At 44.8% G+C, this 72,089-nt stretch overlaps 1 long non-coding RNA gene and 1 pseudogene across 1 annotated transcript; one reads left to right on the forward strand and one right to left on the reverse strand.

Annotated features, from left to right (window-relative positions):
- Positions 1-6,106: 6,106 nt before the first annotated feature.
- On the reverse strand, positions 6,107-12,841 carry LOC142477091 (uncharacterized). Its single transcript, XR_012792176.1, has 2 exons — positions 11,932-12,841; positions 6,107-7,151 (listed from the first exon to the last, which is right to left on the reverse strand). It is a non-coding gene; the product is annotated as an uncharacterized LOC142477091 (long non-coding RNA).
- Positions 12,842-24,808: 11,967 nt separating this feature from the next.
- Positions 24,809-26,106, forward strand: LOC142477093 (actin-1-like; annotated as a pseudogene).
- Positions 26,107-72,089: the final 45,983 nt, after the last annotated feature.

The raw sequence follows: 72,089 nt of genomic DNA on the forward strand, positions 1-72,089 counted from the left end.
CACACGCAACAAAAGAGACAAACCCGTAGCCAAACATGTGAACGAGTAGCATGAGGGAGATATGAAAACACTAAAATTTAATGGAATCGAACATGTCACCAGGCGCAAGGGGAGGAGACTGGGATAAACGTCTCTTACAGAAAGAATGTAGATGGATATACCAATTACATACACAGAGTCCAGATGGTTTAAACGAAGGTTTTATTTTTTCAGCATATCTATGAATCATGTAACCAATAATTTCTTAGAAAATTAAATAATAAACATACATATATATATATATATGTGTAGCCAGGTCTCCCCAGCCTGTCAGCACCCCCCTCACCTAGCTGCCGATCGCGGGTGCCGCCGAGTCCAATGGCGGCTCCGCTCGGTGATCGCAGAGGTGAGGGCGGTCAGGTCCCGGCTCGGGGGTTGCCAGGGATCCTGGCGCTCTTGGAGCCGGGCGGGGAGGGCGCCGCCATTAGAGAGGGACTTGTGCATGCGCAGTGATCGCGCATGCGCAGGAAGGACCCCAGAGCCAGGGAAGAGTCGCGCGAACGTAAGACTAAGCAGGGAACCAGTGAAGCAGCCCCAGAGAGCTTGCGCAGGCGCAGGACAGGAGATAGAAAGCCCGCGAAGCCCTAGCCTACCAGGGAAGGCTCTAGGTAGGGACTACGAGTCCCAGGAGCGAGTGCAGCTCCTGCACCCAGATAGGTACCCACACCCCAGGTAGGCCCCAACTCCCCACCAGGTTAGTGGGTAATTGATCAGGGCGGCCCAAGATAGGGACGCTGCCTTAGTGTTAGTGTGCTGTCTTGTCAGGGTCACGGCTGTCCGTGCCGTGAGGTGTGACAGGCAGGCACAGTGTTGTGCAGCACGTTGGCTGCACACATCCAGTGGGTCACAGCTTGTTGCTGCAGGCGCTGGGATCAGTTAAGTAATAGTCAGGACTGGGAAGAGTTAGGGGAGTGGGGCAGGTTATTAACCCCTGTAGGCCCCTAGGAGTTTCCCCCTAAGCCATCAAGGTTGCTGTGCGGTAGGGACGGCCTATAGTACAGTATTGTCCAGGTAGCTAGTGAAGACAGTTAGGGACTCAGCGGGCGCTGCCTCCGTGTATTGAGGTAAGCGCAGTTCATCATTGCGGCTGCAGCAGTCCTTCGGGTGGGATCGTCCTGGAGGTGGTTCCGGTGTTCTTCGGTCGCCGGATCCTTTGCGAAGCCAGTTGGAGATCCGAGCACGGGAGTGCTCGGGCAGGTACTATTAAGTCAACAAGTGCACCAACGGGCCCTTAGTGTAATAGTGACTGCGCAGTCACCCACGTTCTCTCCAAGAGTACGGGACATTGGGTGGGGATTCTCGGGACACTGGGTGGGATCACCTGGTGTTGGGGAAGCGTCTAGAGAGGGACACAGGTTATTATGGTATTGCCGTGATATGTTGTCTTGCATGTTAGTAAAGTCACTAGTTATTATACATCACTGTGTATTGGTTAATTGTATGTGTCCTGCGAGGAACCACTCCCCCTATGGTGGGAGCCATCGCAGGTGGAGGCGCTGCATCGAGTAAGTGGTTACCCATAGTATTATAATTGCCCCAGGTTCCCCGTGGCAGAAGCTCAGCCCTCCTGTGAGCCAACAGGTGACGCACCACACACATGGTAACACCGTATGTTCCTTGCACCCACCTTGCACCCACAATATATCTGCGATTGGGGGGGGGAATACCCGTTACATATGTAACAGATTTTCTGACCTTGCTGACCCACCCAATCTCACATTGGCCCCTGTGGTCTAACCAGTCCCCATTACATGGTCGTGTCTGGTTGTGCACCTGTTGGCAACAGGACTCCTGAGTCTCCCGCATGATGTTGTGTGGGGATTGCCAACCCAGACAGGCATCTGAGGTAGTGTGCATGAGTCCTACCTATATCCAGTGCAGCGCCTCCACCTCATCAGGATCCCTGCGTCCGCAAGGGGATGGTTCTGATGAGGAACTCCTCCTCCGTGGTGCCTTCTGCTGGAGAGTAACTTCACACTCACACAGTGGGGTTGTCTTTGAACAGGGCATCTTTATTGTTGCTTGGTGGTATGGGCCAGCTGCCCCTCACAGCTAGCAGTCTAGCCGCTCATCTCTTTGCTGCACTCCATTAGGAAGGTTCCTTCTCCTCTAATAGAGTTGCTCTCCACCTCTCCCCTCAGGGAGATTCACCAGCTTGTCTCTCTGCTTTGAGCTGCACAGACTCACAGCTATTGCATCAGACACTGCAACACTGTTGCAGACCTCCACATGACTCTCCTGAACAGAGTCAGAACACCAACTGAACTGACCTGCTAACTTTAGGCAGTGCAGTGTCTTATATCACCTCTAGAAAACAGACACCCTCTGTGTCACTAAGGGTGGACACAAAGCATGTTGTCACTTCCTTTGGAACATATGACACCTCACGAGGGTTTGAGGGCAAACCTCTATGATTGTTGCTGGCAATCCTGCATACTTACCAGGTTTACTGCCAGCATAAGAAAGAGATATGTACACCAATTTTACACATGGCTACATATACTATTCACAAATCAATAGCACTACTGCTGCGGCCGAGTTTATTCGAGCATTTGCCCGTTCTCGGCCGCAGCAGTAGCCTGGCGCGCGCCGGAGGGTGACGGGCGCGCGCCGAAGCAGCGGAAGAGCGCCCTCCGATCGGGGCGCTCTCCCTCCCGCTGCCGGGTCCGCCGGGTCCCCCGGAACCCCCTGCCGCCGTCCCCCACATCGCGGGACACCAGGGCTCCCTCGGGGAGCCCTGGACGCGCGTGCAGGGGGCGCAGGCTCCCGATGACGCGTGACCGCGCGTCGGTGACGCGCGGCACGCCGAGGGGCGGCCACTAGCAAGCCGGGAAATCTCCCGGCTTGCGGATCTGGCCGATGAGCAATAAAGTGTGTCGGTAGTGTATATTATTTATTTATATTGATTAATATATATATCATAGTTAGATTAATATTTATTAATTTAGAGGGTTCACATTGACCATTAGGGGTGAACCAACCTAGTAAGAATCACTCCTACATTATCACTATACTGTATGTCACTATTTATAAATTCTTATAACACAATTATATTGGGTCACAAATATCCATCTGCCCATGATATCCATCTAGACCAAACCCTAGTCTTCCGCGATATACCACAAAGTAGATAGCATTCTCTGACACCTGTAATCAAAACCTGCAAAGAAAGAAAACAAAGAGTTAAAATGATACATAAGAATACCAACAGCTATTCATTACCTTCTCCAGCCCTGATTGGAGCATACAAAGACACCCCAAGCCGTGATGTGTATTTAAACTAGGCATTGCGATCGGGAGTTAGACTCCTCCTTTTCTGAAGAAGCGTGTCCAATCACGCGAAACGCGTCATACGTCCTGACGTCACAGATGGCCGACACTCTAATCCGGAAACACGACCAGTATACTTGTGTCTGAGACACCGCACTTTCTAGGGGATCTGTATACCGTGTTTGAGCACGGCAACCCCTTACCTTATACCAATAGAGGTCCGCCGTGACCATGATATGAAAGTTGATGGGAAAATATTGTTTTTAGGTCCGCTGTGACCTTTCCATAAGAAGTCTATTATAGACATTGTGCACTTGAGAGGGCTGAGATTGTCAGTGGCCTATAACCTATAAGTATATATAATAACAAAAACAGAAGTAGAACTGGTCTATATAGACCATGGGAATATACATGTGTATATATATATATATATATATATATATATATATATATATATATATATATATATATGTGCTCTGTGGATTACCTTATAGGTGTATTACTGGAGAATATCATACTACTAGAATACTGAATTCAATCTAAGACAAAGCTTACATATGTATACTCTATACTCTACTGACTTATAGGGAAGTGCATTTTTACCCAGTGGTTACCTATCACCATTATATGCTGAGCAGTTATAATAACTAATTAACTGAGTATTATACTGAGCTGACGGAGTGGTAATATATACAACTAGCTGAGAGACCCGGCGTTGCCCGGGATGTAATGTTCCCGTTCCTCTCTCTCTCCTCCCCCCTCTCTCTGTTTGTCCCCCATTCACATCAATCCAGCCCCCCCCTCCTTTACAGCTTCATGTAGCGTGTGTGCGTCAGTCACTGTGTGTTTGCGCGCGCGTCAGTGAGTCTGAGGCAGAAACACAAACACACACAGACTGACTGACGCACACACAGTCAGTGTGTGCGTGTGTGCGTCAGTCAGGGTTTGTGTGCGCGTCAGTCAGTGTGTGCGTGCGTGTGCGGCAGTCAGTGTGTGTGTGTGGGGGGGTGTGTGCGCGTGCGGCAGTCAGTGTGTGTGTGGGGGTGTGCGCGTGCGGCAGTCAGTGTGTGTGTGTGGGGGTGTGTATGTGTGTCAGTCGGTGTGTGTGTGTCAGTCGGTGTGTGTGTGTCAGTCGGTGTGTGTGTGTCAGTCGGTGTGTGTGTGTCAGTCGGTGTGTGTGTGTCAGTCGGTGTGTGTGTGTCAGTCGGTGTGTGTGTGTCAGTCGGTGTGTGTGTGTCAGTCGGTGTGTGTGTGTCAGTCGGTGTGTGTGTCAGTCAGTGTGTGTGTCAGTCAGTGTGTGTGTCAGTCAGTGTGTGTGTGTGTGCGCACGTCAGTTAGTGTGTGTGTGTGTGTGTGTGAGCCAGTGTGTGTGTGTGAGCCAGTGTGTGTCTGTGAGCCAGTGTGTGTGTGTCAGTCAGTGTGTGTGTTTCAGTCAGTGTGTGTGTGTCAGTCAGTGTGTGTGTGTCAGTCAGTGTGTGTGTGTCAGTCAGTGTGTGTGTGTCAGTCAGTGTGTGTGTGTCAGTCAGTGTGTGTGTGTCAGTCAGTGTGTGTGTGTCAGTGTGTGTGTGTGTCAGTCAGTGTGTGTGTGTGTGTGTCAGTCAGTGTGTGTGTGTGTGTCAGTCAGTGTGTGTGTGTGTGTCAGTCAGTGTGTGTGTGTCAGTCAGTGTGTGTGTGTCAGTCAGTGTGTGTGCGCGCGCGTCAGTTAGTGTGCGTGTGTGTGCGTCAGTCAGTGTGTGGGAGGTGATGTGAGTGGAGCGCCGGGGAGGGGAGCACCAGGGGGGGAGGGGAGCACCAGGGAGGGGAGTCAGGTGAGGGGAGGTGAGTCAGCGGCGGGGAGGGGAGGTGGGTCAGCGGCGGGGAGGGGAGGTGGGTCAGCACCAGGGAGGTGAATGAGCGGCGGGGAGGGAGGTGAGTGTGATGGGGGTGTAGGAGGTGTGTGTGTATACCCGGCGTTGGCCGGAGGCAGGGGGGGGTGTCAAAGGCAGGGGGGTGTGTGTCAAAGGCAGGGGGGGGCGTCAAAGGCAGGGGGGGGCGTCAAAGGCAGGGGGGGGCGTCAAAGGCAGGGGGGGCGTCAAAGGCAGGGGGGGGGCATCAAAGGGAGGGGGGGGTGTCAAAGGGAGGGGGGGGGCATCAAAGGGAGGGGGGAGCGTCAAAGGGAGGGGGCGTGAAAGGGAGAGGGGAGGGTGGCGTCAAAGGCAGGGGGGGGCGTCAAAGGCAAGGGGGGGCACCTCAAAGGCATGGATTCCTCCCCCTGCATTTCCTCACCTAGCAGCATTAAGTCCCTGCCGCCCTCCTCCTGCTCCTTGGGGATGTTGAGCCGTAGAGAGCGTGCTCTGGGAGGTGGGTGGGGGGTAGGTGGGGGGGGGGGTGAAGTGGGGGGGTGGGGAAGTGGGGGAGCGACACACGCGACACCTACCTGTACTTCCGGGCGCCGCCATCTTCTCACTGGGCGCCGCGAGGGAGGAAGGGGGTCCTTCCGGGTGCCGCCATGTGTTCCAGTTGGAGCGGCGGCGGGGAGGGAGAGAGGTGAGTTGTAGCGGCGAGGGGGAGAGAGACCTGGCGTTGGCCGTGAGTAAAATTTCCCGCTCCCTTCTCTCTCCCTTGGTGTTCCCCAGAGGGGAAGGATGAACAGTGGACAGGAGGGGAGGGACGAACAGTGGACAGGAGGGGGGGGATGAACAGTGGACAGGAGGGGGTGGGGACGGACAGTGGACAGGAGGGGGGGGGGGGACAGTGGACAGGATGGGGGGGGCAGTGAATGTTACAAAAGTTTCTTCTTCAGAAAATCAGGACTCAGTTTCAGTTCAAATATATCAGCAGTTTATTCTTCAATCAGCTTTCAATCTTCAATAAGCTTTTACATAGCAAAGATACATACATACTCTTACTTGTCAGTTCAAAATACAGAAGGGTAGTAGTTTAAACTACATTACCCATGATTCTTATACTTTTCTGAACAAAGAACTCATCAATCAATGTCTCTTTCTCTCCTGATTAAACAGACTGATTTCCTTAGGAGGTAAAAACCCCTAGGGACCTTCTGCTGGCAGACAGGACCCCGAGACACTGATACCTACATACTGTTTATACAATTATAACCATATGTGAACTCTGATTTCCAAGCTGACCATGAGCCTTTCATGAAAGCAGCATGAAAGCAGCATGTTGAACTTATAACATGTTAACCAGTTGGGTGCTGAATATATATAATACATGTGTATATACTTGTATTGCTATTCTACTTTTAATACAGAAAATATATAACTAAACTTATTTCATCAAGCCCCTCTTTGATACTGTAAGTATCATTTCTTATAAGCTGATCTTGTAATTAAACAATTTGCTTGAGAATCATAGTCTGCCCAAATGTTAGTATTTGTTTTTGTCATGTTTAACCTAATTATTACTAGTTTTGTCCTATTAAAACTTCAACATTCCATATTATTCACTCTTACTACTCCCTGGATTATTTGATTAACCCCTCCTATCCTTCTACAAAACCGTGTATCATTGCTATTATCACTTAAAACTCCTGTTAAGACACACTCATAAGGATATTTCATACATTCAACAAGATTAGTTTGTTCTTCACATTCCATTGCTGTCCCCAAAGAAACCATTGTACTGCACAATAATAATAATAATAATGTCATTGTTCTGTATACTGAGGTCCCCCAGTTCCAGATCTTCCGTTGTTTTGCTTCTTTCTTTGGTAAAAGTTTCTTTGGAATGAATTCATCTGAACATTGTTCTGAATCAGGTATTCGCTTATACCCTTCCTGCATCATAAATGCTTCATATCCAAATGGTCGTACAGTCCATTGTCCAATGTTAAAAGTCATCTGTAACATAAAAAAACTAAAACAGTATCATTGTTCTTTTAACCCTTGACCTTCATAACTAGCTTACATTGATCAATATGTACTAACATGGAAGCACTTGCTTTTGGTTTGGTATTAACACGTTGTATTTGTAGAACAGTTTGACCCATTTTCTTAAGAATAGTATAAGGTCCTTCCCAACCTGCATGCCATGGGCCAGGTTTCCTGAATGTTTTTACCATAACTTTCATTCCTGGAAGAAATTTATAAGCTGGATTCACTTTTACATCCCCATTTTCTCTAGGAGCCATGTTTTCTGCCGCAAAATGTAAAAGTTTAGCTAACTGACCTTGCAATACAGATAACCATTGAGTATGCTCGGTGGCCATCTTTAATGGTCCCGAAACTTGAGGTTCTGATGGAAAAACTAAAGGCATCCGCCTTCCAGTCATTAACTCATGAGGAGTTAACCGTGTTCTTGCATTGGGTGTTGCTCGAATAGACATAAGAACTCCTGGTAAATGATTAACCCAATGTTTGCCATATTCTGCTAACATCTTTTTAAGTCTTGATTTCAATGTTCTATTCATTCTTTCAACTATCCCAGCTGACTGCGGATGATATGGGACATGAAACCGCTGCTGGATCCCCAGCAGGGAACATAAATATTTCATAATTTCACCTATGAAATGTGGCCCATTATCTGATTCAATTACTCTTGGAAATCCCCAAACTGAAAACACTTCTTTCCACAAAGCTTTGGCTGTGCTTAGAGCAGTATTGTTGGTTAGTGGAATAGCTTCTACCCATTTGGAGAATATATCCACTATTACAAGACAATACTGTAGCCCTCCTGGAGCTGCTGGTAAAGGACCTATGAAATCAATTTGAATCGATTCCCAGGGACCACCTGCCAAAGGCACTCGCTGTAATACAGGTCTCTGTCCTTTGGGCCTTGGATTGAATTGAGCACAAATTAAGCATTCCTCACATACTTCCTGACACCTTTTTTCAATATTTTCACCCTCAAATTTAGCCATGATAATTTCTTTTAAAGATTGAATTCCTATATGACCCAATTGACAGTGATTGAATTGAATTAGTTCCTTTAAGATCCCTTTTGGAACATATGGACAGAGTACCATCATCTCTTATGGATCCCCATAAGCCTGTTTCTTTATGTAGTGTATAGTCCCTTTTTAACATAGATTCCTGCTGTTGTTGCAATAGCTTTAAATCTGCAACTGGTTCTCCTAGTGTTTCTCTTTTAAGGGTAACTGCAAGAATTATGTGTTCAGGATATAACAATTCTCCTACCAAAGCAGCTTCTCGAGCAGCTTTGTCTACGAGATTGTTATTGATAGACTCATAATCTTTTGTGACCTGGTGCGCTTTAACCTTTATGATACTACACCTGTCAGGTGTTTTAGCAGCTTGATCAAAGAGTTCTTGCAATATTACACCATGAGCCAATGGTTTATTTTGAGAGTCCACCATACCACGCTTGGACCATACAGGTAAATGTAGTGTAAGTGATTTAACTACATACCCACTATCACTAAAGATGTTACAGTGTTCATAACCCATATTGATGGCTTTCTTAACTGCCTCTAATTCTGCCCTTTGAGCTGACATCCCTCCAGGAAGTCTATATTTCCAGACTTCTTGCGTGTCAGGATTCAAAATAGCAAAACCTGTTTTGTACTGCCCTTCATAGAAAAAGCGTGCCCCATCTACAAACAATGATACTCCGTCCGGCTTCATTTGTTTGGAGAATGGAGACCATGCCTCTTCCTCTACTGCTTCCTGACAATCATGAGGAGTCCCAGAAAAATTCATTAGCTCAGGTAAAACAAATTTTGTGCAACTCTCTACCGTTAAGAGTCGATCCTGTAATTTTAATACCCACTGAGCTAATCTAGCAGAATGTACTGCCATGTCTGTGCGGGACTGGAGAAGTTTTAAAGGTGTATGTGGTGTTTGGATTATAATAGTCCCAAATCCTATTATGTGTTCCATTGCTTCTAAAGCCCAATTAATAGCCATTAATTGTTTAACACATTCATACATCCCCTTCTCAACTGGTGTCATTAAGCGAGAGAAGTATCCCAATATCCTCTCTTCTTTGTATTGTTTTTGCAAAAGCACTGCAGAAATAGATTCTTTCCCTGCATGACACTGTATGATATAAGGTGAATCTATCACAGGTGCAGCTAATGTTGGGGCTCGGCTGAGTTCCCGTTTAAGCTGAACCCATGCTTGCTCAGTTACATCTGTCCAGAGTAACGTGTCCTGCAATTGTGAACCTTTTAAAAGATCATACAATGGTTTGGCAATTCCTGCCATATTCATGATAAACTCTCTACTGAAGTTAACTAATCCTAGAAACTTCCGAAGATCACCTATTGTAAGTGGCCTAGGTAATAATTGTACTGCTTCTACACGTTTTTGTCGTGGAGATTTACCTTGATCTGTAATATCCACTCCCAAAAAAGCAACTTTTGACTGCAGCAGCTGTACTTTTTGTGTGTTCAATTTTAAGCCTGCTTGCATCAATGCTTCACAAAGATAATGTAATAGATGTGTTGCTATCATCTATGGCTATATTCTCTTTTGTGAGAGACACTGAAGCCCCAGTGTCCACTAAAAACTCCAGTCTTTTCCCCTCCATTGTTCCTTGTATATATGGTCTGCCATCTCCCCCTAGAGTAATTTCTGTAAGGTACGACAAAGGATCAATGGGAGGACCACACCCCTATGCTGAAGCAACTAATCCCTTTACAATTCTTTCACCAGACTTGCATTGATCAGCCTCATCCATACGAGCCTTTATTAACATGATCTCATCCCTGCATGCCTGGTATTCACTAATAGTACAAGTGGATGCTGAAGGAGCGGAAGGAATGACATTTTTCTCTTCGCTTCTGATAGCATGCACTGACTGTACTTGATTATTGTAAGTTTGGGCATGTCCCTGTTTCTTGTATGCTGGGTTAAGCCCATTTTCCTTACCCTTGTTTTCCTGGTCTGCCTGAAACTTGTAACAATTTCTTTTAAAATGACCTGGTTTATTACAGTAAAAACACACACACTCCTGATTTTGTGCATTATCAGCAGATTGATTTCTCTGATTGTTCCATCCCTGCCCTTTTCCCTGAGAGCCTTTGAACCCCCCACGGTTAGCAGATCTACCTCTTGATGCTACATAAGATACTTGACCAAATCCTTCATCCTCAAAACCTTGATAAGCAAAGACTTTGGCTGCTTCCATGCCCTTATTTTGAAAAAGCATTCGAGCCTCCAAAATCTGTGATGCAGCATGATCCACATTAGGTGAGTCAAATGCTCTAAACTTTACTACATCTGATAACCCCTGAATTTTACTGACAAATTCAATAACACATTGCTTATCATCATCTTTTGTCATTTTAGCAGGATCTTTGCTATTTATTAAACACCATGCCTTAGTCCACATACTAGCACAAACTCTCATGTCATCCTCTTTATTTATTTTAAAAGAGTCCAGAACATTAGGGAGCAGTCTCTCAACTCCCGTAGCACTCTGTACTACCAATAGCAATCTTTGAGTCTCAGAAGGGAAAATGTTTTTTAACACTTCATCATCATCTCCTTTTCCCCACTGTGCCTCATCATCTTGCAAAATTTGATTTTGTATCATTGTTTCAAATTTAGATTTTACCCATGAACTAAGGGCAGCTGGTAACCAAATTAACAACATTTTGTATGCATCAACATTGTCAAACCCTCTTTTTGTTATTTCTCCTTCAAAAATACCACAATTGTAAAATGGACCTTTTTTCTCATCATACTTAGGAAAGTCTTTTACCAACTTGGACATTTTTAGATTGTCCAAATTAGAAGAGCCTGTCACAGTATGCAAATGATTGGACAAATCAGATTTTAGCAAATCCCAATTAACTTTTTCTTCTGCATACTTAGTACCTTCTAATACTTGTATTCCCTGTGATAGAGGATCAGTAACTTTCCACAATACCTCAGTGCGGTCTATTAAATCACCCACACTGCGAATAGTGTCTTTTTGAACCTCTTGCAATTTTTCAGCATCGTCACTCAAAGCTCGCACTGCTGCCCGCAGTAGATCAACAGTGAGGCGATTCTGACCAAGAGCTTCTTTTAATGGTCCTATACGCACTTTCATTTTTTGTACCTGAGGTGACTCCTCAGCAGATTCTGAAGTACCTGTCTCAACTGTTTCAATAACAGTCATATTATCCAGAACCTGATCTAGGTTGTCAATGGCATTTACTATTTTACTCATTAAATCAGACATTTGATTATAAGCAGGTACTCTTGGAGTACTGAGTCTAGACAAGCGAGGCATAGATTGTGGACCACGTGGTGTAGACATATTTAAAGTACTGTTCGTGGTTACACCCATTATTGCCCCCATCAATATATCCCTCTTGTCTTTAGACTGAGTACATACAATACAACCATCACTTTCCTTTTTATAACACTCTTGCATTGCATTTGAAGTATCTATAAAACCTTTAGCTAACAAGCCTACTTTCTTTTCATCTTTAAACATTTCAAATGTTCTCCCTTCTACTTCTTTAATTCCATCTAAGACAAACAACATAAAATCATCCCAAATATCCAAAGGATTACCCCCAGAGATGTTGGTATCCAAAGAATATTTGGAGGCTTTTCTCTTAAGCCAGTCCATTTTCAAACGATAATCAATATATGGACTAAAAAAAACTTTAAATTTGATTATCGTGACTACCCTCCTTCAGTATGTAAGTAACGAATAACGTACCGTTACAGGGGTTCTGAAGTGGAAGCGTGCACTCCTCCACTATATAGCACCCCTTTTTCTTCTGTATCTTTGCTCAAGAGACACCCCGCCTTATTCCGGGCCCAAATGAAGTAACCAGGCGACCTTGGGTTGCTGATTTGTCTCTTTCCTTGGTCTTTGTACTTCACAAAATAACAGACGTCTTTCCTTTATCCTCACGGTATACCAAATCTTCCTCCTGAACTGGAACCAATTTCCTTGAATGAAGTCTTTCAATTCCGGATCTTCATGGGCAACGTTTACAGACTAGGAATAAGGTCTATGGAAACCCTCTCTCCTTTTGGGAGACACGATAACTCTCACCTTTTTATTCCTTTTAGCTGTTAGTCCATGCCCGCTGCATTCTCCACCATTATGTTACAAAAGTTTCTTCTTCAGAAAATCAGGACTCAGTTTCAGTTCAAATATATCAGCAGTTTATTCTTCAATCAGCTTTCAATCTTCAATAAGCTTTTACATAGCAAAGATACATACATACTCTTACTTGTCAGTTCAAAATACAGAAGGGTAGTAGTTTAAACTACATTACCCATGATTCTTATACTTTTCTGAACAAAGAACTCATCAATCAATGTCTCTTTCTCTCCTGATTAAACAGACTGATTTCCTTAGGAGGTAAAAACCCCTAGGGACCTTCTGCTGGCAGACAGGACCCCGAGACACTGATACCTACATACTGTTTATACAATTATAACCATATGTGAACTCTGATTTCCAAGCTGACCATGAGCCTTTCATGAAAGCAGCATGAAAGCAGCATGTTGAACTTATAACATGTTAACCAGTTGGGTGCTGAATATATATAATACATGTGTATATACTTGTATTGCTATTCTACTTTTAATACAGAAAATATATAACTAAACTTATTTCATCAGTGAACAGGAGGGACGGACAGTGGACAGGAGGGGGGGGGGGACAGTGTACAGGAGGGACGGACAGTGGACAGGAGGGATGGACAGTGGACAGGAGGGGGGGCAATGGACAGGAGGGGGGGCAGTGGACAGGAGAGAGATAGGAGGTGGACAGGAGGGGGGGGAGGGTGGACAGGAGGGGGCAGTGGACAGGAGGGGGGCAGTGGACAGGAAGGGGGGGCAGTGGACAGGAGGGGGGGAGGTGGACAGGAGAGGGGGGGAGGTGGACAGGAGGGGGGGCAGTGGACAGGAGGGGGGGCAGTGGACAGGAGGGGGGGCAGTGGACAGGAGGGGGGGGGCAGTGGACAGGAGGGGGGGCAGTGGACAGGAGGGACGGACAGTGGACAGGAGGGGGGGGATGGACAGTGTACAGGAGGGACGGACAGTGGACAGGAGGGATGGACAGTGGACAGGAGGGGGGGGGGCAATGGACAGGAGGGGGGGCAGTGGACAGGAGAGGGGTAGGAGGTGGACAGGAGGGGGGGAGGGGGCAGTGGACAGGAGGGGGGCAGTGGACAGGAAGGGGGGGCAGTGGACAGGAGGGGGGGGAGGTGGACAGGAGAGGGGGGGAGGTGGACAGGAGGGGGGGGCAGTGGACAGGAGGGGGGGCAGTGGACAGGAGGGGGGGCAGTGGACAGGAGGGGGGGGCAGTGGACAGGAGGGGGGGCAGTGGACAGGAGGGGGGGCAGTGGACAGGAGGGGGGGCAGTGGACAGGAGGGGGGGGCAGTGGACAGGAGGGGGGGGCAGTGGACAGGAGGGGGGGGGGGCAGTGGACAGGAGGGGGGGCAGTGGACAGGAGGGGGGGCAGTGGACAGGAGGGGGGGCAGTGGACAGGAGGGGGGGGCAGTGGACAGGAGGGGGGGGGCAGTGGACAGGAGGGGGGGGCAGTGGACAGGAGGGGGGGCAGTGGACAGGAGGGGGGGGCAGTGGACAGGAGGGGGGGGCAGTGGACAGGAGGGGGGGGCAGTGGACAGGAGGGGGGAGCAGTGGACAGGAGGGGGGGGGGCAGTGGACAGGAGGGGGGGGCAGAGGACAGGAGGGGGGGGGCAGTGGACAGGAGTGGGGGGCAGTGGACAGGAGTGGGGGGCAGTGGACAGGAGTGGGGGGCAGTGGACAGGAGTGGGGGGCAGTGGACAGGAGTGGGGGGCAGTGGACAGGAGTGGGGGGCAATGGACAGGAGGGGGGGCAGTGGACAGTGACACACACACACACACACGTCTCAGTTGATGCGCCCTTTCTCAGTTCCGTTTGGCGCCGGAGGTGGGGGAGCGACACCTACCTGTACTTCCGGGCGCCGCCATCTTCTGACTCGGCGCCGCGAGGGAGGAAGGGGGTCCGCCATCTTACGCGCCGCGTGGCAGCTGCGGGAAGCGAGGTGATTTGGAGCGGGGAGGGGGGAGAGGTGATTTGGAGCGGGGAGGGGGTAGAGGTGATTTGGAGCGGGGAGGGGGGAGAGGTGATTTAGAGCGGGGAGGGGGAGAGGTGATTTAGAGCGGGGAGGGGGGAGAGGTGATGCCGCTGGGGAGGGGGAGAGGTGAGTTTGAGCGCCGCTGGGGAGGGGGAGAGGTGATTTGGAGCCGGGAGGGGGAGAGGTGATTTGGAGCGGGGAGGGAGGAGAGGTGATTTGGAGCGGGGAGGGGGGAGAGGTGATGCCGCTGGGGAGGGGGAGAGGTGAGTTTGAGCGCCGCTGGGGAGGGGGAGAGGTGATTTGGAGCGGGGAGGGGGAGAGGTGATTTGGAGCGGGGAGGGGGGAGAGGTGATTTGGAGCGGGGAGGGGGGAGAGGTGATGCCGCTGGGGAGGGGGAGAGGTGAGTTTGAGCGCCGTTGGGGAGGGGGAGAGGTGATTTTTAGCGGGGAGGGGGAGAGGTGATTTGGAGCGGGGAGCGGGGAGAGGTGATTTGGAGCGGGGAGGGGGAGAGGTGATTTGGAGCGGGGAGGGGGGAGGGGGGAGAGGTGATGCCGCTGGGGAGGGGGAGAGGTGATTTGCAGCGGGGAGGGGGATAGGTGATTTGGAGCGGGGAGGGGGATAGGTGATGCCGCTGGGGAGGGGGAGAGGTGATTTGGAGCGGGGAGAGAGGTGTGTGTGTGTGTGTGTGTGTGTGTGTGTGTGTGTGTGTGTTTGTGTGTGTGTGTGTGTGGCGAGCCGAGGGGGAAGAGAGTGGCAGTTGGGTGACGTCACACACAGCAATCTGATTGGCCAGAGGCTGAGGACCAATCAGATTCACCGCAGATAGCACTAACCTCACTAACCATTCGATTTTATATATTAAGATTATAGGTTAAAGCAGTAAAATTCAGGGCATTATTGAAAACCCTGCTCTCTGATTGGTTAAAATTCAGGGCATTATCCACAGTAATGCCCTGAATTTCAGCAGTTTGCAAAATGCAGTTTTCAATCTGTTTATTTCCAGCCAATCAGCTTTCAGAACAGCTGAGACAGGGCAAGGGATTGGTTTGAATTAAGTAAAAGCTGTGAGACATGGCAGGGGATTGGTCAAAAAGTATCACCCACGGTTTGACTCCTCCCCCTTCAGAGCTGACTGAGATTTTCTGAGCAGATTCAGTTGAATTGGAGGGGAGAGAGACTGCAAAGAAGTAAGTGTGTTGTGTATAGAGGTGCAGTGTTGTGTGTGTGTGTGTGTGGGGGGGGGGTGTAGAGGTGCTGTGTTGTGTTTAGAGCTGGGGGGGAGTCTGCAAAGTTTAGTAAGTGGCTGCATTTTTTATTGTGGCTGTAGTGTGTGTGTGTGTGTTGTGCTGTTGTATGTGTAGCAGAAGTTTGTGTAAGTGTAGAGCTGATGTGTGTGTGTGTGTGTGTGTGTATTGAGCTACTGTGTTTATGTGTGTGTGTATATAGAGTTCCAGTGTGTGTGTGTGTCAGTAGCAGTGTTTGAGTGTAGCATGTGTGTGTAGCAGCAGAGTTTGTGTGTGTGTGTAGAGCTGCTGTGTGTGTAGAGCTGCTGCTGTGTGTGTAGAGGTGCTGTGTAGTGAGTGTAGAGGAGGTGCTGTGTTGTGTGTCTAGAGCTCCAGTGTGTGTGTAGAGGCACTGTGTTGTGTGTGGTGTGCTGTTTGTGTGTGTGTGTGTGTGTGTGTGTGTGTGTGTGTGTGTGTGTGTGTGTGTGTGTGTGTGTGTGTGTGTGTGTGTGTGTGTGTGTGTGTAGCAGCAATTTGTGTGTGAGCTGCTGTGTGTGGGTGGTTTCATGTATTTACCATTTTATTTGAATAAAAAAAATCTATTTAACTATACAAAAGTGTCTAGTATTTATGAAATAAGCCTACATTTAGACTATATTAGTAATAATCCCCTCAGAACAGGGCATTACTGGCCAATAATGCCCTGTCCTTCAGGGATTATTACTTAAGTATACAGACACACATAATTCATGTGTTTTTCACAGTCTGAAAAACAATATAGAGTCTCCTACCACCAATCCCTCTGTGAACAGGAATTTTAAACCTTTTTTTTAAAATATATTTTCACACAGTCACTATAAGTTTTCTTGATGTAATAAAATTTTATTATTTTTGGTTTTAACAGTCCTCACCGATGCAATAGCCTCTAATATAAATGTATATACGTATTCTACATACAATACTATAGAGAGTGGAAAGAGAGGAATTATTTCTATCCTTCTTGGATAAACATCTATATATGCCAATCCCCTAGCAACCAATCTGAGGCGACTAGACAGGGTTTCCCAAAAACCTGCATGTTCCCAGGGGCCCGCAAAATATTCTTCTCTGCCCCTTTGCCCCCCACGGTGCAAGGCTCCACTCTGTCTGGGCTAAGCCACATGGACCCTTTGAGCTGAGGATGTGGGTGCTCCACTTAGCCTTTCTTGCTAACAAATGGTTCACACCTCTAACCATCTGGTGTCCCTTTCATCTAGGACCAAGGGTTAGACCGACCGGCACCAACGCCCAGGTGGCTAGGAGTGGGAAGACCCTACTTTGTTTCATGGAAACAGTATATAACATTTTAAAACATACCAGCTTTAATAGCCTATACTTTTCTATTCTTCTTTATTAAAATGTGCTAAGTTTATTTGGGGTGTTAGAGTGAAACCTGTAACTGTGTTTTTCTCCCACTAGTCATATCTGACAATCAATAAATAAACTTCTTATTTCAATAAAAACCTGCTCAGCCTTATTGTAACAGGGACTTACCCCTGTTAAGAAACTTACCTCTGATCCAGCAGTGTGCCGGTTAATTGCACACCTGCAATCAGCCAACTCCACCTGCCTAATCATAGCTCTGTGAAATAGCCTGTTCTGAGACAGGAAAGGAGATTCCTGAGCTGCCATTTGGAGCTGACACAGGAAAGCAGAGAAGCCTGCACACAGACACTGTCTTGAGCACAAAGGGGTGCTGAGATCAAGACACCCAGAGACTTATATTCCTGGACACAGGGGACCCAGGAACCTACCAGAGACTGACATGAAGGGGTCACCTGCTTTAAGGTATCTCTTGAGACTTTGGGCAATAGGGTGGTAATGGGATTATCCCTCCAGCCCTGCAGATAGGGACTGGGGAAGTAAGTTAGCCCTTACACAACAAGGATAGGTGTTTGTTGTTTTCATATGTTTGCTGTGCTATTTAAGGAAACAAGCAATAAAGCCTTATTTTAATTTCACCTTAAAACAGTCTCCATTGCGTACCTCTGAACACGTCTCTTACATATGGTGTTAGAAGTGGGATGAGAGGTGGCCCTTGAAGTTCAAAGGGGCCCCGGAGACTGCCTGTGAAAATTGTTATGCTTTTGCCTGCATAGTTCCTGCAAACAGCCTGAGCAACAAAACACATGCAGCAGTGACCAGATTTAAAGGGCTACACATCCAGGCAGGAAATCTACACTGCACTGAAGAAAGCCACAATGCCACAGTTGGATTGGGAGAACTGCGACAGACGGTGACCCACACAAGGGACTGATGCTTTGACCAGAGTCTACCCCATCACTGCTGAAAGAAAAAAAAAACCTGGGAATTTAAAATGGCCGCCCAGTGGCCCTTCCGGTCCGATAAGGAGGAAGACATCTCTTACGGGGAACCCGAACCGAGTCACACCCACAAAACACCCCAAGAATGGTGGGGGTACCTGAACTCGGTACCAACCCAAAATACCGCTCTCTATGATGACGAATGTGATCAGCAGGAGCAAGAGCGGGAACAGCAGATCTCTGAATATTTACGCCACCTAACGCAACTGAAACATACAAGCAATAGGGGAGCGTGGGATTAGAAAAACATATAAGAATAAAAAACAATAAAATTACTGTGGTTACAATAATGTTGCTGGGGGTTGGTGAGATTTTTAAATACACTTACACGGCCATGTGCAAGCGGACACGGTAATATGGTCTCTTTAAGCAATTCCAGTCACTTCCAACAACAGGTTATGGTGGTTCAGAGGGTTTTGAAATAAATATATAAATATATCTGTACTCACACGGCCGAGTGTGAGTCCTTGCAGGAAATTGGTAACTTTGGGGTTAAATTAACCCATCCGCATCTCCCCCCAGTGTAGACTCTTCTTTATTTGCAACCAGCATGGGGTTCTAACCCCGGTCTTGGGCATCAGATGGGGACTCTCCCCAGTGGTGGTATTAGGGGGGGTAGTTGGAGAAAGTGAGGCACGTTGTCAGTGGGGTTTAAAACACATTTATTAGTTTAAAAGCAATTAATAAAACAGGGCTCACATACATACATAGAGGTTGGACCCCTGGCCTCCTCGTGCAGTCCAGGATACAGTTTAAGCAGCCATTTTTGCCGATCACGCGTCCGTGATGCAGGAGAAAAAAACCTTTCCTCCTTGTCTGCAATTGCTGCTTGGTTGATCCGGCTACGGGAGCCACGTTGGGCCAAATTCAGCTAGAACTTAGAGCTACGCGTTTCGCCGAGTCATCGGCTTCCTCAGGCTCATATGCTGACGTAGAGGGGGTCTCTGAGTTTTATATAGGCCCCCTGTGTAATCAAAGTCTAATTGGAGCGGGCTGTGTTTAATAAAGCCCTAATTACGATGTTTTATGGATGAGATTTACATATTTAATGTTCTGTAGTCACATTACATTGTCTTTCAGAATTGGATTTAAACTAGAACAATCATGTATACTTAGATTAATAACCCTACCTATCAGGGGTTAATTTATGACTGCCGGTAAATACATGCTTCTTAATTCTTTTATGAGATAATTTTGTCTGAGCCTTATTAAATCTATTTTTAAACTTCACACACATTTCAACAATTTTATACAAATTCCATTAAAATTAACAAGTATTTTGGTTTTAAGACCTCCAATGGGGTCCCTAACGCAACTGCAAGGAAAACATGGCGGATACAGTAAAGCTGCTGAAGTTTCAAATAAAGACGTTGACCCCAGTATCCCTGATGCGACAGAGTCGTCCAAAACAAAAAGGCGTAAAAAGAAAAAAGGGTCTTCACTTACCGTGGAAGGAACAGACACCTCTGCAGATCCAGCGGAGGAAAAGGGGGTCCGAGATGCCCTGCAGCCTAGAGAAAATTGATAATTAGTCCCGCGGATGACCGAATATCCAGAGGGCCCAAGGCAGAAGTCGTGTACCCCAAAGAAGTGTTTGTCCGGTGCTAATAGTGAGAAACCCTCAACCAACCATACCAGGGAAGCAGAACCGGAATCAATGAGTGACGATCCCTTGACCAGCCCTGAAGAGGCCCTGAAAATTGCCAGACGTGACTGTGATCTGCTCCGGGAACAATTGAAACTGGAGAGGGAAGATAATGCTGAGCTATAAAAGACTGTTCTCGCAATCTACTCTGAATCCAGGACCGACTTGGAGGATCTAAGGACAGATCTAGATACAGAAAACGCTACTATTACCGCCATGGATGAAAAACAGAGCAAATCTGATAGACTGATTGCTAATCTGAAGCAGAAATATGAGGAGGCACTGAAAGAGATTACAGTCTTTCAGCAAGAGGTTTGCAATTGCCATAGAGAGGTGGAAGTCTCTCAGAATGAGGTTCACACTCTCCGCACAGCAGTGGATGCCTCACACCAAGAGATCAGCAGTTGCCGCACAGAACTGGAAGTCTCTAAAAAGGAACTTCACAGTCTCACTAAGGAACTGGACATCTCTCAAAAAACTATCCTCAGTCTTAATATGGATCTTAAAGTCTCTCAGTAGGAGCTTCAGACCCTCAACCTAGAGATGGAAGTCTCACGCCAGGAGACCAGGAGTCTCAAAGCGAAAGTGTGTAAATGGAAGGGGGACTACAAGGAGGCCCTGAATATTACAGAGATTGTAAAAAGAGAAAATTTAAGACTGAAAGAAGAAAATTCTGATTTGACAGACCCCGTCAATAAAAATAATTAAAAGCTGCACGAGCTTGAAAAAATAAAGAAACTTTTGGAAGATGAGAACTTTGAAGCAGAGCACCGACTGCAGAACCAACTGCAAGGTCTGCGTACGCACCTCCAGAATGCCGAGGAGAAGCAGCAAACTCTGTAGGAAGAGAATCTGCAGGCTGCTAAAGAAGTACAAGTGCTGTAGGGGATACCTTGAGCTTTTTAACATTGGCTACTATGCCTCAATAAAGTGATCTTTTATTATCCAAGATCAGCCTCGTCATCCAGTGTTTGCGGTGCCCAATTTCTTCTACCAAATTTTTCCTGTTGTTACTTTGGAGCACGCCTTGGGACGGCATACAGCTTATTCACACAAACAACGTTGCAAAGCGTCGTAAGAGCGTATATATATATATATATATATATTTTTATTATACTATATAATATTATATTATACAATCTAATATATTATTTATTATGTTATATTATATATATAATACAGTATATACAGTACACTATATAATGTATGTGTGTGCTGCATATCTTATTGCCTGCGTAAAATATTTGGTGTATTTTAGTGTTAAAAATGCCTTCAGGAACGGATCCTTTCATTTAAACAGTGTTCCTATGGGAAAACGTGTTTCGCTTTTCAACGTTTTCGCTATCCAACGCCCTTTTGAGTAACGTATTGTGTCGGATAACCGAGGACTGCCTGTAATTTTATGCAAAAAAGTCTTGTAACGCGTCATTTAAGGGGCCACGAAGAGAAAAAAAATGAGATCCACGCATGCAAACTATTCTCCTAAATGGATCTGACTTGTGTGTTTCAGACACAAACTCGTATAGTCCATATTCCTTTGATGTGGAAGAGATCCACGATTCTCGTCTGAGTCAAATTTTTACGACTAGCTGACAAAAGGGCATCCCAGATGCTTTAGAATTAAAATTCACAAAGCTTTCCCAAGAAACACCAGATTAACAGTACTGGCATTCTTGCATGATGACTGCAAAGGTATCACAGGTGACAATTCCTTTTATACCCTTGAAGGTGAAACATCTGATACTTATAAAAACTATATCTTCTTACACTTTTCATGACCACAAACACTGAGACCCTACGCGTTTCTCAGACCAACTGACGAAGCGAATGGTTCTCAGTGCGCATGTGCAGATGTGAGCAGGTGAATCTCACTGTGATTGGAACCGGTGAGGAGAGAGGACGCTTACAGGGAACCCCAGTCTGAGCCGTAGCACGGAGGAGGTACCAAGGAGGAGTGTCATCTGACGCGATCAGAGGTGGTCTGAGGATAATCCCCCAGGAACCTGCGACCACAGTAAATGCGGATGCAAGTGTAACATTGTGGGAGGAATTGTGCATTTGGATAATCTAGGGGGTACAGACATATTGGGGCTCCAAAAGGCATCACTCCTAAAACGTTGGAAAACCGGAGAGAGGGGCTGGCGACAGCCTGAATGTTCACACCGCACTTTTTAAGTGTGAAATTTTTGAGTGTATTTCCAATTGTTTGTGGTCTGTTTTTTATTACAGAGTTTTTTAAACGGTATTGTCCTATGATATCTATAATTTATATTTCATATCATGCATGAAGAGTGTATGAGCAACCCATATCATCAATCATTTCCACAGTACTTCAATATACAATAACATAACACAAAAATTAAGTAGCGCTAAAGAGGATGTGAAATAACCCTAATATATGATAAATTATAATAACATATTTAAAATATTAAAATAAATTAAAATTACCACAATTTAACCTAATAATATCTACAAACCATAACGCGATAGTGAAAAAAAAAGGAAAAATAAAAAAAATGTTTGTTCCACTCAACCGAAAAAAACAATAACATAAGTAACATTGGTTTACTGTATATAGCCATATAAGTGATATATTTTGCACTGTGGTACTATCTCACTAATTTAGGTGAACCAATAGACTTCAGTGTTAACTCCCCCACACCGCTTATATAAGGGTTAATTGAGGGGTACGAGTGATATATCTAGGTATTGTGGCACTCTCACCACCCTAGAGGTTATATTATCCTAGTTAATTTTTGTCATACTGCCCTCAAGTGGGGAGAGAGGATCTATACATTTAGAACATGGGGAGTTGTCTTAACTTGTTATAGAAAGATTCTGTTTATAAGTGTTCAGGAATACTCAGACAAATTAATTATAAGGTGAATAATAAACAATATATCAAATCACTTTATTGAAGCACGACTGTATTATCTTCCCTCTATATCTATTGGAGAAAAACAGCATCATCAATCCAGGTTCCAGCACCAAGGAGGACTATAATTTTTCGCATTTCAATCAAGGAGGAGTTTGAACAGACCTTAAAGTCTTCTGGGCTGCAGGACTTTGGACTATACTTTTCATTGGTATCGTATTCACCTAGGGGACTTTTCGAAGTTTTGATGTATTTTCTGTATAGCGCTATGGTTGTGCCAATTTTCTACATGACTCATTTTTACATAAGCTGTAAATAAGTAAAAATGGTTTCTTCAAGGGAGATTGAATCTTTGTAAATAAGTTGATTAGACTGACAAGGTGGTGGGAAAAAACTTGCCTTCTACAGGGCTTATTCGATAGCGCTAATTTGATACTCATGCATGGCCAAACCAATAGAATAAGCCTCTATGTAGCTTACAGTCTACTGTTAAAAGACCTTCTGACCTTAGTGTAGTTGGTTACCCTTCAGAAGTAATACAGATAATCAGTGGATGAATGTATGGGTAGGAAAGTGCTGACCCACTGGTGTCCTCGTATTAAGGTCAGATATGGTGCATCTTTTCATCCTTTTATGGAGGGCTTGTTTGGTTAACCCAACATACTTGATATAAGGTAATGTCATAAATTCAGTAAGAGATACTAGATTGCTTGATTTGCAGGTGAATGATCCTTTTACTTCTATGATTCTTTGACATGCTGTGTGGATTATAGTTTCTGTGGAGATGTGTTTGCAGATCTCCCATTGGTAGTGGATGAAGTACTAGTAGTAGATGTTTGTGTTTCCGCGGCCACTCGCGGTCCCGTGACAGCATCGATCGGGGCCCAGGTGGCATAACGCTGTGGAGGGTCCCTTCCGAAAGATTAAACCCCACGCAACGTGATTGTGGCAGACATTGTACCCAAATTTACAGCGAGGCTGTGCTGGTGGGTATTAAACTAGTGCTCCGATCGTTGGTTAACTCTGCTGCTCCCACTTACTCTTGTCAACCAACGGGGCCGGTAAAACCACTTAACATATAAAAAAGGGGGCGCAAGACATTGTACCCAGCAGTGGAGACCAGGGGACAGTCTCAAGTTGACACACACAACATTTATATCCTTCCTCTCTGTGCCATGTGCTCTTTTGAGGCGCTAACCTTTAGAATTAAAGTTGTCAGCCTCCCTTCCTTAACCTCTCCTATATGTTAAACAAGGACAATTCCATCACTGCATGTTATGAAAGGGTGACAGGCTAACAGAAAAATCCAACCTGGGAACAAGCATGACAGACACAGATTGCTTTTAATAGGGAGGAGAATCTGAAAGTACAGTATTAACTACCTTAAAGCTGCAGTTCAGTCTTTTTAAAAATTTTTTTTTTTTTTTTTACTTCAATAGTTTCATGTGTGCAATCTCTTATTACGTAAAGAACTGTATAGCTGCCAGTCAACCCGTTCTCTATGTATTGATAGGCGAAATTTGGTGCCATAATTAGAGCTGGCATATGTTTTTATTTGCTTCTGTCAGTCAGTGGAAGCTCATGAATATTCATGAGCACTCCTGCACTGACATGTGCAAGAGGGAGGGCAGGGCTGACAAAGGGGTGTGCCAGGGCTTGTGACAGGACATGAAGGAGCAGTGCCTTACCAAATGGCTGTTAAAATAGAATACAATAAAATTGTTTTTTCAAAGTTGTTTTTTTAAAAACAGAAAATGCTAAAAGTATTTTTTCTTACTACAGAAGTGATTGATTAAAAAAGCACACATGCAGGATATTGACTGAACTGCAGCTTTAATTTCTTGATGTCTATTTGTGTAATTAAAACGCGAGGACAGTCCAGCGCCACTGCATCTTTATGATGACATGAAAAAAAAAGTGACAAAGGAAAAGGAAAGTGACGATATGAAGGAGGATATGCAATGTGACTAGAGAGCAGATAAAGGGGTCACTGACAGAAAAAAAGGCACAACTATCATGATGTAAAAGAGGGACAGAGTGGCGAGAGCAATTGACAGAAAAGGGATAATCACAATTATAAAAACAGAAGCAAGGAATAGTGACAGAGAAAACGGACATTTACTCTGTAAAGGAGCACAGTAGTTAGGAACAGTGTAAGAACAATGTTATTTTTTTCAGGAGAACGGTTAAGGGTAACCAAACTCCAGTGGTGCCTTCTTACCCTTGCAGTCTCATGAGGCATTTCATAATCTCATTAAGATTGCAAAGAGACTTACAGAAGTGATGGGGTAAGATAATTCTTCAGAGAGAGAATATCAGATGATTACATCATTCCCTTTATGACATCGCTGGAATCTTGGCACCAGCTCATGGTGAATCTTCTCGAACAGATAGTCCATTAGACCTTCTCTCACATTGACAAAGTCCACTTAGACCTTGCTTGGAAAATGTATCCAAGGAGCCCAAAATCTCAGTCTTCAGCAGGGTCCAGAAAACGCTCAATATTCAAGGGCGCCAGCAAATCCCCTGGGCCCTCAGACAGGATGACCTACACTTCAGAGGCTGAAACTGATCCCAAACCAAAGCTCCCCGTCAAGAAGACAGCAGCCGTGGTGATTGACACTGGCACTGGCAGCTGCAAGGCGGGTTTTGCTGGTGAAGCAAAGCCAAACTGCATAATGGCCACTGTGGTGGGTTACCCTTTGGAGAAGACTTTGAGGACTGAGAATATCCGAGATTCCTCATATGTTGGGAAGGCAGCTTGGGTGGAACCGGACCTGAGAATCGTTGAACCGGTGCATCATGGCATCATCGTGGATTGGGACGCAGCCGAGACTTTGTGGAGACACATGTACTACCATAACCTCAAGGTGCCTCTGGAGGAACATGCCCTCTTGATTTCAGACCCTCCACTGAGCCCCACAACCAATCGGGAGAAGATGGTGGAGGTTGTCTTTGAGTCCATGAACTGCCCTGGAATGTATGTTGCTTACCAGTCAGTGCTGTCTACTCACTCCTATGGCAAAACCGGGGGTCTGGTGGTGGAGTCTGGCTATGGTGTTACCCACACGGTGCCCGTTCACCAGGGCTACAACCTTCCCCATGCCACTTAAAGGCTGGACATAGCTGGCACAGACCTCACCACCCACCTGATGAAACTCCTCCAGAAGTCCGGAAACTCGTTCAGCGAGAAGGACCGGCACATCATTGAGGACATCAAGCTGAAGTGCTGCTATGTGGCTGTGGATTTGGAGGGCGAGTTGAAACTCCCTGAAAATGAATACCTGGTTGATTATCAACTTCCAGATGGACACATCATAGCCATTGGAAAGGAGAGGTTCCTGTGTCCAGAAGAGTTATTCCAACCACCCTCCATGGCTGGGATAGACGTTATGAGCATTCATCAAATGGCTCTGAAGAGCATGAAGAAGGTCCCAGTTGAAATTAAGAAGGAAATGTACGACAATATCCTTCTGTCTGGAGGATCTTCTCTCTTCAATGGTTTCTACGAACGGTTCTCCAAAGATTTCCTCCATTTCCAGTCTCACGCTCACAAATCCAATATCCTGTCAGTGCCGGAAAGCAAATATTCCACTTGGATGGGTGGTTCAATCCTGGCATCACTCAAGTCCTTTCAGTCCTGCTGGATCCGTCAGGAAGAATATAGGGAACGTGGGCCATTTATAGTCCACCGCAGGTGGTACTAGAAAATGACAGGCAGGGGAGGAAAAAAAATTAAAGTGTTTCTGTGACGATATTATAGTGTCCAAAAGTCTCCATCCTCCGATATTTCCTCCCTCACCATCCACCCCACCCAGGGAGTACCTCAGTTCCTTGGACTACTGGGTTGCTCAGTGGGGGCCTAGGGCTCCTAAAGGGAGTGTGATTGCATGTCTAGGGGGAAAAGCAAAGACACCCTTCCCCAGGCTAAACCCCTAAATAAAAAAGGGAATTGTTATAATGAGATGAACTTTTAAAAAGAGTAAGTGGCAGCTTAGGAACAGTTATAGACAGGACTGCGAAAGAACAGAAGGTGAAAGGCAAAGCAGGCTAGTGAAAACAAAAAATTAGAGTGAAATAAAGAAAAATAATTATAAAGTGAAAAGTAGAACAGATGATGTAAGCTTTAATGTCTTTGGTACCATAATCATGCAACCGCTCTGGTCGTGGTAACAAATTATTAACGCTGTGGGGGGTCCCATTCAGAAGCATGGACCCCACGCAGCTCCATCATGGCAGACATTGGGAGCGATTCACTAAGCAGTGATAACTGATTTTAAGGGCATCATGCAGTAAGCAGCGGAAAGGCAATTCTCGCCACTTTCCCGCCAAAAATGGCTACCCCTATTCAGTAAGGGGCGAGAAAGTGGCGAGAATCAAAAAAAAACGCCAGTTTGGTTGGCGGTTTTTTTTCCCCCACCTAAAATAGAAACATTTTCTGCCACGCTGTATTCTAGTAGTGGCGAGTAGCTTAGCGGAGCTATTCGCCACTCTAGAATGGCGTTTTTCTGGCGAATCAGCCACGCAAGAAAAAGTTGGCAAGTTGATGGTGAGAGGCTGCTGATGAGTGGCGGATCGGCACTTAGAAAAATTACTGGCCTTTTTCCTGGCTGGGATTGATGCCGGTGGTCTCCGGAGCTGATACCATTAATACCAGCACTGGACCCCCCCGGCATGCATCCGAGGCAGGAAAAATGCATTTAAAGGCTACTTCATTACCCTAGCGGCTAACCGCTAAGGCAATGAAGGGGTTAAACAGCCGTGCCAGGTTTATTGTGGGTAGCGGGGGTGGGTGAAGGGGGTATTTGGCCCGTGTTGTTTGTTTAGGGCTTGCGGGGGGTTGCGGGTGCGCTTAACCCCTTCACAACCGTAGAAGATAATACCCACACATTACCTTCACCCACCCCCGCTACCCACAATAAAAAGAAAACACACACAACAGCCCCACACTAACTAAAGAAATATATATATTTAAGAAATATATATATTACACCAACAACACCTATACCACCCTAACATACAGTATAGTAATGGGCACAATGAATATTATCCACAAATGGATAATAGTGCATGTGTCCATTTAAAATACATACAGAACAATAAAGACATTAAATACATGTAGCACTCACCCATGTCCGGCTGCCACGATGAAGGCCATCCTCATCTTCATCCTGCTAATGCCCCATCCGCTTCTGCAAAACAGACACAAGAATAAAAACATCCAATGTAATGTCCCCTAACCCCTTAATCACCATAGCGGTTATTAACCGCTACAGTCATTAAGGGGTTAACTTCACCCTCACCCACATACCCTACCCCACTACCTCCCACCCCGTGAGGCCTAACCACCCTCACCCACTACCCACAAGGGAGGCCTACCCACATACCCTTGGGGCCAATACCCCCTCCCCCCACCCCAACACATACCGTACAATAATGTGCCAAATAACTATTATCCACGTAGGGATAATACATTATTTGGCCATTATTAAACACATTAAATACCATAGTAAAATAAAGAAAATTCTACTAACCTCATCAATAAGAGGGCCCCGTCGCCAGCATCATCCTTGTGGTCCGTTGCCAAAATATATACATAGCCAATACATTGCAATGACATTCACATACACTGGCGACACACTTTATTCGAGCTCGGCTAGTCCCACGAATTCGGGTATACCCGGGTGTATTGAGGTTTGTGACTGTTTTCTGCCCGAGTGCATTGAGTTATTTTCCAGGCAGGGATTGAAGCATTTTATTCCCGCTGGCTGCAATACTGCACAGTATATATATATATATACTGCATTACAATTCATGAATTTATGCCATCTGGTAGACACGCGAAGCATTGCAGCCTATTAAATCCTAATCATTATCATTTAACAGATCAGCCGCCCATCAGCCAGGCATGAACCCAGGCTGGGAAGGCAAATGCAACGGGGCTTGTCAGAGGTGAGGAGCGGCGCATTCCAGGTATCTGCCAGGTACATACCGGGTATTTGCTCGAATAAAGTGTGTCGGTGCAGTATCAATGAACCCCTTCATCACCTTATAGAATACTAACTGCAAAGGTAATGAAGGGGTTAAGCCATCCTGGCCACATACCCACCCTACACACATTCCTTTGTACAGTGGCTTCATCATGAAAAAATACAATAAAAATAAAAGAAACAAACAAAATATATATATATATATACATATATATATATATACACACACACACACACACACACACACACACACACACACACACACACACACACACACACACACACACACACACACACACACACACACACACACACACACACACACACACACACACACACACATATATATATATATACATATATATATATATATATATATATATATATATATATATATATATATATATATATATACACACACACACATGATGAACCAATATACAAATAAATGTCTCCGGGTTAACAAAAACATGCTCCAATACAAATACCACTTATCCATAACATCCTCAATGAAATACAATGCTATTTCGTAAACAAATCAAATGCCAATCCAAAGTCTCAAATGCCACTTAAAACATTGCATTTACATTGTAAATATGCTGCATAAAATGTAAGCTACATGTAGACGCTGCAAATCAATGTTAACAATGCAATATTTCAAATAAAATAGCATTACATCAAAAGAAGTATACTATGTAATCCAATAAAGTCCCCATCAATCAATTAACATACATGAATTACATCCCAAAACAATTAAAATAGCATCCATACCAATTACACAATTAACTATAGCAACCGTTAAAGAGAACAAGTTACCATCATACAAAATAGGACACTAACAATTACAATATAATAAAGCAAGCCTCACCATTACCTAAAGTACAGCATAGAAGCCCAAAAATTACATCTATCTAATTATAAAATACATTGAACACACATCTATGCATAGCAGCATAGCCACAATCATTTAAAATAGTACAAAGAAAGGTTTTAAAACAATATCATTTCTTACCCTGTATGTATATATCTCTCTAGACATACATACATACATACAGTGGCAAGAAATGATGTACAATAAAAAAAAAAAACACATGTAAAAAGCAACAAAAAACACAGTTACATTAAATACATTTCTTTAGTTCACTTACCATTACTTGACCCACTCACCGACTCCCGTTGAACAGCTTACTCACGAACCAATCCACGAACAGGAACCCATAAAATAATAAACCAGAAAATAATAAACATTAAAATAATAAAACACGACAATCCAGGGGTCTTCTACTTCTAATCCATCTTCATCTGTATTCTTCTATCTTCTTCCGGGGTCTTCTTCCCGTCTGCTGCCACGCCCTGGTCTTCTTTCTTCTCTGGAGGTCCTTCTTCCTTGACGTCTGGCTTAAAAATGAGACGACATAGGCTTTTAACGGCCTGTGACGTTACATTTTCGTCATCGTTCCCACGGCCCTGATTGGGCCGTGAAAACCATGTGTTTTGGCCGATAAAAAAAAAATGATGACGTCACTTAAAGGCAATGAAAGCACAGCCAATCAGAATAGCTTTGCTTCAATTGCCTTTAAGATGACGTCATTAAAATAAACATGGCCGCCCTCACATGGTACGGTAGCCAATCAGAGCGTGGGAAGTCTATCCCTACTCTGATTGGTTCTAGTACCATGTGACAGGCTTTCAATGACGTCATATCCGTTCTTCCCCAAGCCTCTGTCACATGGTCTACTAGAGCCAATCAGAGTTGGGATGGAGTTCCCACGCTCTGATTGGCTGCCGTACCATGTGAGGCCGGCCATGTTTCTTTTAATGACGTCATCTTAAAGGCAATTGAAGCAAAGCCATTCTGATTGGCTGTGCTTTCATTGCCTTTAAGTGACGTCATCATTTTTTTTTGCATTGGCCAAAACACATGGTTTTCACGGCCCAATCAGGGCCGTGGGAACCATGACGAAAATGTGACGTCATAGGCCTTTAAAAGCCTATGTCGTCTCAATTTGAAGCCAGACGCCGAGGAGGAAGGACCTCTGGAGAAGAAAGAAGACCAGGGCATGGCAGCAGACGGGAAGAAGACCCCGGAAGAAGATCGAAGAAACAAGAATACACATGAAGATGGATTAGAAGTAGAAGACCCCTAGATTGTCGAGTTTTATTATTTTAATGTTTATTATTTTATGGGTTCCTGTTCGTGGATTGGTTCGTGAGTAAGCTGTTCAACGGGAGTCGGTGAGTGGGTCAAGTAATGGTAAGTGAACTAAAGAAATGTATTTAATGTAACTGTGTTTTTTGTTGCTTTTTACATGTGTTTTTTTTTTATTGTACATCATTTCTTGCCACTGTATGTATGTATGTATGTATGTATGTATGTATGTATGTATGTATGTATGTATGTATGTCTAGAGAGATATATACATACAGGGTAAGAAATTATATTGTTTTAAAAGCTTTCTTTGCACTATTTTAAATGATTGTGGCTATGCTGCTATGCATAGATGTGTGTTCAATGTATTTTATAATTAGATAGATGTAATTTTTAGGCTTCTATGCTGTACTTTAGGTAATGGTGAGGCTTGCTTTAGTATATTGTAATTGTTGGTGTCCTATTTTGTATGATGGTAACTTGTTCTCTTTAACGGTTGCTATAGTTAATTGTGTAATTGGTATGGATGCTATTTTAATTGTTTTGGGATGTAATTCATGTATGTTAATTGATTGATGGTGACTTTATTGGATTACATAGTATACTTCTTTTGATGTAATGCTATTTTATTTGAAATATTGTATTGTTAACATTGATTTGCAGCGTCTACATGTAGCTTACATTTTATGCAGCATATTTACAATGTAAATGCAATGTTTTAAGTGGCATTTGAGACTTTGGATTGGCATTTGATGCTTTAGATTGCATGATTACATTTGATTTGTTTAGGAAATTGCATTGTATTTCATTGAGGATGTTATGGATAAGTGGTATTGCCATTGCCAGGATGGCTTAACCCCTTAATTACCTTTGCGGTTAGTACCCGCGAAGGCGATTAAGGGGTTCATTGATATGTGAATGTCATTGCAATGTATTGGCTATGTATTATTTTGGCAATGGACCACAAGTATGATGCTGGCGACGGGGCCTTCTTATTGATGAGGTTAGTAGAATTTTCTTTATTTTACTATGGTATTTAATGTGTTTAATAATGGCCAAATAATGTATTATCCCTATGTGGATAATAGTTATTTGGCACATTATTGTACGGTATGTGTTGGGGTGGGGGGAGGGGGTATTGGCCCCAAGGGTATGTGGGTAGGCCTCCCTTGTGGGTAGTGGGTGAGCGTGGTTAGGCCTCATGGGGTGGGGAGGTAGTGGGGTAGGGTATATGGGTGAGGGTGGGTTAACCCCTTAATGACTGTAGCGGTTAATAACCGCTATGGTGATTAAAGGGTTAGGGGACATTACATTGGATGTTTTCATTCTTGTGTCTGTTTTGCAGCAGCGGAGGGGGCATGGGCAGGATGAAGATGAGGATGACCTTCATCGTGGCAGCCGGACATGGGTGAGTGCTATATGTATTTAATGTATTTATTGTTCTGTATGTATTTTAAATGGACAACAGCACTATTATCCATTAGTGGTTAATAGTAATGTTGCCCATTACTGTATTGTATGTTGTGTATTGCTATGTTTATTGGGGGCAATTGTCCCCAATAAACATACTATTGTGCGTTAACCCCTTCATTGCCTTAGCAGCTATCCGCTATGGTAATGAAGCAGCATTAATGTATTTTAATAATATTGTGCGGGAGCAGGGGGTCCCCTGAGCTGAACCGCATTGATTTGTGGCTCAGAGACCCCCTGCTTCCCGAGTTACAGGCCCCGGGTTTGGGGCATCGGTTACAGTGTCGACGCCATGTTTATTGCGGGCACGTAGCGTATGGGACGCTATAAACATGGCGGCGACACTGCCCACCCGATCACACATACCGGGGCCTGTAACTCAGGAAGCAGGGGGTCCCTGGTCCACAAAGCAATGCGGTTCAGCTCAGGGAACCCCCTGCTCACTGTACAGTATTATTAAAAAAATATTCATGCTGCTTCGCTACCATAGCAGATAGCCGCAAAGGTAAGGAACGAGTCTTTATTGATATGTGTGTTTTACTCATAGTGTAGATGTGCAGAGGGTCTCCGGAGCTGAACCGCTTTGGTTTTAGGTCCGGGGACCCCCTGCTTCCCGAGATACAGGCCCCTTTAGGGGGTACCGGTATCCCTCTGCTTTGTTTACATTCCGCGGTCACGTGATCGGGAACTTTAAATGCAGAAGGATACCGGCACCTCATAAAGGGGCCTGTATCTCGGGAAGCAGGGGGTCCCCGGACCTGAAACCAATGCGGTTCAGCTCCGGAGACCCCCTGCACATGTACAGTATGAATAAAAATGGTTTTAAAAATAATTTTTAATGTGCCGATGTTTGCGCCGAGAGAGCAGCGGATCTTTCTCTGCTGCAAACACATCTCGGCAGGGGACGGCTTCTCGGCAGCTTCTCGCCAGGCAGCCGTCTCACCACCGGTTACTAGCCATTTTATCAAATGGTAGTGGCGCATTCATTCGCCAGGGATTCGCCCCTTACAGCATACAGCGAGTTTAACACGCCAAAAACATGGCTAATTGCTAAACTGGCTAATGCATTTTTTCGCTGCTTACTGCATGATGCCCTAAGAGCGCAAAGTGGCTTTTAAGGCCGATACAGGCTATTGTGCGATTCACTAACAAGTGATAACCGCGCTTTATCGGCCTTAAACGGCATTTTTCCAGCCCTGGGAAAAAAAATCCATCCGATCAGGCAAAAAGCGACAAACGGGGCATTTTTTACCAGTCAGTGGGATTCACAAAGCAGCAATAACTCAACCGTGCTTTAAACGCACGCCAGAAAAATGCGCCAGCTAAAGGCAGGCGCAAAGGCACACCATTTATACAACAGGCCGGCGGGAGTCCCTGGCTGATCCTGCGGGAGTCCGTGGCCCTCGGGTGATCCCCACGGGAGTCTGGGGGTCCCCGCTGGTACCAATCGTGTGTCCCCAAAAAATAAACAATACTTTTAAATAAATACACCCCCCTCCCTCCAAGACATACAGTACAGTAATGGGCAAAATTATTATTATCCAGATACGGATAATATTGCATTTGCCTATTTAAAATACAACATTAATAAGCATAAATAAAGTAAATAAATCTTGCACTCACCTCTGCCAGGCTGCCACAATGAAAGCTGTCCTCATCCTCATTACCGTTCATGTCATCACCTTAGCGGTTAGTAACTGCTATAGTAATTAAGTGGTTAACCCACCCTTTCCCACTACCCACCCGGTAGGTCTAACCACCCATTTTGGGGATAATACCCTCTTTACCCACACCCCCTCTACCCAAAATGTAAAAAAAAATACACACAACAGCCCTACTACCCACCTCTATGGACCCCAATAAACAGAATAATATTTAATAAACACCAATACACAACCCACCCCCTGTGCACCCACATAAAACCAATATTTTATTTTTTTACACACGGGATTAATACCACACGCCGACGGGGGTCCCCGGTGGTCCCCACAGGTGTCCGCGGGCCACACAGTGCACCCCGGGGGGTACCCAAGGGTGTTTGGGGGTCCCCGCTAGGCTCCGTGGGCCTCCAGGTGGTCCCCGCGGATGTCCATGGGCCCCAATGGGGACCACGGATGGTCCCTGCGGGTGTCTAGGGGTCTCAGAATTGTCCCAATGGGTGTCTGGGGGCCCTCGGGTGGTTCCCACTGGGGTCTGGGGGCCCTCGAGTGGTTCCCATGGGTGTCTGTGGGCCCCCACAGCTTTGGGTCCCCCAGTTCTTTCTTACAGGTGTCCCTCGTGGGTCCTCGGGTGGTTCCTGCGGGCATCCAGGGGTCCTCGGGTGGTACCAGTGCTCGACACACACACCCTTTTTTTGTCTTTTCAAAGCGCGGTCCCGCCATAGCACTCTGTGTGCGCACTAGGGGCAGCCACATAGGGATTCAGCAATTTGTTCTTGTCGCGAGCTCCATCGTACGGGCAATAATCCCAGCCTTAGGCCTCGGGCATGGCGCCTCGGGCTGCGCTGATCCACGCTCCTGCTCTGCCTTGCCTGCTCAAAATGGTGCTTTTTTCTGTCCTGGCAGGCGAGGCAGTGAGTGCGCTCTGGGAGCGGGGCGGAGGCGGGCGGAGGCGTGTCAGTAGGCGGAGCGGGAGGCGGGGCTAGTCCCTCGCTACCATTGGATGTGAGCGGTCACGTGACCGCTCCTCCGCTTCCCCGAGCGGCAAATTTCAAACTTCCCTGACTGCTCAAATTTTCTGAGCCTCCGCACGCATCAGCGCGCATGCGGAAGCTAAAGCTGCGCTGATGACAGATGCAGGGGGTTAGTGCATCTGCTCAGCCCGCCTCAGTGAGGCTGAACCTACTATGTCCCAGGCCTAACAAGCTTTCCAACCTCTCAGGTTCCTTCATCAGATCTGAAATGGCAGAAATACAGAAAACAGTGCATATTATATACAGGATTTGTGAGAGGGATATCTTGTTGCAATGGATATTGAGAGGAAGTTGGACAGTAAGGTAAGATGGTAGAACTCAGGTGGGAAAATTAACAGGGGAGGCATAAAAGGCCACTCTGTTGTAAATTAAATGTAAAAGATAAATGTGAAGATAGATGTGTGTGTTGTGCAGGTCAGGCCTGTTGTATGTGCGCGTGTGTTTAATTTTCAGTAAATGTGTCTGCGGGTCCCTGTGTGTTTCTGGGAAATACATTGTGTGCGTATGTGGAAAGTGTGTGGTTGTTTATTTGTATGTGGTGGACGTATCAGGTGTGTGCTTGTGTTTAGGGTGGCTACATACACATGTAGCCGACATTATTGCATCCATGGCTGGTTGATAACGGGTGCAATAATGTCGGCTACACCTGTATATAATGGGCATGTGTGGGGATCAGCGGCCCCCTAATATCAGGGCTGATAGGATTCACTTGCCCCCCCAAGTAAAAATCCACCAGCCAGCACCTGGGGAGTGGGGAGAGGGGGTGAAGAAGAGAAGGGGGAGGGAGAATGTCAGGGAGAGAGGGAGGAGGAGAGGCATATAGAGAGTATGGTGAGGGGGGGGGGGTAGAGACTGAGAATTGCAGGGGGGGGGGAAGAGACAGAGAGAGAATGGGAGGGAGAGAGGGAGTATGAATAATACACAAAGGGAGCCAAGCACCGTAAAATGGTAAAGATAGAATTATTGCAAAAAGGTCATTTAGTGACTATGACAGTCAGAGTATCCCACGTTTCAGTGCAGTGCACCTACATCAGGCATGTTTGTGTGTTATTCTGTTCCTTGACTAGGATTTTTTGCCTGTAGCACTCACTTTTTGCAGTTCTTTATCTCCCAGTCCCCACTACCTAGGGGCTTACCAAGTTGCCTTTTCCTGATTCCCTTTTTCTAGTATGAATAATACAGCATGAATGGGGACGTTATTAAACAAGTATATTTATTTTTTTAGTGACGGCTTTTGTTTTATAAATACATTTTTAATGTGTCCCGGTTTTGAATTTTTTTTAAATCTGGACACCCTAACTAATGCAAACTTGAGATTTATTTTGTTTGGTGCCAACACTGGTACTGGGAGCATCTTGATGACATACACACGTCCCACATAGTCTAAAGCAATGGAAGGTATGGTGGATCCTTTTTATCAGTTAACTGTGAATACTCAACTTAATGTTATCGCACTCACGTTAATCTTTTTACAGTATTTTGGAAGTAATTTAAAATTGTGTGTGTTCTGATGCTTAAAGCAGCAGTCCAATCTGCCATTTCTTTAATTTCATTTAATTTTTTTCCCTTTAATATCTGCATCAATACAAGCCACACACTAAGAAATTAGCTAAATTGCCAATCGATCCATTCTCCTGTGATCGATCGGTGAAGATTTGGCTTGGGGGTTCACTAAATGGCTGTCAGTGCAGCAGAAGAGAACCAAAGATGTAAGGTTCTGTGGTGAAGGTCATGTGACCAGGCAGTCACTAGATACTATTGGTGCACTACTAGAGAGAGGGCAGGGCTCAAAAAGGGTGTGCCAGAGCCTGTTTCAGAAGAGGAAGGGGATGTGACTTTGTAAATGGTTGCTATAGAAACAAAAACATTGTAATACATTAAAAATGGAATTCAGAGTTGTTGTTTTTTTAAATGCTACAACTATTTTCTTATAGTACAGAACTGATTATTTAAAAAAAAACACACATAGGATATTGCTTGGTCTGAAACAGTAGGTCTTTCAGAGCACATTTGACAATATGTGCAGAGAGATGAGGGCAATGGGGAAACCGAAATGAAAGGTGGTTATTTATTCAACAGCCATTATGCCCATCAGTACGATCTCAGTTAAATAAATAACCCCCAAAGAAAAAAACAAGGTTGACACACCCATGGAGAGACCAAGACACAAAGAAAGAAGCCCTTTAAGACATAAACATATACTGTACGAGTACATGAGAGAGAGAGATAAGGAGAGAGATTTACAAAGAGAGTTAAAGAATAATAGAGCTAAACTGCTGATCTGGACAAACCAATATTCTTAGTGACTTCTTCATTTATAGTATGTTATTTTAATGCGCCTTATTTAATATCCTATTTGATACAAACCACATATAAATACATGATATTTTCACATTAAAGTTCTGCCTTTATTTTACCCCCCATCCCCACAAAAAATGGATTTGGAGGTAGTTAGAATTTAAAATCACATTTCAAATGTTTTCCAGTGAACAGTAACAACAGATACAGTGTGCAGCCACATTATTTAAAATAAAGGCTACAGTCAGAGCAGAGAACCTTTCAGCGACTTTTCCACCCACCTCCTCCCACCAGAAGTCCCTGGAGGCACAAGATATTAAAGGGTTTAAGATGAACAGTGAAATATTTTGGTATAAGAAGTTTATTAATTTCCACATTTTGGGTTTTGCTGGTCCTTTGTAACCGATTCTGCCCTCAATATTGCCCTTATGTAAAGCAATGATCATGCAAGCAGTTCAATGCATTTCCTTGACAATGTATGCGTTTCCCATTCACTATCATTCTTCAATGTCCATTTTCTTGCTCATTACTCCCTTTTCTGTAGCTTTTTTGTTTCTATTTCTTGATCGTTACGGGGTTAGCAGGTTTCATATGTTGGAGGCAGACGCTAATGGAAATGTAGCCAGGTTTCCCATAGTCCCTTTTACCTGCCGGACCGGGTTGCTAGGGATGTTGCAGGGTGGTTGCTGACAGGCGAGCTGTAAAAATCTAAGTACATACATTCAATATTGATCTTACCTTTAGAAGTGTTGGCCCTACGAATCACGGTGAATCAGGAAGCTCTCGTCCGGTGACGTCACGAAACTCAATCCAACGCCATCCACCATGAAGATCCGAACCAGGTAACCAAAATCTTATTTCTTTCATCTCGTATCACCACCTTCTTTCTTCATTTGTGACTATTTCTTTCTTTTTTTTAATCTTCTTTCTTCATCTGTCAATCCAATAACCCCATGTTAAATCCACGATGTTGATGTCTGCTTCATGAGCTAAAATGAGCCGTCACAGCTTTAAATATGGCCTGTGACGTCACATTTGATTGTAAAATGGTTCTCACGCCTCAGATTGGACTTGGGAATCGTGTGTTTTTTTCTTTTTTTGGAAGTGACATCATGTAAAGCAAGGGAAGCCAGCCAATCAGAATGGCTGTGCTTCCTTTCCCTTTAATATGTCACTAAATCCAAAATGGCTGCCCTCATGTGGTACTTCAGCCAATCAAATTGTGAGAACTATAGCCTCAACCTGATTGGCAGAAGTACCATGTGACGCTGGCCATTTTGGATTTAGTGACATTATGTTAAAGGGAAAGGAAGCACAGCCATTCTGATTGGCTGTCTTCAGTCCCTTTCATGACGTCACATAAAAAAAAAAAAGAGCACATGGTTTTCACATCCAATCAAATGGCGTGTGAACCATTTGCCACCCAAATGTGACGTCACAGGCCATAGTTAAGGCCGTGACGCCTCATTTGAGCCCAAGAAGTCGGTGAGACATTGTGTTGTGGATCTACCATTGGGTTTTTGGATTGACAGATAAAGACAGAAGATTAAGAAAATAACGTAATAATTACAGAAGATAGAAGAAGCTGATTGAAGATCAAAGAAATAAGAATTTGGGTACCTGATCAGGATCTTCATGGCGGATGGCATCGAATGGAGTTTGAGGCCTTCGTGGTATGTGTCAGGAATCCGCTCCGCGGTTTACTGGTTGCCTTACCTTGCAGACCGGTGCAGTTCTGGAACAGCTCTCCTGATGTTTGCTGCAGCCTGGATTCACTCACCAAAGCTATACACACTCCCTCTGGTATCTACTGCAGCTGTGCAGCCTATCACTGCAACCTAGACTTGCATTCACTCATTGTAGAAGTACCTTCACACCCCCGCTGGGGATTGGCCCGCTGGCCTTTAAGTACTGCTTCCCCATAATGCTCCTTGCCGAGCATAGCCCTTACCGGATGTCACCAACTGTTCTGCCACAAGCTCTTGCTTGTTCTCTTGTGCTGAAGCGGAGGTTTCCCTTGCGTCCTTCAGCTTCCTGTTCTCCTGTGCTGAAGCAGAGGTTTCGTCCCTGCGTCCGTCAGCTTCCTGTTCTCCTGTGCTGAAGCAGAGGTTTCGTCCCTGCGTCCTTCAGCCTCCTGGATTCCTGTACTGAAGCAGAGGTTTCGCCCCTGCGTCCTTCAGTCTCCTGGATTCCTGCACTGAAGCGGAGGTTTCCCTGTGTAACTGCAGCTTCCTGGTTCCTGGGGCCTACTCTTTCCCTAATCTAGAGAGGCCGTGTCCTGGTTCCTGCGCTGCTACAGAGGATTTCCTAGCCCGCTCAGGACTCTTGCGCCGTCGCACTGGTTTAACCGTGCAGCTAGGCGGTGTGCTACTCTGGTCTGCCTACCACCTCCTGAGACCAGTACCATGGGTCATGGTTGCCGCACGCGCAGAGTCATACCCCGAGCTCATAAGCTGAAACGGGGCCCTCCTGACTACCTGTTGCCGAACTCCTGCTTGAACAACGTTTACCCTGATGTCTCCTGTCCTGACCTTGGCTTGCCCAACGACGATGCTGTCTTCTCCTCTCCTGATCTTGCTACGTACGACTATGAACTGCGCAATCCGGATCAGCCTGCGAGGTTTAAGGTCGGTGCTTTTACAACCCTACCTCAGCCACGCGGTCCGACCCGAGTTTGTGGCGAGCACAACCGTGACAGTATGTGAGCTTCCTGATTCCCCGGGAGTCGGAGGGCCAACACTTCTAAAGGTAAGTAAAATATTGAATGTATGTAAATGTATTTATTTTCAGGATTTTCGATTGGATATGTATTGTTTTATGTTTTTCATTGCTTATTAAGTGATCATGTATTAATCTGTACCCCTTTAAAGTACAGATCTAGACATTATTAGCCAATGCATTTTTTGGCAAATGCTTGCTTTGTATTGAGTGTTATTTTTACTATTTCTGTTTATTCTGTGGATGTAAGTCGTTGTCATTTTGCTGCCTTATTTTGAATTTTTTTTGTGCGTTTGATTTTCGTTTTTAATTTATGTCTTGTGTTGGGTCCTGCTTTTAATGGATGTGTTGGCTAGCTGTTTTCTTAATTGCTTTGTTGGTTACTGGTTAAATTAATTCATTGTTTTGTTGGTTAGTGCTTTTATTAATTGCATTTATTGGCTAGTGTTTTTATTTATTTAATTGGGGTGTTCAGGCGTTTGTGTATGTTTTATTATTGTGTCTTTTGGACATTCATGTATTTTGAGTTGGGTGCCCATTGACTGCTATAGTAGCTTATGCCAATATTATATGGGTATGATGTTCTACTATGCCACTCAATAGGTACAGGGTGGGTATATGGGGTCCGGGGTGGATGGTTAGGCCTCCCGGGTGGGTAGCGGGGGAGGGTGGGTTAACCCCTTAATTACTATTATGTTATTAACCGCCAAGGTGATTAAGGGGCTAGGGGCCATTAGATTGTATTTATTATGTATGCTTTCTGGCAACGGAGGGCATGGACCTGCAGTATGCCGACGAGGACGCCCTTCACATTGGCAGGGGTAAGTAGAATGGTTTAATTTACTTTATTATGCTGGCTGACTAATGTTGTGTTTAATAATGGTCAAATAATCTATTATCCATATCTGAATAATAGTTATTTTGCACATTACTGCACTGTATGTGTTTCGTGGTGGTGGGGGGAGGGGGGAGGTGTATTTATTGAAATGTAGGCAATGTTTTATTTTTTTTAAATACAGGAATGGTACCGCAGGCAGTGGGGACCCACGGACACGCCCACGGGGACCCCCGGAAACCCACGGTGACCACCTCAGGACCCACGGACACCTACAGGGAGGACCTGGGGACCCGCTGTCCCGCGGGGACCACCCGAGGGCCCCCAGACACCTGTGAGAACACCCGAGGGCCAGGGATGATCCAGGGACCCCAAGACACCCCCAGACACCACCCGCGGGAACACGTGTAGGCCCACAGAGCCTACCCGAGGGCCCCCAGACACCTGTAGGAACCCCCCAGTGTGCACAGTGGGGCATGCGGACACCTGTGGGGACCACCCGGTGACCCCCGCCGGCCTGTGGTATTAATCCTGTTTAAAAAAATAAATCATGGTTTTATGTGGGGGCACAGCTGGGTTGTGTATTGTTGTTTATTAGATATTGTCATGTTTATTTGGGGCCTAGGAGGTGGCTAGTAGGGCTGTGTGTTGTGGGTAGCGGTGGTGGGTGAAGGGGGTATAAGCCCCAAGTATGGGTGTTTAGACCTACTGGGTGGGTAAACAAAACACAGAACCCCAGCAAGCTCTTTTTGGAAACCCCTGAGTCCCCACAAAATATAAATATGTATATGTGTCAAAATGGAGTGCTATTGAGCGTGGCATATGTATACAACAGACGACAGAGAAGCCCAATGCTACATCCAACATGACAGAAATACACAGTAAAATACTTATATATTCTCTTGAAATAGGGTCATTTAGTTTAACCCTTTGGCCAAAGCGTTGTAAGCTTGCGAGCCACGTCAAGGCAGACACCTGTTCGCAAGTCCTAACACTACCAGATAAAATACAAATATACCTCTATTAGGATTAAAATTCTCATTTACCTCAATTAGGAGGGAGTTTCCAAAAAGAGCATGCTGGGGTTCTGTGTTTTGTTAACCCATTCTCAGCTGTTCCAGCTGGTGGAGGTTAGTGGCTCCTCCTTCCCAGGTTTTAAGCTCGCCCCTCCCCACTTCCCTAGTTTGCAAGTTCCTCATTCTGCTGGATAGAGACCCACTGTGGTCTTTCTCCCTCCTAATAGAGGTAAATGAGAATTTTAATCCTAATAGAGGTATATTAGTATTTTATCTGGTAGTGTTAGGACTTGCGAACAGGTGGCTCGCAAGCTTACAACGCTTTGGCCAAAGGGTTAAACTAAATGACCCTATTTCAAGAGAATATATAAGTATTTTACTGTGTACAGTATTTCTGTCATGTTGGATGTAGCATTGGGCTTCTCTGTCGTCTACTGGGTGGGTAGCAGGAGGGGTTCATCCCTTCAGTACGCTAGCGGTATTAACCACTAAGGTTATAAAGGGGTTAAGTCCACCCGCAAGGCCAAAACACCCACCAAGGCCAACAACCACCACCTTCACCCACCCTACTACCCACAATAAGTATGGCACTGGTGCTTAACCCCTTTATTGCCATCGCGGTTAGCCACTAAGTTAAAGAAGTGCCAGTAAATTTATTTTTATTGCATGAGATTTATGCTCTGGAGTCTCCCGGTATCAATCCAATGCAGGAAAAATGAATTTTATTGTCTAAGTGTCGTCTCACAGCTTCTCCCCACCTTCTTGCCAAGTTTTTATGGTGAGGCGATTTGGAGAGGAAATCTCCATTCTAGAGTCGCAATCAGCCTTGATAAGCTGATCAGGGTTAATAGAAAATAGCGAGTTTGAGAAGCTGGTGATAAGCGGCTTATCGCCGCGCATTTGGCATTTTTTCTTAACTAAAAAAAGAGGCGATTTTTGCTCATTGCCATCTTATCGGGGTATTACTGAATCGCTGTAAGCTTTTTTGGCGGTAAGCTGGCGATAAGGGGCTTATCACTGCTTATAGCATGAGGCTCTTAGTGTTATCAGCAAAGATGGAGATTATTCTCTCTATGACAACCTCAAGGTCATTAATAAACAAGTTAAAAAGCAGGGGTCCCAGTACCGATCCTTGAGGTACTCCACTAACAACATTAGCCCAACCTAAAAAAGTTCCATTTACTACAACTCTCTGTTGTCTATCCTTCAACCAGTTTTCAATTCAGGTGCAAATATTTTTACTGAGTCCAATTTGATTTATTTTGTACAATAACCTATTGTGTGGAACTGTATCAAAAGCCTTTGCAAAATCTAAGTAGACAACATCAATTATATTAACCTGGTCTAAATTCCTACTTACCTCCTCAAAGAACGAATACGGTTAGTTTGGCATGATCTATCCTTCATAAATCCATGCTGACTATCACTAATTTTGTTTCCATGAGGTATTCCTGAATATATCCCGTACTAAACCCTCAAGTAGCTTTCCAACGATAGGTGTTGGGTTTACAGTTCTGTAATTCCCCGGTTGTGATCTTGCTCCTTTTTTAAATATAGGTACCACATCTGCTTTATGCCAATCTTGTGGTATTGAGCCTGTGGAAATGGAGGTCTTGAATATCAGCTGTAATGGTTTGGCTATTACTGAACTTGGCTCCTTAAGAACACTTGGATGTACTGATGCAGCGGCCGTTATTCGAACACTTCACGCGGCAATTAATGCGGGAAACCGTGATCACAATGGGGACAAAGCTCGCTGTGTTTAATGAAATGACCGTGGCGCATTAGCTTCCCAAAGCAGGGACCTGCTTTGTGAATGCTACCGGCCTCAGCCTGTGTGTAATAGACGCGCAGAAAGAGAGTCTGAATCAGTCCCTCTAACTGCTCGCTTCTCACAGGCGATCGCGGGGGTTGTATTAAAATTCTAAAATAACAGTTTTGTAGCATGGGGTCTCCTGAACTTAAAGTTTATTTCAGGTCCGGGGACCCCCTAAGTCCCGAGTTACAGGCCCAGTTATGGGGTGCCGGTATCCCCGCCATGTTACAATTGTGAGTCACGTAACCGCGGGACTAGAGGGATACGGGCACCCCATAACTAGGCCTGTAACTCGGGAAGTAGGGGGTCTGCGGACCTGAAATCAACTTTGTTCATTTCAGGAGACCCCCTGCTCACGCACACAATAAATAAAAATTAAAAATGTAAGCAGCTTCATTACCTTAGCAATGCCCGCTTAGGCAATGAAGGGGTTAAGGCACAGGTGTCAACCCTGTGTGTAAAAAAACTAAAACATGGCCTACACAGTACAGTACATTTAAATAAATCACCCCCCCCCCCGTACCACCAAACACACATACAGTACATTAATGGGCCAAATAACTATTATCCAGATATGGATAATAGATTATTTGGCTCATTATTAAACACATTAACTACAGTAGCATAATAAAATAAATACAGTTCTACTGTACAGTACTTACTACTACTGCAATACAGTACATTCTGACACATACTACACTACAGTACTGTATGCCAAGCAATGCTCTAAATAAAATAAATAAATTACCATAAATCAATCCATTCACAAATCAATTCCAATACAATACAAATCAATTACTGTACACAATTCACTATTCAAATCCTAGAAACAAAACAAGGAATCAGAAATAAATTACCATCAACTAAATCTAACCAACAATAAGCCACAATTAAAAAGTAAGCCCCCCCCCTGAAATAAACCATAGCAAAAACATTTGCACACCAAGCTGCAAAATATAGTTAAAAATGCATCAATAAAAAGCAAGAAAACATGAGCAATACAAGCTTTTATTTGCTCTGTATTATGTATACCCATAGGGACATACATAAATACAGAAGCAATAAATGGACATTAAAAAAAAAATTCAAAACCTGTACAAGCTAAATAAAATACATTTCTTTTGTAAACTTACCATTACTTGTCCCACTCACCGACTCCCGTTGATACTGCTTATTCTCGAACCAATCCACGCACAGGAACCCATAAAATAATAAACCATAAAATAATAAACCATAACAATCCAGGGGTCTGTGTCTTCTATTTGTAATCCATTCCGTCTGTGGAGTCTTCATCTGTATTCTTTTTCCGCTCTTCTTCTGTTCCGCGGCCACGCCCCGGCCTTCTTCTTGGAGGGGAGGTCCTCCCTCCACGCCGTCTGGCTCTAAAATGAGACGACATAGGCTTTTAAAGGCCCATGACGTCACATTTTCGTCATATGGTTCCCACGGCCCTGATTGGGCCGTGAAAACCATGTGATAAAAAAAATTAATAAAAAATTTATGACATCATTTAAAGGCATTGATGCCAGCCAATCAGAATGGCTGTGCTGCAATTGCCTTTAAGACGACGTCATCAAAAGAAAGATGGCCGCCTCACATGGTACAGTACTTGAGCCAATCAGAAGTGGGATGTAAAACCCACTTCTGATTGCTCAAGTACTGTACCATGTGAGGGCGGCCATCTTTCTTTTGATGACGTCGTCTTAAAGGTATGCAGGCTTACGACGCTTTGGCCAAAGGGTTTAACTAAAAAAACAAGTAATTATTATTATTATTCAAGAATTTAAACTTTATACTCATTACCATATATATTTTGTCAATTTGATGTAGCATTGGGCACCCGTGTCTTCTGTTGTATGTATACATTTGCCACGCTCAGTAGCACTCATTTTGGCATAGATATATAGTCATGATGTGGTGGATGTAGGAGTTTGAGCTATCTGGGAATGTGTGTTAATCTATTTCTGACTGGTAACAGTCTATGGAGGTTAGGTGGCACCTCCCCCCAGAGCTCACCACTCCCCACCTTTTTAACTTGGGAGGTTCTGGCAACTTGCTTAAATGGACAGAACTCACTGCAGTTCCTTTCCCTCATACAGAGGTAACAGGAAGGGTTCACAGTTTTAGTGTTAGGACCTGCATTTTTGGTTTACCTTGACATGCAGGCTTACGACGCTTTGGCCAAAGGGTTTAACTAAAAAACCAAGTAATTACTATTATTATTCAAGTATTTAAACTTTATACTCATTACCATATATATTTTGTCAATTTGATGTAGCATTGGGCACCCGTATCTTCTGTTGTACGTATACATTTGCCACGCTCAGTATCACTCATTTTGGCATATATATACACTGTATTCATGATGTGGTGGATTTAGGAGTTTGAGCTATCTGGGAATGTGTGTTAACACAATATATACATATATATATATATATATATATATATATATACACACACACACACACACACACACACACACATACATATATGAGAATAGGGGAGCAGCTGGCACTCCAATTCCTAAAAAAACAGTGCGGTGCATGTCCTGTAAAGATAAACAGAAAAAAAGGCAGTCCACTCCAGCTAGAGCAAACAAAAGACAGCACTCAAAAGGTAAGTGAAAAAAGACCTGTTATCAGATTAAATACAGCACAAACATGACCAATTATTCAGCAAGGAGGATATCTACATATCTACATACCCTATTTCCTCGATTGTAAGACGCCATCGATTCTAAGACGCACCCTTGATTTAATAAAAAAAAATTCCCCCCCCCCCCCCTTCATTCCTCCGGGGCGGAATATGTTGCGCGGAGTGTCCTCCAAACATCCTCTTCTGCTGACCGGGGGGACCTCAGCCTGCCCACCTGCTCCCAGCTTGCTCAAAAAGTCTTCGCCCTCCTCCAGCTTCCTCAAGGTATGTGCCACACCGTTTTTTAGCACCATTAGTGCACAGGGGAAGAGCCATCTGTATTTTATCCTTTGGTCTCTCAGCACCTTAGTTATTGGCGTCAGGGTTATTCTTTTGGTGAGGGTGACCGGGGAAATTATTAAGGAGACATACACCGCATACCTAGAAACCCATTACACAGAGGGGGAAGCACCTATGTCAGCAGTTACAATAGCTGTTATATCACACTATTAAGTGTATAATATATATTGACACTACATCACTTTTTTTGCACAATTGGAGTTTTTATTCTTTTTATTTGTATATATGTTTTGCGTTGGTCATATTACAATTCAATAAAGATTAATTATTTTTTAGCCAATTATAGCTTTTAGTAGCATCTGTCCTTCCACAGTGATGGGAGCAGTTGCTAACTGTGATTGATGTCATATGGTCACCTACAACCAAGTATATTTGGGTATTTATACAGCACCAATAAGGTGGACACATACTGAGTGCAGGAAGTAGGGTACTTGGCGAGTTGTCAGCTTTTGATCCCTCCTTTTTCACATATTTGATATATGTTATTCCTACATGCACCGGTTTCTACATAATTAATTTGTATTATAATTATGGTGAGTGATTTTTCCATTTGATGGGGACTACAAAGAGGCCCTGAATATTACAGAGACTGCAAAAAGAGAAAATACAAGGCTGAAAGAAGAAAATTCTGATTTGATTGACCTCGTCAATGAAACGGAAAAGCTGCACGAGCTACAAAAAATAAAGAGACTATGCTCCATCCCCAAAAGTCATTACGCCCAGGCGAAAGAGGCGTGGAAGAAAGCTCAGAGTGAGAACAGTGAAGAGATAAAGAGCCTGAGAGGAGAATTGCAGGATGCACTCAATGAAACAGGGATCTCTCGCGGATGAATTCAACTTGCAGAAAATCCTAGAAGTGGAAGAGCTTGAAAGACTGAGAAATTAGATTACAGTACTGCAGGGAGAGAGAGTATGCAAAGACTTTACGGTCAGTGGTTACAACCTTGGAGTCTGAAAAGATCAAATTGGAGAAAAAGGTTACAGAATTAAAACAGAGTGAGGCTCTGTGGACCAATTAAGTACAGAGTCTCCACTACAGAAAAAGGTACTGGCCCTGCCCAAGCGTCGGTATCCCACATCAACTAATGCCCATGAAGAAAAGGGTTCAGTAAGAGCTGAAGACACCACTCAACTGCAAAAAGAGATTGCAAAGTTTGAACTGCCTTAGGAAGCACTAGCTAAACCTTCAGCTGCCCAACAGGCAACAAACCAAGGTACAGTATGAGTACAGAATCAAAAACAGAAGAATCCTTATCTGATGAAGCTGAAAAGATAGGATGTTCTCTGGAAATGGATGTGGAATCGCAACTCAATTCCAAAGAAGCTGAACTGGCAACTGCATTGAGTGGAAAAAATGCAGAAGGACAGCTTCAAGAGCTGAAAACTCAAATAGCTATTCTTGAACACTCTTTAAGTGATACCATGAAATGGCATGAGCCTAGGATAGTAGAAATAAATTCCAGACAGACAGAATTCAAAAGTATGCTGACAGAAGCTTTTCAAGACCTGAGAAAGGGTTACAAGGAATGGACATTTAGTGCTAAATTGGAGTCCATGGATAGAATAGCGAGAGAAAGTTATTTGTATAAACGCTTTGCGACTGTCGCCATACAGTTTGCCTACATAGACAGGATCGGCAGAGGAAATCTCATGACCAAGCAGCCAGTAGAAAGACTGTACGTGGAAAAAGTCCTCTCAAGAACCTTCTGGAGGAGACACTAATAACCTGGAGGAAGGGCTCCAATCTCCGTGAGACTGAGGGTTCTCATACTCCATCCACACTCATTCAAGCCGCAGAGAAATCTCGAGGAAGAGTGGAAGGATGGGCTTTGGCCATGGTAAGCCCAAGCTTCCCACAAACAGGGGAGGTATGTAACAGGGATTTATTACTGTTGGAGAGAAACTGCCTCTAAATCCAGCAGGGAGCTGGTTAATTGCACAGGCAAGAAATCAGACTCCGACTGGCTGTTTAGGACGGTTAGAAAAAGCCTGGTCTGAGTAACAGGAAAGAGATTCCTTAGCTCACAAGGGAGCCGACAGAAGGAAAAGGAGGGCCGTGTCCTGAGAGAAAGACACAAGGGGACCAGATCTCTATACCTGGACCATCAAGCAGACACCTACCCGGACACCACTGACCTGAAGGGCCATCTATGTTAAGGTACCGCTGTCACTTTGGGGTTTTATGTTGGTAAGGTGCTTTCCCCCCCCAGCCTTGCAGAAAGGGACTGGGGAAGTAAGTTCACCTTTACACAGGGATAGGCGTTTATTGTTTTGTGTATATTTTTATTGCTGTATGGTTTAAAGGAACAGTCAAAGCCTTATTTTAATTTCACCTTAAAAATGGTCTCCATTGGTGGATGCGCATCCGCGGCAGGTTGGAGATGGTGGTGTAATTGCACAGCTCCACCAACCGCCGGCAGAAAATAGATATTAAACAATAACAATACCGATTTAGGAAACTTTCGAAATAGCGCTAAGGAATCATAAACATTCCCCGGATCAGAATTTAAGCCCAGAAGAGCTATGGCAGCGACGAGGCAAAAGACCCGGCGAAAGTCAGATGTACGGGCCTACTTCACTGGCCAGAGCAAGGCGGGAACAGCAGAGCTTTCGGCGATATCTGACTCCGATTCAGCCCAAGACATGGAGGGAACAGCGGCGGCTGCAGAACAGTCCAAAATAATAAAAAAGGAAATATCTCGGCTGCTGGTTGATTTAAAATCCTTCTTTAGGGGGGAAGTGGAGGGGCTCCGGAAAGATATCCTCCAGATCGGGACAAGAACAAATGAACTGGAGGAGCGGATGGATGTCAGTTCTAAACAACATGAAGAAACTAACTCAAGGATGCAAGCCTTAGAGGAGAGAGTGGCTGAGTTAGAGTCCCGCCAAGAAGATGGAGAGAACAGGGACAGGAGGAACAATTTAAGAGTCCCGGGGGATCCCTGAGGAGAAATTGGACCCGGAGGCCCTGCTGACTTGATGGATGGCTTCTATCCTTCCGGACAAACCGGAATCAGAACTGAGGATGGATCGGTGCCATAGGGCTCTGCGGTCGAGACCGATGCCCTCAAATCCCCCCAGAGACGTTATCCTGCGGCTCCATTACTTCTCCATAAAGGAGGAGGTGAGCAGGATTGCCCGAGCCACCCCTCATATCACCTACGAGGGAATTACACTCACAGTGTTCCAGGACTTGTACCCCCTCACTTTGGCCAGACGGCGAGCAGTAGCCCATGTCACGAAGACATTAAGAGACCGGGAGATCCGGTACAGATGGGCTTTTCCATTTGCCCTTGTGCCATTAAAAATGGCCGCCAACATGTACTTAAACACCCCTCGGAGGGTCCGTCCTTCCTGAAAAAGCTGGGGGTCAAGGGGACCTCGGACGCCGCTCTGGGTGGAGACTCGGAGGTGAACAGGGCGGAGGTCTCACCGAGGAGATCGGGATCCTCTTCACCAAAGGAAAGAAGGCACGAGAAGGACGGGGGGGGGGGGGGCAAGAGTCCCTAAGACATTGAACTAATAAAGTTATGGCAGTTATATTGCGCCTGTTGCGGAATTCAAGAAAAGTTTATACCCCATAGAACATTAAAGTGGTCACCCTAGGTGTGGACAACATTAGTGTTAAGATGCCAAGCAACGGGGGTCGGTACAATTGACTCCAAACCCATGGAACTAATACCCCCTCTTGGAATCTAAAATGGCTACCTCTTCCTTACCTGGGATGGAAGACGAGACAGGGCGCGAGGATTTCCATGGCGGCAAGGATTTCGGCGGGAGAGAGTGCTCCGTGAGCGGGTCCCGCCCAGAGAGCTGCCTTCAGATCCGCCTTCTCTCCATGAACATCTGCCCCCGACTGAGCCAGCCTCGCCCAGCTCGGTGACGTAGCCGAGCCGGATCTCGCGAGATCGGGGGAGGAGACGCCTACAGCGGAAACAGCAGCAGACAGCGAGACGAGCAGGAGGACGCGACGACCCGGAAGTGGAGCGGTCCTCCCTGGTGGAGGCGTGCGAGTTCCGCCGCTGGGGAGAGGAGTATGAAGAGGAGAGGGGCGAGAGACGGGAACGTTTGCTGCGGGACAAGAGACTGAGGTCTCAAGCGTTAGAGGAGGTCTGCTGCAATGGTAGATGTAGGGTTGTTAGGGGAGCAGCAGGGACCTAGGTAGGAGGCAAGAATAGAAGCAGGTGGCGACTCGAAAGCGGTGTTAGGGGGCCTAGGAATATAGTATAACGCTGAACCGCTGGCAGGAAGGGGAGAATATAAGCGAGTTTCACTATATGAGAAATAGACTGGTTCAGGGGTAGGCGAGACAACAGAAGGGGAGGAGGGGGGTAGTCGACTTAAAGGGGTACTTAGTTTAGGGTTAAAAGAGATAGCGTAAGGAGAGAAGAGAGAGGAGGGATAGGGGTAGTTAAGGTTACAGTAGTAGATAGATTAGTGGTTAGCGGTAAGGTTTTGGTTAGGCATGACTGTCGGCGGGGGGGGGGGGGGGGTTGTTACCACTCTGCCTGCAGGTATGTGCGTCAACTCCAGGAAGATGGGCTTGGCCTACTTTCCTGGCAAAGACCCGGATGTCCATGGCCGGGACTCGGGGCCATGGAACTGGATCGGGTGGGAGGGGGGTCCAGAGAGAGAATATCTCTACCGGGCACTGAACCCGAGGTCCTACAGGACCAATACGGTTCTTTATGTTTTGATGTGTGATATCTATATGTGTTCTTTCCTCATGTGTTATCCCTCCCTCACCCCAACCCCAAAAGGTGAAAGAAAGAAGAAGCTCTGCAGGTGCCAGCACTACAACTCACAAGTCCGTCAAGAGATCATAGGTCGGGGTAAGCGCAAATTTGATTGTAAACTACTACTACACACACTCCTCCTTATACAATGGCGGTAACCTTTTTATCACAAAATGCCAAGGGGCTCAATAGTCCACACAAAAGGCGGGTCGCCTTTTCGGAGTTTAAAAGGAGAAGGGCAGATGCAGTCTTCCTCCAGGAAACCCATTTTAGTTCTCGGAACAGCCCAAAATTCCTAGACACACATTATCGAAAGATATACCTATCTTCAGGTGAAGAAAAAAAAAAAAGGAGTAGCTATACTGATACATAATAACACTCCCTTTCAGGTCGAAAAGATCAAACGAGATCCTAAGGGACGATTCATTGTTCTGATAGGACTCCTCAAACAGAATAGAATAACACTGGCCTGTGTATACGCACCGAGTGAAGGGCAATCTTACTTTTTCGACACGTTCTTTAGGAAACTACAGCAGTGGGCGGAGGGACACATAGTCTTAGGTGGAGACTTTAATACGGTCATGGACCCGAGAGTTGATCGCTCCTCGTCTCAGCAACCCACGCGGAGTGAGGGAAATGTCCCTTTACTGAAGGGACTAAAACAACTTGGTCTTGTAGACATATGGAGAGAGCAGCACCACGGAGATCGTAGTTACTCCTTCTATTCACATCCCCATGACAGTTACAGTAGGATTGATCAGTTCTTTGTGTCTGGCAGAATGGTACCACAAATATCCGACACGAGCATCCATGATATTACATGGTCGGATCATGCATCAGTAGAGCTAAGATGCAGTCAAATTGGGTCTGTTAAACCGGGAGCAAACTGGAAGCTAAACGAATCTATAATTAAAATACCGGATATACAGAAACAAGTCAAAGCTGAAATTTCGAACTATTTTCAGACAAACGAAGGCAGTGTGGAATCCCAGTCTATGTTATGGGAGGCTCACAAGGCCACGATCAGAGGGGTACTAATTGGTATAGCTACGGGTAGAAAAAAGAGAAAGGAAGCCAAATTAACTCAGCTATATCAAAGGTTACACGAGCTCTATACACTACATAACCGGACAGGTAGAGATGACACACTGAAGGAGTTGAAGGATGTTAGGATTGAATTAAATCTCCTCCTTACCTCCAGAGCTGAGAAAGACATGAGTTGGACGCAGAGGAAGTTTTATGAGAAAGCTAATAAACCGGACACTATGCTAGCCACCAGACTCCGTAATCGGAAACCAAATTTTAATATTCATTCTATTAAGACAGCAGAGGGGCGGGTCTCCTCTAACCCCAAAGTTATAGTAGGGGAGTTTGAGAAATTTTACACACAGCTATATAATGGGGAGAAGGTAGTTCACAACGTTAAGACAAGCAGTAAACTGCGGAAATTCTTAGCGGACGCTGCACTGCCACAATTGACCAGATTGGAGCGTGAGGCAATCCAACGCGACTTTACAGGAGAGGAATTGACAGCGGTAGTGAAAAATTTAAAGGCATCAAAAGCCCCAGGCCCGGATGGGTTCTCCAATCTGTATTATAAAAAAATTATCGGAGTCTTAGCTCCACATATGCTCCGGTTGTTTAATGGAGTATTAGCAGGAGAGCCTTTCACGGGACAGATGCTCCAGGCGTCAATCTCGGTAATTCATAAAGGGGACAAAGATCCCACAAATTGCCAAAGCTATCGGCCAATATCATTAATTAATACCGATGTTAAAATCTATTCCAAATTACTGGCCAACAGATTAAGTGTCATCCTGCCGAGGCTAATCCATCCGGATCAAGTTGGCTTCGTTAGAAATAGACAAGCGGCCGATAATACTAGAAGGATTGTTGATATAATAGACTTTATAGGAGCCAATGAGATCCGAAGCGTAGCCTTAAGCCTAGATGCGGAAAAGGCCTTTGACAGGATTGACTGGCCATACTTGGAGTCCACGCTTGGAGCATTTGGGTTCGGAGGCATATTCCGGCAGGCAGTCAAAGCATTATATGCCGCACCAGCAGCTAAAGTGGTCCACCAGGGGTTCCCTTCAGACTTATTTCAGATTAAAAGTGGCACGAGGCAGGGGTGCGCGCTGTCACCTCTGTTATTCGCCTTATGCATCGAGCCACTTGCAGCACAAATTCGGAACAACGCTGATATCTCTGGTGTATAAATCCACTCCCAAGAACACAAAGTGGCTGTGTACGCAGATGACATTATTCTAACTCTTACTAAGCCGCTCATCTCGCTACCCAATCTGTTCCAGCTCCTAGAGCGTTTTGCCCAGATCTCTGGATCTAGAGAGATGGAGAAGCTGATTGAGCTCAATTTTGAGTTTAAGTGGCGTCCCACATCCATGAAATACTTAGGAGTGCAGATCACAAAAAAGGTAGGCTCGCTATATCAAGCTAATTATCCGAGCCTGTTGAAGACTCTCAAAAAATAGCTACAGGAATGGAAGGCATATGGTATTTCTTGGTTGGGGAGAATTTACAGCGTCAAGATGAATATCCTTCCCCGGATTCTATATCTGTTCCAAACTCTCCCGATAGCCGTGGTACGAGCAGACATCACAGGGCTTCAAAAATCAATCTCGCAATTTATTTGAAATGGTAAAAAACCACGGATTAAAGTAAAAATGATGCAGAAAGCTAAAGAAGCTGGTGGCCTGGCGGTCACGAGTGTTATATCCTACTATAAAGCGGCGCAGTTGTGCCAAATTACGCAGTGGCATGGAGATCCGGAGCTCAGGAGGTGGGTGGCGCTGGAGAAGGAGATGTGCGCCCCGCTTGAGCTCAAGGACATGATCTGGTACCCGAGGACACGGGTGAAGGATGTACTCATACCGCTGACCTCTGTTCTTAACTCACTCTCGGTTTGGGAGGCTACTAAAGGTAACCGCTCGATAACCTCCAAAAACACAGTTATGGCTCCCTTATATGGCAACCCAGACTTTGCTCCTGGTTTAGCAAACAAGAGTTTCCCGTTATGGCGCAAATTGGGGATTAGGCGATTGAAGGACCTGGAGGCTAGTGGCAAGATTAAATCCTTCGAACTATTACAGTCGGAAACGGACATACCTAACACTGAATTTATGAGGTACCTCCAGGTTCGGGCATACTACAACGCACACCCGGTGAGACCACCGTTAACGAATTTTGAACAGCTCTGCGTGCGCGGTGCAGACACGCGGGGACTGATATCTGCCTTATACAGAGGGGTGGTTAATGCTGACACGGCTATGACAGCCAAACCCCGTTTTATGGTCCAGTGGGAAGCGGATTTACAGGGCACATTAGAGGACGAGGACTGGTCTGCGGTGTTTAAAGCCGCAGCTAGTAGCTCCATCTGTACAACATTAAAGGAGAACTCATATAAAGTGTTGTTACGCTGGTATCTCACCCCAGTTAGATTAGCAAAATTCATCCCGGGCTCTTCCCCGCTCTGCCCTAGGCAGTGCGAGGAACAGGGGGATTTGGTTCACATGCTGTGGTCTTGCCCGAAAATAGTGCCTGTCTGGACCCAGATCCGCGATTGGCTGCAGAGGATCTTCTTAGGGCTCAAAATTCAGCTGGACCCGTGGCTATTTTTATTAGGCAAACCTACAAATGATGTATCTAGATCGGGTAACAAGTTGATAGCACACTTTGCTACAGCTATGAGGTGTGAGACCGCAGCATTGTGGAATCAGAATGCAATTCCTTCTATAGCGAAAATCAGAAACAGAATTTGGTTCATAAGCCGAATGGAGAAGTTAACGAGCTTAGTTAACGATTCGGCCGATAAATTCGAAAAGGTCTGGTCATTATGGCTGGCTCAGACTGATATCCAGGGGATGAATGATGCCACAATATGGCTTTGATAGATTTAGGTGAGTTCTCCTCGGATAGGTGACAGGGAGCTAGTTAGGACGGACGGACTGAAGGGATCCCCCCCAGGGTCTAGTGATACACTAAATAAATAACAACGAAAACTCGAAGTGGAACTATTCTAGGGCCCCCTATGAGGTGGTGACGGGCAAAGCGCTAGTGGCTGAGATGCTCCGCACCTGAAAACACGATAAAGGAGGTTATTCTTCGCTGATCCCTTCCTCCCCCCCCCCCCCTTCCCTCCCTCTCTTTCTCCTCTGTCGTCATTGGTCTGTTGATGTATTGTCCTGTTGTCTCCCCAACGTGTGTTCGTTTTATGTGGTTTGTCCTCGATAGTTAGGTGTATACTATGAATAGTTATCAACACCCTGTATTTTCGTGTCTGTATGCACAAAAAAACAATAAAGACAAAGTTGAAAAAAAAAAAAAATGGTCTCCATTGCATACCTCTGTACACATCTCTTAGGCTGCGGCCAGGCAGGGAGTGGGCGCGCTGGCGCTTGTACGCTGCGCCCTGCTTGACCGGGCGATTCGTTGCCTACTTGGTGTGTGCTCGTCTGGGGGCGTGGCCACGTCACTGAGCTGGTTCACCCTCATTGGGCGAACCGCTCACATGACGCGCTTGCGAGCAGCAAAATCAAATTTGCTTGCTCTGAAAGCATCTAAGCGCCGAGCATGCGCAGGCGCTTGCCACACACATTGCTACAATGTGTTTCAGAGCGGCAAGTGTGAGCGTGCCCGCCTGCTCAGCACCACCCTGGCCGAGGCCTTACAATGAGTAATAGCCGTTTCCAGTTATCTAATCTTCTACATGGCTTGCTACACAGGCCTATTATATTTTCTAATATTAGGCAAATTAAGCCCCCCACTCTTTCTTCAGACAAAATGTATTAATAGTGATTCTATTTCTCCCTTTCCCCCCAGATAAAACTAGAAATTGCTTTATTTAGAAGTTTAACATAAATGTGTTTCAATAATATTGGTAATATCTGTAGAGGGTAAATTATTTTGTGAAACTGATCATTTTAACATCTGACATCTGCTGGACAAATGATGTGGTAAATTTTGTCACCCCTCTAATTCTGTGATTATTTTAAGAATGAGTGCCCTGAAATTATTTTTGTAAAGTTATTTACCCTCCGGATCAATATAGATTCCTAAATATATAAGTGGTTTCCTAGTTATCTTGAAGGGGCATTTTCCTTCCCATTTCATATGGTTTTTACTTGATAGGATTAGTATTTCAGTTTTAGCTGCGTTAACCTGATGATGTTTCCTAAGGTAAGTTTTTGTATATGCCTCATGTTTGGAAGCCAAATTTAGCAACATTTGCATCCACATTGCTTATTAATTCTAGATGCTGCGGCCTCTTTCAAAAGGCTAGGAAACAATCTTCCCTATGCTTTAAAGTGGCCATTTTCCTGTGTCCTTTCCTTATCACTATTTAGCCATCCGCCAGAATATTCCAGGTAAAATAAAGTCCTAACTCTCCTCTTCATGGAATGATCTACATTCAATTTCCAACATTCAAAATTCCAGAGGTGCTTGAATTAGTCTCTATGCAAGACGACACACAAGCAAACACAAGGTTCTGTTTCTTATTCTCTCCCCCTTCATAGCCTATTGCTTATTTTCTTTCTCTACTGAAAGCCGTTGGGCACCTGCACACCATAAATCAGCTATAATAAGAATTTCTGCAAATGCGCTGGTTATGTGTGATGACACTAACAAGCATTGCAAATTTGTTATATCAGTAAGATTAAAGACTATTTCCTTTTATGGATTTCCTCCTATCTTCTCTACTTTACTTGCCAGAGAAAAGCGTGTGTGCCAAGCATGACATGGTCTATGTGAATACGTTATTAATCTTCGCAGTCTTAAAATAAAAACGTAATACATTTTATTCTTGCATGGGAACACCTATTTTGAGTCTGCAGTTGGAGTAAGTTAATCAGAGAAGAAGATGCAACATGTTCAACAAACACACTTTTGTAGTGTATGCTGATATACTAATGTTAAGAACAATTAATCAGAAACATGATGAGCACTTTGGGAAAGTTTTCCAGGGACGTTACTGCATTTAATCAACCTACAATCTATGTACAAACAAAAATCCCTGCATTTCTTTAGCTACAGGTATGTCTAGGACCGCCGACAGAGTTCCTGAGGGCCCAGGACTAGAGTTTTGACTGCCCCCCATGTCAGCAGCCTTGCAAGCCCCCCGCCCCTTGTCAACTCCTCCCCATGCATTTCTGGGAGAAGGAGTGGCTCAGTGAGTAACTGAGAAACTGGCACTGAGAGTTTGAAGCAGGGGAGCCTGGTTCAATTCCCGGTGTCGGCTCCTTGTGACCTTGGGCAAGTCACTTTATCTCCCTGTGCCCCAGGCACCAAAAAAAACAAAACATAGATTGTAAGCTCTACAGGCAGGGACGTGTGCCTGCAAAATGTCTCTGTAAAGCGCTATGTATAACTAGCAGCGCTATACAAGAACATGCTATTATTATTATTTCTCTCCCCCCTCTGTCTCTAACTCTTTCCCCTGTCTTCCTCACTCACCCCTATCTCTCTCTCCCCCACTCCCGCTATTACTCAATCCCGTTTCCTCAATCATTCCCTCCTCCCACCCTGGCCATACACAAACCCACACACAATTCCCCATGGGCACGCACAATCCCCCCACAATAATTACCCCCCCACCCAGAAAATACATACAACAACCTGCCCATCCCCAAATGCATCCAACACTGCCCCTATCCTCAAATGCATAGACTCCCATCGCCAAATGCATACACCCTTCCCATTCCCAAATACATACACCCTCCCCATTCCCAAATGCATACACCCTCCCCAAATGCATACACCCCCCACATCCCCAAATACACACACCTCTCCACATCCCCAACACCCCCACATCCCCAAATGCATACACCCTCCTCATTCCCATATGCATACACCCTCCCCATCTCCAAATGCATAACCCCCAACATCTACAAATACATACACCCCCAACCCAGACATGCCCCACCCCCAAATACAAACAAGCTCCCCCACATCCCCAAATAAAACATCACCCAATTATCTTGGGGATAGTCTCAGTCCACTGATGCTCCCGCTCTCCTCAGCTGCTAGGGGCCGCTCTTCTCAGCTGCTACAAGCCTCTCTCCCATGCTGCGCCGCACCTGCCCCTCTCCTCCGCACCGAGCCACTCCTGCCGGTGCATGCCGTAATTTGGGCCCGACCAGAAGCTGGCCTCAGCTTCCGACGCAAAAGAGAGGCCCGGTGCGGGGGAGAGGCGCAGGCTATCAGCATCTGGGGGGAGCCTGGGTCAGGTGGCACTTGTCCTGGCTCTCCCCCCCAGTCGGCGGCCCTGGCTATGTATTCTCAGAACAAGGTGTTTCAACAGATTCCCAAAACGCCTCTGGCATCAAACTGGCTAAACAACCATACAGTATAATTATTCTTTGGTGTGAAGTTTAATTACAGATCTAGTCAGTGTCACAACTTTTAAGGCAGGGGTGTCAAACTCCCTTGATATGATGGAAACAACACAACTTTAGCACGAATGCAACCTTAGTCAGAGTGATGTATGTAAAGGCGATTATTACAATACCGATTTTGTTAGTGTCCAGTGTCCTGCAGACTAGAAGGCAAAAAATCCTTCTTGGTAATCGTGCACGAAGAAAAGTCCTCCTTGGTGCTGGAGCCCCAGATAACGATGTGGGCACTCTCCCATGAATATGGAGAGAACAGAAGAAATTGCTTCACATTTAGTGCATGTAGCTGCGGTGCTGACAAGGATCAAGGAAGCAGGGCTGACACTGAAGCCTGCCAAGTATCTAGTGGGTATGTCAGAGGTGTTGTATTTATGGCACAGAGTGGGTGGAGGGCACAGTGACGGTGACGGTGAAGGTGTACCCAGGCCAGTAAATAAATGTACTATGCCTGACTGGGTGCCCGAGCCATATTGGGGAATTGTGATTGTCAGCTCTTCAGCCCAGTAATGGCAGTAAAACTGTGCTTTTAATAAAAATGTCTGTCTCTCTCCCACCAGATATACAGTAAGGTGGCGAGAATAATGTTATTTCTATTGTAAAATGTATTTCAATAGCAGTGTTTTCCTGTAACCGCACAAAGGAAAAATGGTTTTAAAACCAAGAAGCCCGCAGCACAACGCATAGCGTTTGGCTAACTTCTGCTAGGAAGGTCCTAGAGCGCTGAGATTTCCTGGGAGAGTAAAATCATGACAAAAGGTTATAAAACAATTTTTATAAAGTTTCATAAAAATTGATGAATGAAAGTCCCCCTATTTTAATTGTACCAACATTATAGGCATGGGGGGATTTTCCTTCAGACAGCCGGAAAGGAGGGAAACACTCAAGTTGTAATTGCAGTACTTTAGAAATGTTTGGCAAGAAATTCCTGCGAGGTGAGCAATGCATATGTAGCTAGGACTTCTAAGCCACCCCGCTGGTTTGGTTCCCCAATGATAAGGTACAAAAAGAAAGAAAATGATTTGGAAGCGCAGTCAAAGGGGCAGTGGTAAAACTAAACACTTTTATAATAGATCGTGTCCCTAAGATCACAATCAATAACAACGAAAGATCACAATTGAATCAAACAATAACTATATTAAAATAAATACTGGTGTGCAAATGAAGCAAGTTCCTGCTTGTTGAGTCTCAGAGGGGTTAACAACGGGAAAATCCTGGCTTAAGATCAGAGTCCTTGGGACCCAGGAGACTGCCCCGAGATGAAAACGTGAACTGTCAGGGCATATGTTGGTTGAGAGAGGTGCCCCAGGGTTGAGCCAATGCTCAGTGTGCTCACCCTGAATCCACTGATCAGCCAATGAGATTAGACTCTGGAGAAGCTCCCGCTAAGAGAGGGGCCTTGAGGAGTACCTGGCAGCATCTGCAAGGGGATAGCTGCTACAGGAGATCTGCATGAGCCTGGATGAGTTCAGGCTCGATCGAGACTGACCCGGAGCCAGTCTGAGTCCCACTAAGAGGGAGAGCGGACGTTGACTGGAGGGAGAACCCTACAGTGTACAAAGAGGCCCTGCAGATCATCACCTGGAAGCCGCACGGAGTAGAGGCAACACTTTCACTGCGGAGGAGGATCGGAGGAGGTCAGACACAGCCCAGAGACAACCGGAAAGGGTCTTTGCGTCATATCCGGAAGTGACGTCAGACCTGGACACCCGGAGGGCTGTGCGGTGCCAGCAACCTTTACAGCGTGACCGGAGAGTTTGTGTTTTGGAGAGAACCATCGGACCCCCACGGATCATCAGTGGACACGATCTATTATAAAAGTGTTTAGTTTTACCACTACCCCTTTGACTGCACTTCCAAATCATTTTCTTTCTTTTTGTACCTTATCATCAGGGACTGGGGTTCCTTGTTTAGGAAGCTGCGCTACAAATTGGGTTTTGATTTTCTTACACACTTATCAATTTAATTTTGCAAGACCCTTCACGCTCCGGATTGGTTCATGTCACATGATTTATTGTACATTCATTCAATATTTTTAGTCCCCTATTTTTAGTAGCATCTATATTTGGCGCACTCCATTTCCTTTTTTGCTTTTGGTTCCCCAATGTCTGGAAAAGCCCGTAGTTGAAAGCATTAGCCGACCAAAAGTGTGAAGTGGGGAGGGGCAATTCAAGTATCACCCATCTTAGCAAATGTCCCAGATGTCCGGTCGGCTCAGACAAAATGTCGCCAGGTAAAGGGACTTGGTCTGGTATGCTAAGCGGCAAAGGTGCGAGGTTCGCACATGGCCTTAGCAAACTACAAAGCCCTCTGCCGGGTTTTGCCAAGTAAGGGTAACCCTGGGATAGGTAGGAATATTATTCCCACAAACGAGATTGGCTGCAGAGGTTACAGATATGGATTTTTACTGCATAAAAATCCCTGCAGCCGACCGGGAGTCAGATTCATCAAAGCTGGATTTTAAACTTTGCAACATCGTAACCCAAGTCAAGAATTCGTAAGAACTAAAGAATCCAGAACCAATTCTACGGCGGTAGAAAATAGTAAGCAGCTGCGGAAGAGAAACAGGGGTTGCGAGAGGAGCCCCTATCCAAGGACTGTTTTCGGTTTTATTTGCGCACAACTCAAGCACCTGGGAAATTGTGCCTAAAGACTCAGTTTCTAAAGATTTCGTTTTGGAAATAGGAGATTTCATTTTGCCCCGTCTCAGTAAGTATATTTCAAGTGTTTTTTGCAAAAAAATTGTGTGTATGTTCATTCTGTAAATAAATTACAATTTATTTTATCTCTTGCTTTGCTCAATCAAAGGATCCGGGTATTTTGGTGTTAAAAGGATTGGTCTCCTGTGACAGGCACCTTAAGCCAGAACCAGCTAAGGTGGAAACTATAGTGCAATGGCCAGTACACCTAGGACCAAAAAGAAGGTCATGGCTTTTTTTTAGGTACCGCAGGCTACTATAGGAAGTTTGCCCCTCTGAATGGTGCCCTTGCAAAACCCCCGACTTAACATAGAATTGACTCCCAGTTCTGATAGGCTGGTCTCTTGCCTGTGAAAAAGCTTTTCAGGCACTGAAGACAGCACTGGCTAGTGCTCCAGTTCTGGCTCCACCAGATTACGTTTAAAACCAAAGACATAACATAAAACACAGACAAAGCTCAGTGCACATCCAGTAAAACTTATACATGGTACAGTGCCTAAATATACATGTATAGATAACTAATAAATAAAATTGTCTTTTAGTTTAACATTTTGGCCAAATTGTTGTAAGCCCCTGAGCCAACTGCACGGCAGACCACGTTTCAAGGGTCCCTAACACTAATATAGATTCTTAATAACCTGTGCATTGCCAGGAAGAATGATTTATAATAAATATGTCAAAATTAGTTGCAAAGTTCTAAGTCTGATTGAAGCTTTTATTAACCTGTACATTACCAGGAAAAGCACTCTGTAATAGATTTGTCACAATCACACTGTATGCAAACAAGTTCCCCTGAGAGTGGGAGATGCCACGGAGTGAGCTTTTAACCATTTAAATGTGGGAGGGAGTGATACAAAATTATCTGAGCAGGAGATTGCTAGGAGATGTGTCAGGGGACTGTGTCGGCACTGTGGGCTCAAAAGTCATCTTGCCTGAAATTGTCCTAAATCGGGAAACTCCAGTGCCAGTGAAGATAGAGGAATATTCTCTGGGCATTTCTTCTATTCCTCCTCCATCACAACCTTCACGGCTGCTCTTGCCGGTTTCACTCTCCTGGGGACCAGCCTACATCTTCACTCAGGCTTTTGTGCATTTAGGGGCCGCATGGAATTTTATTGATCAGGCATTTGCGCAACTCCACTCCCTTCCTCTTCGTACTAGAGAGAATCCATTAGCGGTAGTGGCCATTGATGGAAGACCTCTGATACCTGGGACCAACACCCTCAAGACTAAGCCTTTGCTGGTTACGGTTGGAGCACTTCACAAAGAGACACTGTAATTCTATGTTATTTGCTCTCCCTTGACTCAAGTGGTCCTCGGACTTTCCTGGTTGCGGCACCATAAACCTAAGATCGATTGGGTGACCATTTAAGTGACAGCCTGGTGACAACATCGCCATGGATCCTGGTGTCTTGCACCATCTCCGAGGTTCGACTACCTACAGAGACTTCCTCGTCATGCCTTCCAGTTTCTTACCAGGAGTATGCCAATGTATTCGACAAAAACACGCAGGGGAGTTATTGCCAACCTTATGATTGTGCAATCGATCTGCTCCCAGGGGCCATCCCTCCTCGAAGCCGCATTTACCCCTTTCGGAACCTGATGACAAGGCTATGCGGGAATACATTTCGGCGAACCTTCAGTGTGGGTTTATCTGAAAATCAAGTTCTCCCACTGATGAGGGTTTCTTCTTTGTTTCCAAAAAAAAGACATTCTCTCAGGCCATGTATCGATTACAGAGGCCTAAATAAAAAAAACGTAAAAAATTGGTATCCTCTACCCCTCATTTCTGAACTGTTAGACCGCTTACGCAAGGCCAAGATTTTCACCAAACTGGGTCTTCTAGGAGCTTACAATTTAATTAGGATCTTAGAGGGTGATGAGTGGAAGACAGCCTCCAATACCGTGAGTCACTACGAATATCTAGTCATGCCATTCGGCTTATGCAACACACCGGCCGTATTTCAAAATTTCATTAATAAGATCTTCCGGGGTTTACTTGACCAATTTCTCGTAGTGTATCTGGATGATGACCTTATTTTTTTCCAGTTCTTTGACCGAACATCGGGCACAGGTTAGACTGTCCTCCAAAGACTTCGGGACCACTCCCTCTTTGCCAAGCTCGAAATGTCAGTTCGAACAAAAGAAGATTTCCTTCCTTGGGTAGTTTATCTCGTTGGTTTGAGATGGATCGTGCAAAAGTATCAGCAGTACAGAATTGACCTTTACCGACAGGCCTCAAACCAACTCAACGATTTCTTGGGTTTGCCAATACTACCGACGTTTTAATAGGAACTTCTCCAAGGTGGTTGCACCAATAACGGCTCTTACTAAGAAAGGGGCGAACCCTAAGATATGGCCCTCGGAGGCTCTTCTAACTTTCGAGAAGCTCAAGACTGCCCTTTCATCCACATCTGTGCTGATCCATCCAGATCCTACGAAACCCTTCGTGCTTGAAGTTGACTCATCTGATCTGGCAGCCGGAGCTGTCCTTTCTCAAATAAAGGATTTTCAGGGGAAACTTTACCCCCGTGCCTTCTTTTCCAAAAAATTGTCTGCCGTCGAAAGAAAGTATGATGTTGGGAATCTGGAACTTCTGGCCATGAAAATGGCTCTAGAAGAATGGAGACATTTGCTTGAGGGGTCAACTTCTCCGATAACAATCCTTACAGATCACAAGAACCTCAAATACATTGAAGGAGCAAAGAGACTCGGGAAGCGTCAGGCAAGGTGGGCTCTCTTCTTCACTCGGTTCAACTTTATGATCACTTATCATCCGGGATCCAAGAATGTCAAGGCAGATGCGCTATCCACGTAATTCGCTCCTGACGGTTCCAAGGAGATTGAGCAGGGACGCATCATCCCATCTTCACAGATTATCTCTGCCGTATCATCTTCACTTCTGCAACAGATTTCAAAGGCTCAGGCAGAGGATCCTAGGTCAACATCCACTCGTTCAAACTATTTGTCCCTCCCCAATTTCGTAGTGAAGTGTTACAATGGGATCATAACTCCAAGACGGCTGGTCGCCCGAGAATTAGGAAGACGTAATTTCGTTGAACGGATCTTTTGGTGGCCAGAGATCTGCAAAGACGTGAAAGATTTTTTGGCAGCCTGCATTGTATGCTCCCAGACTAAGGTGCCGAGGACATTACCCTGTGGGTTGCTCCAGTCCTTGCCAGTCCCCACCCGCCCATGGACCCACCTTTCCATGGATTTTATTGTGGAGCTACCACTCGCCAGGGGTATGACTACCAAATTGCTTCACACGCCAAGCCCACTTTGTTGCCCTTAAGAAGCTACCCACAGCTTGCTTCACACACCAGGCCCACTTTGTTGCCCTTAAGAAGCTACCCACAGCTTCAGAACTATCTGAAATCTTTATTAAAGAGATATTTCGTCTTCACAGAGTCCCGACGGATATAGTCTCGGACCGCGGATCCCAATTCGTTTCAAGATTTTGGAAGGCCTTCTGCTTAAGAATGGACTTCACCCTTCATTTTTCTTCTTCGTACTGTACCATTCTCAGCCCAACTGACTCACGGAAAGGGCCAATCAGTCCATAAACAATTCCTGCAATGTTTTTTTTATCTAAACTACAGGACATCTGGGTATCTGCTCCCGTGGGCCGTGTTTTCCCGCAACTCTATGAAGCACGATTCCACACTGGAATCTCCATTTTTTTGTGCAAACGGGTACCACCCTGCTGCCCATCCTCCTTCCAGTCCTCTCTCCGGAGTTCCTGCAGTGGATGATAAGATCCAGGAATTTCAATCACTCTGGAAGAAGATCCAGACCAATCTGACCAAAGCCACCATCCAGCAAAAAACCAAGGTGGATAAACGTCGATGACCACCTTCCCCATTTCAAATGGGAAATCAGGTTTGGCTGTCTACAGAAAATATCCGGCTGAAACCGCCTTCCTCCAAATTCAGGCCCAAGTTCATTGGACCTTACAAAATTCTGAAACAGGTCAACCCGGTGGTGTTAAAACTGGAACTTCAGGATAACTTAAGCATACCTCCAGTGTTCCATGTCTCCCTCTTCAAACCGTTAATCCAGAACGCTTTCTCTCCTCATATTCGTTTTCATCTTAGACCGTTTCTGGTGTAGGCCCAATAGGAATTTCAAGTACGCCAGATACTGGATTCACGTAGATCCCATAGTGGGCTACAGTACTTGGTCCATTGGAAGGGTTATGGACTCAAAGAGAATTTATGGATTAAATCCAGGAATGTCGATGCCCCCAAACTGGTCCGGGTGTTTCATCAGAGATTTCCTACCAAACTGGCTTAGATCGTGCAGAGATCTCTCCTAGAAAGAGCGGGGTACTGTAAGGATTCTGCCCGATCCATGCCAGGTTTTGCTGCCAGTTCGGTTTTTCCAGGTTGCCTACCCTTTCTGCTCAATTTGGCCATTGTGTGTACTGGCAGCCAGCTATATAAGGCTGCAGTTCCTGGTGGGAGTCGCCGAGCAAGGTTCTAATATACAGTATACAGTTACTGTTGTCTTCGCTGTCACGCCTTACCCTTTCGTTTGTTTGGTTTTCCCTGTTGCAGACCCCGCACCGTGACCCCAACCACGCTGCTTTCTGCCTGCCCTGACCTTTGCCTGTTCACTGGACTTTGCATCACTGCCGCCAGTCCTGACTTGCCTGCTTTCCGACTTCGGAAACTCTAACTGGACTCTGTCCCAGAGCTCTGGTCCGTTATTCTGCATCCCTACGGGTCCGTTTCCTGAGTGAAGACGAGCACTGTCACAGCATTGCTGCAAAAGTTGAGGAAAGTGTCCAGTCTTCTGTTTGCAACCTACACTATCTTTATTTCACTGCAGATGAATCACTCCATACTGGCCTCAAGCCAATGGGAAAGTACAAAGGTTCATGCAAACGTTAAAGAAAACGTTAAAACAAATTGCTACCATCTAACCTGAACCAAGAGTTGTACAAATTGCTCGGAATCTAGAGTGCAACGCTACATTCTTATATAATTACAGCGCTAGAAGTTACAAGTTTTAACAGACCCCTACGTATCAAGCTGCCAAGTCCTCCAACAGTGCCATTAAAGCCATGGCATCAGACTAGGAGATATACAGACCCTCATCTTCACAACAAAAAGCCTCCAATTGTCATTGGAGATTGGGTGCTGTGAAATAATTGATACTCCTTAATAATCTGTCAACTCCACATCGTGAACCTTCTCAAGTCATACAAAATAAAAGTACGCTGATCATTGCTCCTTCCATGCAGTAACCATAGTGACAAGTAATGTGTATCATTTTCAGGCAACACCCACCTTCCTGATCCACCTGACTGCTATACTAGTTCACCAGAGCCACGAGATCCAGCAGGCAATGCACCAGAACCAGAGGATCATCCTGAAACTGTTCTGTCGCAAAAAAACGAAATGTGGCTCACATATAATATACATGAAGGGATATGGGAAATATGGTAATTGAAATAATTTAAATATGAATATATTTGGCATATTTAAATGATCTTGTGTATGCTCACAGATATCTTTCCATTTGAAATGTAAGTGACTCTATTGGGAAGTATGTAAGTCAATGGTACTCTATTAAACACTTTTTCTTTCTGTTCTTCCGCAAAATTACTCTTTCAGGGTCTGAATGTTTTAAAATTATATATTTGCTGGCAAAACTTGCCAATTACACTAAAACCAGACACATTTAAGTTAATTTCACTAGTTCTAGTGCTACGTTGCAACAACATTTCTTTTTGTAACTTGTATTTTTTTATTGTTTTTCAAACTAAGAACAAAGGAGAAAACAAAAGAGAGGGGGGAGGGGTGGGGAGCGGGTACAGAAAATAACTTACTTACTGATATAATCTTGCCCGACCAGGATATCTGGTATCTTGACCAGATCCCTAGGTCTTTTTTCAAGCTTTTGATAAGATTTGGGTAGTTTGCTCTATAGATATCATCATAGTTACAGAGTTACATAGTTACATAGTAGATGAGGTTGAAAAAAGACTTCCGTCCATCAAGTTCAACCTATGCTAAATTTAGGCAACAGATACTTTATCCTATATCTATACTTATTGATCCAGAGGAAGGCAAACAAAAACCCCCATTAAGGGGAAAAATTAATTCCTTCCTGACTCCAAGAATTGGCCATCGGATTAATCCCTGGATCAACATCCTTCCCATGTATACTTATTTGGTATATCCCTGTATACCTTTCCCATATAAAAAGATGCCCAACATTCTTTTGAACAAATCTACTGTATCTGCCATCACAGTCTCCATGGGTAATGAATTCCACATTTTAACTGCCCTTACTGTAAAGAACCCTTTCCTTTGTTGTTGGTGAAATTTCCTTTCCTCCAACCTTAAGGGATGGCCAGGAGTCCTTTGTACTGCCCGTGGGATGAATAGTTCTTTTGAAAGCTCCTTGTATTGTCCCTGAATATATTTGTATATAGTTATCATATCCCCTCTTAGAAGCCTCTTTTCTAATGTAAATAAATCTAATTTAGCTAGCCTCTCCTCATAAGTTAGATTGTCCATCCCCTTTATTAATTTGGTGGCTCTTCTCTGCACTCTCTCTAGTTCCATAATGTCTTTTCTTAGGATTGGTGTCCAAAATTGTACTCCATATTCAAGGTGTGGTCTTACTAATGCTTTGTAAAGGGGCATAATTATGTTTACTTCTCTTCCATCCATTGCCCGTTTGATGCAAGATAAGATCGTTTGCCTTTGCAGCTACTGCATGACATTGGGCACTATTGCTAAGCCTCCTGTCTACAAGCACTCCTAAATCCTTCTCCATCAAGGATTCCCCCAATTTTTCTCCATTTAATTTGTAAGTCGCCTTTTTATTCTTGTATCCCAAATGCATAACCTTACATTTATCTGTATTACACCTCATCTGCCATTTACCTGCCCACGTTTCCAGTCTCTCCAAGTCCTTCTGAAGAGAAATTACATCCTGCTCTGATTCTATTACCTTACACAATTTAGTATAATCAGCAAAGATGGAGACTTTGCTCTCGATCCCAACCTCAAGGTCATTAATAAACAAGTTAAAAATCAGGGGTCCCAGTACCGATCCCGGAGGTACTCCACTCACGACTTTAGCCCAACCTGAAAAAGTTCCATTTATGACAACCCTCTGTTGTCTGTCCTTTAACCAGTTTTCAATCCAGGTGCATATATTATTACTGAGTCCAACTTTCTTTATTTTGTACACCAACCTCTTGTGTGAAACCGTATCAAAAGCCTTTGCAAAATCTAAGTAGACCACATCAACAGCATTACCCTGGTCTAGATTCCTACTTACCTCCTCAGAGAAACAAATAAGGTTAGTTTGGCAAGATCTATCCTTCATAAATCCATCCTGACTATTACTAACAATTTTATTTTCCATTAGGTATTCCTGAATATTATCCCGTATTAAACCTTCAAGTAGTTTCCCTACTATTGAAGTCTGGCTTACAGGTCTGTAATTTCCCGGTTGTGATCTAGCTCCCATTTTAAATATAGGCACCACATCTGCTTTACGCCAATCTTGTGGTACTGAGCCTGTGGAAATTGAGTCCTTAAATATTAAATATAATGGTTTTGCTATTACTAAGCTTAACTCCTTGAGAACTCTTGGATGTATGCCATCGGGGCCAGGTGCCTTATTTACTTTCATTTTTTCAAGTCGCTTATGAACTTCTTCCTCAGTTAACCAATTATTCATTAAAATGGAGGTTGTGGCTTCCTCCTGCGGCACTACTATTGAACTTGAGTCTTCCCTGGTTAACACAGAGGCAAAGAATTTGTTTAATACCTCAGCTTAATCCTTATCTCCAATAATCTGCCTACCCATCTCACACTGAAAGGGTCCTATATTTTCTTAAGTTCTTAAAGAACTTTTTAGGGTTGACCTTACTTTATATTGCAATCCTTTTCTCATTATCCATTTTTGCTAATTTGATTGCCCTTTTGCAATTTTTGTTACATTCCTTATAATTCTGATATGATGTCTCTGTCCCTTCTGACTTAAAGAATCTAAACGCCTTCCTCTTCTTGTCCATTTCCTCCCCTACCTGTTTATTTAGCCACATTGGTTTTGACATTTCTTTTATACTTATTACCCAAGGGTATATACTGATAAGTGGGCTTTTCTAACAATGTTTTAAAGACTGCCCATTTATCTTCTACATTTTTCCCTGCAAAAACATCATCCCAATGTATTACTACTAGATTAGACCTCAGTTTATTAAAATCTGCCTTTCTAAAGTTTAAAGTCTTTGTTGAACCCAAGTAATCTGTTTTTTGATAATTTATTTCAAATGAGACCATGTTATGATCACTGTTACCCAAATGTTCTAGGACTTGAATATTTGTTATTACTTCTACATTATTTGATATGACCAAATCCAGAACTGCCCCTCTCCTTGTTGGTTCCTGTTTGGGTCATATAATTGTCTTTAAGCACCCCCAAAAACCTGTTCCCTTTTGTTGTAGCGCTAATCTCATTGCCCCAGTCTGTCTGGATAATTAATATCCCCCATTATGCAAACATGACCCAGTTTTGAGGCCTTCTCCATTTGCAAAAGTATTTTAGCTTCCTCAATCTCACAGATATTTGGTGGTTTATAGCATATTCCCACAAACATTTTCTTTATACTTTTACCTCCACTGCTAATTTCTATTCACAAGGTCTCTACATTTTCATTATTCCCTTCATAGACATCATCCCTTATAATAGGTTTTAGATCCGGTTTAACATATAAACATACTCCACCTCCCCTTCTATTTGTTCGATCCTTCCGAAAAAGAGAATAACCCTCTAAATTAACTGTCCAGTCATAAGTTTCATCCCACCATGTTTCAGTAATGCCTATGATATCATAGTGCTCCCTTGCAGCTATTAATTCAAGCTCCCCCATTTTATCTGTCAGGCTTCTTGCATTAGCAAGCATACATTTCAGTTTTTTTTCAGTCTGTACTATTATCCTATCTGCTCCTTCTTTACTGTGCCCACTTTGTTTAGTTTTTCGAAGTTTTCTAGTATTATCTGTATTTACTATGGGTGTCTCACTGCTTGTCAAACTTGCACTTGCCCCCATTCTACCTCCATACCACCTTGTATCCTCATCTATTCCATTTAGTTCATTATCTGTTTCATTCCTCTCCCCCCTCTATCCTAGTTTAAAATCTCCTCCAACCTTTTTAGCATTGTCCCCCCTAGCACAGAAGATCCCTCTTCATTGAGGTGCAATCCGTCCCTAGAATATAGATGGCACCTCTCAGAAAAGGAGTCCCAGTGCTTTAAAAACCCAAACCCCTCCTTCCTGCACCACTTTCTTAGCCATGCATTAACCTCCCTTATATCTGACTGTCTCCCTGCGGTAGCGCATGGCACGGGTAGTATTTCAGAAAATACTACCTTGGAGGTCCTTGCCTTAAGCTTTTGGCCTAGATCCCTGTAATCATGTTTTAGGACCCTCCATCTTTCTCTAACTGTCATTGGTGCCAACGTGTACCAAGACTGCCGGGTCAATCCCAGCCCCCCCAACAATCTGTCTACCCGATCCGCAATGTGCCAAACCCGAGCACCCGGGAGACATCATAATGTCTAGTTATGTACACTCCCAGATATCTCATTTTGTCTGGCATCCATTTTATTGGGAATGTTTTCTTTAGTGCACTTTCTGTTTCTATAGGTATGTGTAGGCCTATAGCCTCTGATTTAGTGTGATTCACTTTGAAGTTTGATAATTTGCCAAATTCGTCTAATGCATCAAATAGTTTTTTTAGAGAAGTTTCTGGGTTAGTCATGGAAAGTAAGGTATCGTCTGCGAATAAGGACAATTTGTATATATTGCTTCCTATAGGCACTCTCTCTATCCCCTGGTTCTCTCTAATCCTTGATGCTAATACTTCAATGCACATGGCAAACAGCATAGGTGAGAGTGAGCATCCCTGTCTAGTTCCGTTGGAGACTTTAAATGGTGCTAAAGTGTAGCCTGAGGTACGTACTGTAGCTATTGGGTTGGAGTATAACGCTTTAATGCCCATGATGAAATTTTCGTGTATGCCCATCTCTCTGAAAACTCGAAACATAAACGACCAGTCCACTCGGTCAAAAGCCTTCTCGGCATCTAGCCCCAGGATCAGGGTGGGGCGTTGGTTCGTATTACTGTTGTGAATGATATTAATTATTCTCCGAATGTTATCGGAAGCTTGACGTTCTGGGGTGAACCCCACCTGGTCCGGATGGATCAAGGTGTTTAGTTCTCGGTTCAATCTAGTTGCTAAAATTTTGGCGAATAGTTTTATGTCTGTGTTGATCAGAGAGATGGGCCTATAGCTAGAACATAGCGCAGGATCTTTCCCTTCTTTTAGTATGACGATAATGGAGGCTTGTAAGGATTCTTTCGGCGGGGCTTCACCATCTAGAATCTTGTTGAACCATCGGACTAGGTATGGTTTCAATATGTTTTCAAATTTCTTATAGTAGAAGTTAGTGAACCCGTCTGGGCCCGGGGCTTTAGAGTTCTTGAGGGATTTAATAGCTGCTGATACTCCTCAAATGTTATTGGGGCTCCTAAATGGGCAGATTCTATTTCATCTAGTTTGGTTAATTTTTATGCTTTTATGTATTCATCTAGTTTTGTTTCTAGCTCCATATTATCTCGGGCTGGGTTTGTCAGGTTATATAAGTCGCTGTAGTATTGAACGAACTCTTTATTGATTTTGGCTGGGTTATACAGTGGCGACACAGTTTATTCTAATGCGACTAGAGCCGCGAGGTTTCCCGGCTTTGTTATTAAATTCCCTCGGCGTGCCGCGCGTCACCAATGCGCGGTCACGCTTCATCGGGAGCGTGCGCGCACGGCGTGTGCATGCCCAGGG

This window comes from Ascaphus truei, unplaced genomic scaffold (genome assembly GCF_040206685.1).
Source record: "Ascaphus truei isolate aAscTru1 unplaced genomic scaffold, aAscTru1.hap1 HAP1_SCAFFOLD_193, whole genome shotgun sequence".
Lineage (NCBI taxonomy): Eukaryota > Metazoa > Chordata > Amphibia > Anura > Ascaphidae > Ascaphus > Ascaphus truei.